Raw genomic sequence first — 72,089 nt, 5'->3', positions numbered from 1 at the left:
GATATAATTATCCTGGTATCTGAAGAGTCTCAGAAGTCAAGGGCTTTGGAAGGAGCACTGAAAAATCTAGGGGAGGTTTATTTCCCCATGTTATGGAATTAAAAATTCAATAAACCTTACAGTCAAATGTTGCTAACAAATTACACCATAGGTATACTTGGAAGGGTACTTCACGATATATCTACAAGTATGACATTATGCTATTGGTTTTAATAGCAAAACTGGAATTAAAAATTTCAAAAATATGTGAAAAGAAAATCCATAATTGGGTGTCCTTAAAAGTTTATTTTTTTTTAGGCCAGGTGTGGTGAACAGTGAATCATCCCTATAATCTCACCACTTTAGGAGGCTGAGGCAGGAAGACTCCTTGATCACAGAAGTTCAAGACCAGCCTGGGCAACATAGTGAAACACAATCTCTACAAAAAATAAAAACACAAAAATTAACTGGGCACGGTGGCACATGACTGTAGTTTCAGTTACTTGGGAAGCTGAGGTTGGAGGATTGCTCGAGCCAGGGAGGTTTCGGCTGCAGTGAGCATAGTCACACCACTACGCACCTGTCTGGGTGACAAAATGAGACACTGTCTCCAAAATAAACAAATAGACATTAAAATAAATTTTAAAAAGGTTTTTTTTTTTTTTTTTTAATCTCTCTTTCTCCATTCTACTCATTTGTTGTCTTGCCTTTAATAGGGAGAGAATAGATTTTACTCTCATTCTTTCTGGAAAAAAATGAGATAATTTTTGCTCTTCTTTTCACCAGGTACTCTCCTGCACAATGTGCAATTTTGCATTCGTTTAGAAGTTCCAGAGACTATGTCTTGAAACAATTAAGGCCACTACAGGATTCTCTCCCACTTGAACATTACTTCAAGCCTGCAGTCAATTTGCAACCCAGCTGTACCTAAGATGATGACAGCCTGTTCATCCACAAGACAGCTCAAGGTAGCTGCTGACCCAAAAAGCTGAAATAATTTGTTTAAGGCCAGAACCTGGACCATTTCTTCACTTCTAGCTCTGGAATTGAAGTTACTTTTCTTTCACTGCACTTTGTCCTTGTTTTTTGATTTTATAAGTGGTGAGCAGTTGAGCCTACAATCTGTAACAAATGCCTTTTTCTATATTTGGCAGTTAATACTTTACTAAGTACAGATCTTTAAGAATGATATTAATTGTATTCTCCTCTAACAACTTGTCACCACTGGAAGGTCTTGACCACAACTTGTCCAGGTTTTTGGTGTTTTGAACAAAGAATTGGACAAAACACACAAACAAAGCAACCAAAGAATGAAGCAATGAAAATGTAGATTTATTTAAAAAAAAAAAAAAAACACTCCAAAGAGTCAGATCGGGCTGGTGCAAGCAGCTCAAGATCACTGGCAAAGTCTTCTGTGGTTTAAGTACCCTCTACAGGTTTCCCATTGGATACTTGGTTATAATCTATGTATCAATAAATTAAGAAGTCCTCCAACCAGTCTGATTGGTTGAGGGAGGGGAAAAATCAGATGTATTTTGCATTTTTCATCTGCTATGCAGTGGAAAGGTGGGGGTTGAAAAGAGAGTAGCCTCTGATCGTTTCGTTACTTGGGAATGGAGGGGTGGGTTTTCCTTTTGATTCAGTTCTAGGAAGTTAGTGCAAAGCAGCCTTAGGTTCCCTGTCTGCCTCCAGGCTCTATTCTCTTGCCTCAAGCTTGCTAGATCTTCACACCCCTTAATACCCATTAATTCTGACCTAAGACGAATAACCTTTCTTCTGAATTCCCATGAACTATATCTCCTTTTGTGTTGTTTTTAAAGTATACTCATCATATGTGAGTTAATTTAACTTTACTCTTGATTTCTGATATTGAGATGTTTCCTGATTTTTTATTATAAGTGCACCTCCTTTATATGCATAATTCAGAGTTGAATTTTAAAATATAGCTAATGAGAAGACTGAACTGCTTCATCATCTTATTCCTTTCATCTTTTTCAATAACATTTTTACCCTTCCTAACAGCAACTTCTATTTTATTCAATATCTTCTAAACTCAAATTAGTAACAGAAAACCTTGATGTTAGATTTCTTTTGACAGAAGTTGGCTTAGTATGAACTTATCTGACTACTTCTCATTGCATGCTGAAACAGCATTTCATTTGCACTTTGTTGTTATATGACCCAAACAAGTTTTCCTGCAAGGACAACACCCTGAGAGTGGCATTGATCTTTTATTTAATCCCAGCTTTTTAATTTTTGTTTGTCATTTTATAAATACAATTTTTAGCTCAGAAATGTTTGTTTGGTTCTTTTCATTGTGTGTATTTTTGTCTGCTAAGATTTGACAGTTCCTTACAGACAGTTGAGATTTTTATTCATTGAAACTGTGTTTCATTGAGAATAATTATAAGTTTGTTAAGATGTTTGTTAGTGTCATCATCTTGTTTTTAATTTTCGATTCAATTAACATTCTTTGCACTTGAGATGTACACTTTTTCTTTCTTCGTGTTACAGTTAATTTTTTATTGTTTTCATGATACTAAAAATGTCACATTATGGGAATTCTGGGTTCTGTTATTTTTCTTTGGTGAGCACTTTTTTTCCTTAATTTTAGCAAGAAATATTTGCCTGGGTTTAAATTACAGAATGTTTCTTAAGGAGAAGCTTGATTCAGATCTTGTTTCTTTAGTTGCACTGATTTGAATCTGATTTTCCCATGCATGGTTCAAATTTCAGTCAAAATGTGGTTAGGACTAGCTTTGAAATCCCTTCTTATGCACCTTGCCTTCCGAAATCCTTCTAATCTTTTCATTGTCCAAAATTGCAAAGCTTATTTTTCTAGTTTCTCAGGCCAGAAAAACTGGACTTCTCTATGTCTATATTCTGCCTTCAAGTAGTGAATATACCACAAAAACTGCTCCTAATTCAAGATTAATACCCTAGAATACATGCAGAGACTTGTTTACTTTCCCGTGTCTCATTTGTGATATGTGATGTGGTAATTTGTTCTCGCACTGCTAATAAAGACATACCAGAGTCAGAGTAATTTATAAGGAAAAGAGGTTTATTTGACTCAGAGTTCAGCATGGCGGGGGAGGCCTCAGGAAACCTACAATCATGGTGGAAAGGGAAGCAAACAAGTCTTCACATGGCTGCTGGAAGAAGAAGTGCTGAGCAAAGGGTGAAAAATCCCTTATGAAACCATCAGATTTAGTGAGACTTCACTTACTATCAGGAGAACAGCATGGGGTAACCACTCCCATAATTCAATTACCTCTCATTGGGTCCCTCCCATGATACATGGGGATTATGGGAACGACAATTCAAGATGATATTTGGGTGGGACAGAGCCAAACCGTATCGTATGGGATACCGAATGGAGTCACTGTGATTTTGAGCTCTAAAATGGACTTGGGAAGCCATTCAAAGAAGAACCTGCAAAACGTACAACCTTGGAAAAACAAACAAAACAAAAGAAAAACGAGAAGCTTTCCTTGAACTTTTGGTCTGGGCCAAACCACCAGGACCACCACATCCTAGAAAACAGCTGAAATTCTCCAATACTGCAACTCCTAAACATTAACAATCAATGAATTACGGACTCATGTACTAAGCCAGCCACCTTCGTCAGTGATAATTCTTTCAAAACAACTTGTTTAGTGTATCCTTTGAAAGTCCCCATTCTCCTTTCTCTCCTCTGAACCCTAGCTTCTAGTGGAATTTTTCTTCTGTATTGAAATTTCTGAGGTCAGAGTAAATGCCTAGTCATACTGCTTTGCAGTATGTTTTTTTGCCTTTTCTTAGTCAACACCTCAAAGTGTGTATGCATCCTCAGAATCTTTTAGCTTCTATTAATTCTCCAGAATGTTCAGGTAGTTATTTTTTACATTATCTGAATGGTTTAAAGCTGCTTTTTGGTTTTGATTTTGGTTTTACAATAGATCTCATACTACCGTCTTTTTGGTTCACCATATCATGAATCAGAAACAACTCCTATTCTTCAGAAATTCAAAATGTTAGTTTTCACAAATGAAATGCACTTTGCTAATGTATTTATAAATTGACAAAAATGTCTAACTCATTTTGTTATTCTTAAAATTATAAGTGATGATTGTTTACTACCAAGGATGATTATTATTACAAGACTTTTTTATTTAGTTGAAACAATACTTGTGCCTCAAAATATAATATAATTTGTATTCAGATATTTACACAACTATCAGGAAACAAGGATCTGAGTCTAATATTAGGATAAGATTGTTTTTAATAGAAGAGTAGTCAACCTTTTGTATAATTCTTTATCTTGAAAAATGAGGGTAACCTTTTCTAATAGATTTATTTCAAATTAAATAACACCTGCAAATTACATAATACATTTTCTGAAGAAGATCAGGTATTTACAAAGTAGATATTATTATTTCTTATTTCAGGGACTACCGTTTACTTCCAGAAAATGAAGCATATTTTTAATAAAAAAAATCATATAATAGATATAAAACAAATACCTACCAACTTACTGTAGAAGTATAGAAAAGTGCCCTGTAGCTACTTTACATACTTAAAACACTTGAATTATTGATAAGGAGAATATAAAATTCCACATTCCTATTACATAAATGTACATTATAGAATATGTGAATATAGAATGCAGTGTCAAGAATCAAAGTATTATCGATTTTGAAATGAGATAGTTCCCTTAACCCCTTTGCAGTCCTCACAACATGGATATGGCTCATCTGTTGGGCCACCACACACTCCAACCCTTACAGGAGGGGAGGAAGCATGCAGACCAACAGGTGCAGAAGTAGGGCAAGAGCTTCTGGGCTCTAGCCTCATGGTATCATCCAGTGGTGGGCGTCTGCATCTCCTGAAGCCCTAGTGGGCATGTTACAGTGCTCCTTTAGCTCTGCCATCGGCAGACACCTTAAGCGTTAACCAGCTCAGTGCTCTCTTGATACCTGGGTCCTTGTCCTGCATCTAGGAAGAATCAGGTCACCTACAGACTTAAAGGATGGTGAATGTGGAGATTTTATTGAGTGGTGGAGGCAGCTCTCAGTCTGATGGATGAGGAACTGGAAAGGGGATGGTGTGGAAAGAGGATCTTCCTCTGGAGTTTGGCCATCTTGTGGCCAAACTCTTCAGCAATCCCCAGCTGAACTCCTCTCAACATTCAGATGCCCCTTCTCTTCTCTCCTTTTCTACTATGCCACACTTCTTTTCCTCTGCTCTTCTGCTCATCCACTCATGGAGCCTGGGTTTGGGGTTTATACGGGTACAGGATCGGGAGGGCATGGCAGGCCAAAAGGCAAAATTTAGGAGCAAAAACAGGAATACCTGTTCTCACTTAAGGCTGTGGGTTTCCAGGCTTTAGGGTGTCATCTTTGCCAGGAAACCGCCCTCTTCCACCCAGTATTTCCTTGCTTCCTGCCTGTATCAACTTGAAATGGTAAATGGATATGGATGGGACTAATTAACACAGAAGAAAATTATTTAAGTCTGTTTCCTAACCCCCAAGGGATTGATAATCTAGTTAATGTTCTTGGGGAGGCCTATTGAGGTAGAGATAGAATTAGTGGAAGGAGCTTGAGGAATTTATATAATTTGCGATCTTATATCTTTTATAAGCATTTTTTTTCTTTACCTTTCTTTCTGACCCATAGTAGTACAACTTTTATATTTGATACTTTGTTGGAAGATGCTTTCCATTCTAACACAATCACTTTCTTCAAATACAAACAAACCAAAAAACAAGTATGCACATACTTTTCAACCTAACTACTGAGACATAAAATTCATCCTTATATTATGGATCTTATAATGATTTCTTTAAAAACTGAAAATGAGCATTTTAATAAAGATCACTACTAACACACAGCACTAGCTCATGACTATGCACAAAATCAATGCTAATGAAGTATCACATCCTAAATATATGAAAAATCATCTGTTTCTCTTGTCAGTAGTCCCTAGCAAAAATGGGAGAGATTTCCTGATGATAAAATGAAGTGTCTTTGCTGGATGAATTCAAGTGTTCTTTTGAATCTAGAAGGTCTAGTATTGTTTTTCACTCTAAGTGCAAGTCATCATTGCTACTGGCACCAACCACAATATCTGACACAGTTTGTGCTTAATAAAATATTTACTAGAAGAATAGTGATCAAAAATATACATATGTGTTTATTACACATCTAATTAAAGTATGAAGGTCAGAAAAAGTATGAGAAGATTTTTTTTCAAAAACAATATATGTAAAAAAAAAATTGTCAAATTTTGACAGAATTTATTCTAATAAAATTAAGGAAGGAAAGACTAGAACATACTTTCCAGAGACTGGTAAAATAATTTAAGGTTTCCTCCAAATCTGTGATCTCAATAATATTTCATTTGTAATGGATATTAAGATAAGTCCTGATTTCATATAGTCTATAGAATTCCCTATAACCCCTGATATCCAGAAAATACAATACAGCTTTCAAGTATTGGTTTGCTGCTATGCAGAACACTGATTCCAAGTATACTACTAGCCCAGAGTAGGCAAGACTGAGGTCAGGGTGGAGGCTGATAAAGATAATTGCTATTCGTCTTAAAAGATTTTGTGGTATTCTCAAACCCATGAGTCAACAAGTCTCTCTTTCTACCCCTCCATTAAACTAGGCACATCTTTCTGGTGTTAAGAGATACTCCACTATTAGAGAAAAAAGCCAGAAACTTTAAACAAGATGACAGGTAAAGCATTAGTGACAGCTTTTCCTTCAAGGAAAATGGTTCACTTGATATCATTTGCTTACACATTTTCACTTGAATGATTTTGCCAAATGAATAGATTTACATTAATACTCTCACATTTGCAACCTCCCCTTTAGCAAAATGCATTAACAGTAGGGCTTACAAATAAATAGAGCTTGAGTCTACAGTATCACCTCCCTGTTTTCTTTCAAATCTTTCTATAAGAGGGAAGACAAAATATGGTAAACCATTAAAAATAATTTTGTGGAGACTAAAGTATAGCGCTTCACATAATAGATGTGATGATTGTAAATTTTGAAGAAAATTTTTAAAATGTTATCTACTATTCAATATCAGTGGATATTTTTGTAATTGGGATAAAATAAAATTAAGTATTTTGAGATAATAATAAGAAAAGGTTTTCTCTGAAGATGTTTTTCAGACAAAAGTTTCTATTTATACCCCATATATCTATTAACTTTTATGACTTTCTGTAAGTACAAAGAGAAATGATATTGATCTGTTATTATTTGCATAAGCCATCACCATTGTCAGTTCTTTCTACAAAAATGTTCAGGAGAGTTAACTTAAACTTAGAATGCAGTGGATAATGACTACATTACATAATACACATAATACATAATCATATTTATAAAGAAATTATCAAGGCTTATTTTTGGTAATCATGTATTCCTATAATTTGTATTAACCACTGCTTTGGAAATTTTTTTCCTTAGATTATAGAGTAAAGTAAATCTAAACCAAAGTTGGAATTACATATATTTATGTCTGTGTGTGTGTGTTTGTGTGTGTGTATGTATGAGAATGAGAAAAGGAAAGAGGGCAGCAGAATTTACTCTTTATAAGGAAAATAATATCCTTCAGTAGAGGAAGGATATTGGCACTGCTAAAGGAGTGACAATATTTTGTTCCTTTCCTCCATATCCTTTTATTTTTATTCTTATAACTATATTTGTATGTATAGGACTGTTTTTCTATGTGAGGCACATGGTATTTAAACTTTTTATCAGATAAATGCTTGCTTACATCTATTTAAATTAACTGATACTAATTTTTAGTTGTGTTTATCACAATGATAAATACATATGGTAACCTAGGGAGTGACTCATATAACCTATTTAGCTAAACTGTGGTTGATACGAAAAAAAGATAAATTAAGAAGCTTTCTTTTGAATGTATTTTAGATTTAAAAGATAGAATGCTTGAAAATGCAGAGAAAGCATACAAATCTAAGCAGTAAGATTAAATAAAATCTTATTTATCAACCTACACATACTAGCTTCTCTTTCCCAGAAAAATGAATTTTCTTATTTATTTTCCAAATCATATATATGCTTGTCTGAACCATTTAAATATTCCTGTATCTTTTAGCAATAAGAAAGACAAAGACCATTAATACAAAAAAGTCCTTTGTTAAACATTTCACAGAAGTTTATAAGATGGTGAAAGCACCATAGTAAAAAGGGAATATCTGATATCATGAAAATATCAACCTCAGCAAATATATTGATATTTTTCCAAGGTTCCTTTTCCCCTTCCTATTTATCAATTTCCTTCATATTACCATTGAATGGGCAAGCAGAAAGCAGTTAAATTTATTTTTTAATTGCCTTTGTATCTTCTAAAGGAGCTAATGTAGATATTTACACAAAATAGATTCCCAATAAATATAACATTAAACTACAGGTGTGCGCCACTATGCCCTGCTAATTTTTGTATTTTTAATAGAGAAAGGGTTTTGCCATGTTTGCCAGTCTCAAACTCCTGACCTCGAGTGATTTACCTGCCACAACCTCCCAGATTGCTGGGATTATAGACACGAGCCACAGCACCCAGCCCCTTACTTCATCTTTTTTTTTTTTTTTTTTTGAGACAAAGTCTTGCTTTGTAGCCCAGGCTGGAGTGCAGTGGCGCGATCTCCACCTCAGCTCACTGCAAGCTCCGCCTCCTGGGTTCACGCCATTCTCCTGCCTCAGCCTCCTGTGTAGCTGGGACTACAGGCGCCCGCCACCGCGCCCGGCTAACTTTTTTGTATTTTTGGTAGAGACGGGGTTTCACTGTGGTCTCTCCTGACCTCGTGATCCGCCTACCTCGGCCTCCCAAAGTGCTGGGATTACAAGCCTGAGCCACCGCGCCCGGCCTACTTTATCTCTTAAACTACTCTCCTCCTCAAAGGTTTGTTTTCTGCTCTTTATGTATGTTGAGTGTTCTCCTAATTTAGGAATTCGATCTGGCTTTTCCGTCTGTCTTATACACTTTTTCCTCTCCATTCTGCACAGTTAAAGCCAACATCTTATTAAAGTGTATTAACATTTTTTTCCTAATGGTAATTGCCTTAAATAACATTTTTTAAATTGCAGCCTTGAGAAAATAAGTTGCAGTCCCTTTAATCTTTTTAAATTTGATTTTTTAGGACACATTAATTGAAAACATACCAATGACTGGTTACATTTAACCTTTAATGTCTTATGTGACTCACTCTCTTAGAATGTAAACTGTGTGAGTACAGATATATTTTTTCTTGTGTTTGCTGTTGTTATTATATGTTCAAAATACTTTTAGCTATTACCCAAGGAGCCGAAACTATCTTTAACATATAATAATAACTGCTCAGCAAATATGTAATTAATGAATAAATAAGATAATACCCCCAAATGATGTGATAAATTATATCAATGAGCAAATATTAGTTTTTTTAAAGTATTCAGTTTGTGTTTATGTAGGGTTATTATCCTTGATAGAGAATGTTACACAAGGCAGTAGATATATTCTTGTGTATGTAACATACAAAGAAAAAATCAAAATAGATTTTATTTCTTACAGTAATATATATAAATTTAACATAAAATAATTATACCAGATATTATAAATAAATTACAGGATTAGATTACATCTTTATACAATTTAAGAACACACACAAAAATTTGCTTTCTAAAACATATTTAATGGTTTTTATCAAACTTAAGTTAAATGATCTTACTTTTCAAAGAAAGGTTCTGTGTTCTGAATGTCACTAAAAATACAGTTAAGGAATTTTATCCATATATTAATGATGCATCTCCAGCATCAGTTGTTAGGAAATCATTCTTCCAGGATGAGGGTAGAAAACATATGCTGCTTCTTATTACAGCAAGACTCTAACTTCACTGCGGCGATAGAATGTTATAACCTCGTAGAATTATTAGACACATTTCTTGTGAATGCACAGCAAAGACCATGCTATGGTATACGATGAAATAAAAGAAAATGTTCCCAGGTGGGAGTCCAGTGTTTTATGTGAAATACTGCTAATGAGTTTGAAAAGATATAATGCAATATATATTCAAGAAAAACAAAGCTAAAGGCTAGACAAGAGTAATTATATGGTTAAACAAAAAAATTGTCTTTTAGCAAAGTTCATCATCAGTTGAAATAAAACTCTTAAAAATCAAGTATTTATTATGTTTTTTAAATTTTTCATATTCATGAAATAGAATAAAAATAAAATCTACCACAAAATTAAAATTTTAAAACACTTTGAATTGGAGATTGGGAGAAAAAGAATAATAAACTGAAAACTGATTCACAGCTTTGAGATATTTTTGAAATGTTAGATTTTAGTTCTGTGAATTTTACAAAGCAGCCGTCCTTGATTCTAACTCAGAGCATTCCAAAGAAATCCTGTATTTTCCCCAATAGTATTCTATCTGATATAAATTCCTTAGGGTTAAGTTTTCTGTTTATTAATGCAAAATCACTATTATGCATTTTACATAGACACAAGTAATTCATACATATAATCATCAATGGTGGTAAAAGAAAAGCAGCTCCTGTAAGGTCTCTAACCTAGCCTAAAACTATGTTTTCTTACCAATTTTGATCTCCCAATTTAACAATCAAATCTGAAATTTAGAGAGAATAACATTAAAACTACGGTTAATATGTGGTACAACATTTAAATACAAGGCTTGAGGTGAAGTGTCTCAACAAATTAAGACGTTTTCAGACACAGAAGTAATTTACAAGAATCAATTCTGACTATGTAGTAGGGAGTTAAAGGCCTCTGAAGCTTTTAGATTGATAGGGAAAGTTTATGGTGGTTTCTCTCTAATATTCTGTTTTAGAGAAATATAATATTTCCATTTCTGATAGGAAAAGAAAGGTTCTTGGGGTTTTTCTCTAATATTCGATTTTTTTTTTTCAAATGGGACTACATTTCTTTTTTTCTGTTGTTTAGAGATTTAAACAGTAATAATCTTTGAACATGACCAAATAGTGGAATGGCTTTTAATTACAGAGAAAAATATATTATCCACAGAGCCCAATACTTAAATAATTTAGGTGTTTTAATTCATTTTAAGAGCTATATGGGGTAGAGAAAAATTAAGAAGTAGTAAGAAAGCATAAGGCCTTATTCATATTTAATGCTCTTTCTTTAAGATAACTAAGGTTATCTTAAAAAATGATAAAACAAAGAGAACTCCTTACCAATCTCTAAAATAAAATGCCTGTAATACTTAATACTCCATTCAGAACTAAATATAGTGAGCATTCCTAGCACATTCAAAACACAACCGGTATTCGACAGCTGGATAGCCCTCTCCAATCTACCGTGAATCCTAATTCTGGACTCTAAAGTTCTAAACTTTACTTGATACACACACACACACACACAAACACACACACACACAAAACCTGCTTTCAGGTTTTCCAAAATATATACATTAACAATATACTCATTCAAATATATGTATGTGAATATTTGATAATATGTATTCTTTAACAGGGCATCTATTCCTTAGCTTAGAATGTGAGTAATAGCACTAAGTTTATAAATCATTTGATTCAATTTGTCTCAAAAATGTTCTCTTTAGCTATTTTAATTTTACTGGCCAAGATCTAATGTAGAATTCTATATAGTGTTATCAAAGCTAATAAGTCTTTTATTGTGAAACAATTTCATCTCCTTCCTTAGTAATATTTGACTTTGAACATTTTGTCAATTAGAAACCGTTTCATTTTAAAGAATGTCCTTATTTTGCATGATACGATGTTTCCTCACGATTAAATTCTGAGTTTGCATTTTGGCAGGAATAATATAAAAATTATATGGTTTTCTTTTCAGCAGTTTTTTTTTAGCATGCAGCACTGGTGATGATTTGTTAAATACTGTTGATATCAAGTATAATCATCTAGTTAAGATACTGCCTGACAAAATTCCACATATGAAAATGCCATCCGGGCCTGGTGGCTCACACCTGTAATCTCAGCATTTTGGGAAGTGGAGGTAGGTGGATCACTTGAGGCCAGGAGTTCGAGACCAGCCTGGCCAACATGGCAAAACCCCATCTCTGCTAAAAGAACAAAAAAAAATTAGCTGGGCATAGTGGCACTTGCCTGTAATCCCAGCTACTGGGGAGGATAAGATAGGATAATTGCTTGAACCTAGGAGGCAGAGATTGCAGTGAGCCAAGATCCCACCACTGCACTACAGCCTAGGCGACAGAGCAAGACCCTGTCTCACAAAAAATTTTTTTTAAAAAGCCATTTTTTCTCTTAATTCTCCTTTATTCATTTATTCATATCTGTGTCCTCTTAAGTATTTTTTCTTTATTCATAGTATTCTAATCCATCTTATCATGATTTACTATATTTATATATAATGTATAGCATATATATACCATAGTGTATACATATATACATATGTTTATACTTTTGTTGAGAAGAATCTGCTTCCAATTGACTCTTGTGTGTTTTTGATAAGACTCATCACTCTTCAAAAACTTTTTTTTTTTTTTGAGAATAAAATTCAGTCTCATCTTGCATATTTCCTACTTCTAGTCTGAAAGCAGACTTTACTGAAAAAAAAGCTTTGGATCCTAGATATGGGAGGTACAGGTTTATTGTTACTGTTGTATGATCCTTCATAAGGTTTCTGGCCTCTGATTAAAATGTGACCTACATGCACATGCTCATATATCTGTCTGTATACATTTATCTAACTCTGTTATCTATTCTTTATCCTTTCATCTATCTATAATTATCTAACTTTAATTGAAGTCCATCCCCAATGGGTGCATTCTACTCTTTCACCTTTGATATTGGGCATTTCTTTCTCCAGCAGTGAGAAACTAAACTCTCCTTATCATAAATATCTTTACTTATTTGTTGATGCCTATAAAACATAGTAGTTTTGACTTCCTCTTTATGTATTTGAATACTTTTTATTTCTTTCTCTTGCCTAATTGCTCTGGATAGGATTTCCAGTACTGAAAAAAGAGTGATGAGAGTGGGCATCCTTGTCTTGTTCCAATTCTTCAGGGGAATGCTTTCAGCTTTTGCCCATTCAATATGATATTGGCTGTGAGTTTGTCATAGATAATTCTTATTTTGAAGGCATGTTACTTTGATGCCTAGTTTGTTGAGTGTTTTTATGATGAAAAAATGTTGAATTTTATCGAAAACTTTTTCTGCATCTACTGAGATGATCATATGACTTGTTTCTAACTATGTTTTCATGATGAAGCACATGTACCAATAAGTATGTTGAACCAACCTTGCATCCCAGGAATAAAGCCCAGTTGATCATGGTGAATTAACTTTTTGATGTGTTGATGGATCTATAACTAGAAAACCCTAAAAAGTTTTCCAAAAAACTCTTTGACCTGAAAAATAATGCCAGTAATAATTCAGAACACAAAATCAATGTACAAAAATTAGTAGCATTTCTATACACAAATAACATTCAAGATGAGAGCCAAATCAAGAGGCCAATTCCATTTACAATAGCCACACACAGTTACACACACACAAGTACCTGGGAACATACAGAGGAGATAAAAAAAGCTCTACAAGGAGAACTACAAAACACTGTGGAAAGAAATCATAGATGACACAAATGGATAAACTTTCCATGTTCAACATTGTTAAAATAGACCTATGGTCCAAAGCAACGTACAGATTCAGTTTCGTTCCTATCAAATTACCAACATTATTTTAACAGGAAAGCAAAACTATTCTAAAATTCATGTGAAACCAAAACAAGAGACCAAATAGCCAAAGCAACTCTAAGCAAAAAGAACAAAACCATACATTACCCAACTTCAAACTATACCACATCACATTACTCAACTTCAGACTATACTACAAGGCTACAATTAAGTAAAATAGCTAGATAACGGTACAAAAATAATAAACACATAGACCAAAGGAACAGAATAGAGAACCCAGAAATAAAGTACATACCCACAATCAAGTGATCTTTGACAAAGTTGACAAAAATAAGCAATGGAGAAAGGACTCCCTATTCAATAATTGGTGCTGGGATAACTGGCTATCCATATGCCAAAGAAAGAAACTGGACATATCACCATATATAAAAATTAACTCAAGATAAAATAAATACATATGAGATCTCAAACTATAAAAACCCTGATAGAAAACCTAACAAACACCCTTCTGAACATCAGCCTTGGCAAAAAATTTCTAACCAAGTCCTCAAAAGCAATTGCAACAAAACCAAAAATTGACAGGTAGGACCTAATTAAACTAAAAAGGCTGCACAGCAAAATAAACTATCAACAGAGTAAACAGACAACCTACAGAATGAGAGAAAATATTCATAAACCATTTTTCTGACAAAGGACTAATATGAAGAATCCAGGCTGGGTGAGGTGGCTCACGCCTGTAATTCCAACACTTTTGGAGGCTGAGGCAGGCAGATCATGAGGTCAGGAGATAAAGAGCATCCTGGCTAACATGGTGAAACACAATCACTACTAAAAATAAAAATAAAAAAATAGCCTGGGGTAGTGACATGCACCTGTAGTCACAGCTACTCAGGAGGCTGAGGCAGGAGAATTGTTTGAACCAAGGAGGCAGAGGTTGAGCGAGCCAAGATTGTGCCACTGCACTCCAGTCTGGGCAACAGAGCAAGACTCCATGTCAAAAAAAAAAAAAAAAAAAAGAAAGAAAGAAAGAATATACATAAAACACTAAACATGGAAAGGAAAACCTGGTACCAGCAACTGCAAACACAAATCAAAATGTAAAGACCATTGACACTATGAAGAAACTGCATCAACTAATGGAAAAAATAATCAGCTAGCATCATAATGACAGGATCAATAGTAACCTTAAATTTAAATGGGCTAAATGCCCCAATTAAAAGGCACAGACTGGCAAATTGGATAGAGACAAGACCCATCAGTGTGCTGTATTCAGGAGACCCATCTCACGTGCAAAGACACACATAACCTCAAATTACAGAGATGGAAGAATATTTACCAAGCAGATGGAAAGAAAAAAAAAAAAGCAAGGGTTGCAATCCTAGTCCCTGATAAAACAGACTTTAAACCAACAAAGATCAAAAAAGACAAAGAAGGGCTTTACATATGGCAAAGAAATCAATGCAACAAGAAGAACTAACTATCCTAAATATATATGCACCCAATACAGGAGCACCCAGATTCATAAAGCAAGTTCTTAGAAACCTACAAAGAGACTTATACTCCCACAGAATAATAGTTGGAGACTTTAACAGCCCACTGTCAATATTAGACAGAATAACGAGATAGAAAATTAACAAGAATATTCAGGACTTGAACTCAGCTCTGGACCAAGTGAACGTAATAGACATCTACAGAACTATTGGGGGAATCCCATCTCCAATATTCAACGTGGGTTCTTTTCTATTTACTTAAGTGTCAGTTGGTCTGAGAAATAAAGGGAAAGAGTACAAAAGAGATACATTTTAAAGCCGGGTGTTGGGAGGAGACATCACACGTCAGCAGATTCCATGATGCTCCCTGAGCCGTAAAACCAGCAAGCTTTTATTAGCAGTTTTCAAAGGCAAGGGAGTGCATGAATAGGGTGTGGGTCACAGAGATCACATACTTCAAGGGTGACAAAAGATCACAAGACAGGAGGTCAGGGCGAGATCACAAGGTCAGTGTGGAACTAGAATCACTAATGACCTTCCATGTCCAGCTGTGCACACATTGTCATTGATAAACAAGGTTCAAGAGCAGAGAACAGGTTTGACTAGAATTTGCCAGGCTGGAATTTCCTAATCCTAGCAAGCCTGGGGGCACTTCAGGAGACTAGGGTGTGTTTCATCCCTATCTACATCTGCATAAAGCAGACACCCCCAGAGCGGTAATTTCAGAAGCCTCCTCTGGGAATGCATTCTTTTCCCAGGGTTGTTAATTATTAACATTCCTTACTGGGGAAATAATTCAGTGATATTTATCTTACCCATTTTCAGTAATAAGAGAAATATGACTCTGTTCCACCCTGCCCACAGACAGTCAGACTTTAAAGTTATCTCCCCTGTTCCCTGAAAATCGCTGTTATCCTGTTCTTAAGGTGCCCAGATTTCATATTGTTCAAATACACATACTCTACAAACAATTTGTACAGTTAATGCAGTCATCACAGAGTCCTGAGGTGACATTCATCCTCAGCTTATGAAGATGATGGAATTAAGAGATTAAAGTAAAGTAAAGACAGGCATAGGAAATCACAAGAGTATTGATTGGGGAAGTGATAAATGTCCATTAAATCTTCACAATTTATGTTCAGAGATTGCAGTAAAGACAGGTGCAAGAAATTATAAAAGTATTAATTTGGGAAACTAATAATTGTCCATGAAATCTTCACAATTTATGTTCTTCTGCCATGGCTTCAGCTGGTTCCTTCGTTCAGGGTCCCTGACTTCCCACAACACAGGACTCTCCACCCCAAATCAACAGAGTATATATTATTCTCAGCACCACATCACACTTGTTCTAAAATCAAAAACATAATTGGAAGTAAAGCACTCCTCAGCAAATGCAAAAGAACAGAAATCATAACAAACAGTTTCTAAGACCACAGTGCAACAAAATTAGAACTCAGGATTAAAAAACTCACTCAAAATCATACAACTACATGGATACTGAACAACCTGCTCCTGAATGACTACTGGGTAACAAAATTAAAGTAGAAATAAATAAGTTCTTTGAAACCAATGCGAACAAAGACGTAACATACCAGAATCTCTGGAACTCAGCTAAAACAGTGTGTAGAGGGAAATTTATAGTACTAAATGCCCACAGGGGAAAGCAGGAAAGATCTAAAATCAACACTCTAACATCACATTTAAAAGAACTAGAGAAGTAAGAGCAAACAAATTCAAAAGCTAAAAGAAGACGAGAAATAACTAAGGTCAGAGCAGAACTGAAGGAAATAGACATAAAAAAATAACCTTCAAAAATCAATAAATCCAGGAGCTGATTTTTTTTTTTTGAAAACATTAACAAAATAGATAGACTGCTAGCCAGACTAAAAAGAAGAAAAGAGAGAAGAATCAAATAGACAATAAAAAATGAGAAAGTTGGATATCAACACTGATCCCACAGAAATACAAACTACCGTCAGAGAATACTATAAACACCTCTATGCAAATAAACTAGAAAATCTAGAAGAAATGGATAAATTCCTGGAAGCATACACTCTCCCAAGACTAAACCGGGAAAAACTTGAATCCCCAAACAGACAAGTAAGTTCTGAAATTGAGGCCATAATTAATAGTCTGCCAACCAAAAAAAAAGTCCAGCACCAGACAGATTCACAGCCAAATTCTATGAGAGGTACAAAGAGGAACTGGTACCATTCCTTCTAAAATTATTCTAAAAAATAGAAAAAGAGGGACTCCTCCCTAACACATTTGATGAGGTCAGCATGATCCTGATACAAAGACCTGGCAGATATACAACAACAACAAAAAAGAAAATTTCAGGCCAATAACTCTGATGAACATCAAGGCAAAGATCCTCAATAAAATACTGGCAAAAGGAGTACAGCAGCATATTAAAAAGCTTATCCACCATGATCAAGTCGGCTTCCTCCCTGGGATGCGAGGCTGGTTCAACATATGCAAATCAGTAAACGTAATCCAGCACATAAACAGAACCAAAGACAAAAAACAAATGATTATCCCAATAGATGCAGAAAAGACCTTCGATAAAATTCAACACCCCTTCATACTAAAATCTCTCAATTAACTAGATATTGATGGAATATATCTCAAAATGATAAGAGCTATTTATAACAAACCCACAGCCAATATCATACTGAATAGGCAAAAGCTGGAAGCATTCCCTTTGAAAACCTGCACAAGACAAGGATGCCCTCTCTCACCACTCCTATTCAACATAATATTGGAAGTTCTGGCCAGGGCAATCAGGCAAGAGAAAGAAATAAAAGGTATTCAAATAGAGGCATAGATTATTGATATTTTCTTGGTACATATTGCCAGTTGCCAATATAATTATTTTCTATAATAAATTATTATTTTAATACTGTTAATGAAAAAAATCATAAACATTTACTTCATTATTTAATTATATCCTCTAATTTCAAAAATATGACATTCTGCAAGAGACGTCTTACACATAAATTCTTTTAGTCCAGTACATCACTAAAGGACTAAGATTTTAAAAATACAAACAAACAAAAAGCACTCTAATACACTTAGTTTCTAATTCCTGAGTATATGAATTTACAATAACATTAAGGAAAAAAAAAAAAGAGGCTTTCGAAGTCTGTCATAGAGAGGAGGCTATTTTCCCTACAAGGACAAACGATGTAGGGAAAATCCCTGTACCTTCTGTTCAGTATTGTTATGAACCTAAAACTGCTCTAATTATTGGGGAATTATTTAAAAATGTAATCAATAAGCAATCTGTAGTTAAAAAATACTTATCATAAACTTAGGCGAGAAAAACAGTAAGATGGTATTCATTATGCTTCTTTAGAAGTGCCCTTCTTTGATTTGGCTTCAGTAGGCCTAGTCTATTCAACAACTTTCTCTTACACAATATTTTTACAAATACACTGTAGGTATATAATATCTGTTAGGAGTGATGGTTGCAGAGGAAATCTCTCTTAATTGAAGTCCTTGTCTCTTTTGTTTAACCTAATTCAACAAAATAGGTATAAAACAAATGTTAACCTAACAAAAAATGTATATTTTGGAAATCTTCTTGGATATTTTTATGGGGCAATACTCTATTTTTATAAGAAATACTCTATTATTTCAGAAGTTTGAAATTAGTTGTTAGCCAGTAAGCATAGCATAGGCCACATTTAGGGCAAATAAAATTAAATTGCAAAAAATTATATTTTTTAATATTTGGATGTATTCTAATATTAAAAATATATATACATATATATTTATATATACATATATGTATATATACACACATATTAATATATAATATATAAATATGTGTGTATATATGCATATATACATGCATGTATATACACATATGTGTATATACATATGTGTGTATTTATGTGTAAATATATGTGTATATTTATGTATAATACATAACACATAATATAAAATAAATCTATTTATATATAAATAAATTATATTAAACAATATAAATGTATATATATAAATATATAAAATTAGCCAGGTGTGGTAGTGCACACCTATGTTCTAACTGCTTAGGAAGCTGAGGTGGGAGGCTCCCTTGAGCTCTGGAGTTCAAGGCTGCAGTGAGCCACAGTTGGATCACTGCACTTCAGCCTTGGTGACAGAGCAGGACTCTGTCTCAAAGAAAAACAAAAAAAGAAAAAATCTCTTAAAATATGAACACTAGAAACTCACCTTATTAACATTTAAATATGAGTTATATATTTCAACTACAATAGTATCTAGCTGAAGTTAGAAAACCTCAGATTCTCATTGGCAGAAGATAAAAAGTTAAATTAGCTATGGTACCAAATGAAGCCTGAAAGCCTGAATGACATTAATTTCAGCACACTGTACACTAACTGTACTTCCTAGAAAAGCAAATAAATTGACCCACATATAGAAAATATGAATAAAAATTGATTTATATTCGAAAACAACCAACATCATATGAACATGTCAATAGTATGTAATAGTTGAACTGCATTGTCAGTGAATAAGGTCCTCCAGACAATGAGAATAGAAGAGAGGTAAAACATTATGAAGCCTTTTGGAATTATTAAAATCTTTGAAAATACTTGCCAGTTAAACTCAGAGGTTTATTATGCTTTGATTCTATATATTCATAAAGTATAATTCATAATTGTGTAATTTCAAACTTGAGTGGCTAGAAAACAATTATAATGAAAAGCAATAGACAGTTCAAACAGATAAGAGTGGAAAGATTTTCTTTGAGGTGAAAATGAGTTTTCTTTTAGATATACAGAACTGAAAAAGTTGTGAAAAAAATATTATAAAAACAGCTTAAAGAGTCAGTTAGATAAAAACCAAAATATTACCTTTTTAATTGGTAAAGATTTTTGGAGAAGGCCAAGGCTAGATAGATGTGTGAATAAGTGTGCTGCATATATTTCACCCTAAAACTAGACATGCTTGCTCAGCCATTGGAAAATAAATGTCAAGAAGCAAAGCTGTTACCCATTTTTATCATTTTTTTTTTTTTTTTGTCTTTTTGTTTGTGTGTGTGTGTTTTGTTTTGTTTTGTTTTGTTTTTGAGACGGAGCCTCACTCTGTTGCCCAGGCTGGAGTGCAGTGGAGCCATCTCGGCTCACTACAACCTCCCCCTCCCGGGTTCAAGCGATTCTCCTGCCTCAGCCTCCCCAGTAGCTGGGACCAAAGGGGCCTGCCACCACGTCCGGCTAATTTTTTGTATTTTTAGTAAAGATGGGATTTCACCATGTTAACCAGGATGACCTCGATCTCCTGACCTCGTGATCCACCTGCCTCGGCCTCCCAAAGTACTGGGATTACAGGCGGGAGACATCGTGGCCACCTTTTATCATGACTTTTAAGGCATTACCTCCTCGGGAGAGAAAGCAGCTCACCCAGTCTAATCCTGCTTATAATAGAATAACCAGATACATAGGCTACAGTAATTATATTTGCTTGTTAGAAAGTTTTTGTCTGTGCACATCTCATAGTAGGATTTCCCTGGTTTAATAGTACTAACAGGAAACAAATCACAATCTGTAGATTTAGGACACATGGGTCTCTGGAAAATGTAACACAAGCACTGAAACAATCTTGTTATAAAATGGAGATTTTCTCACCTAGATGATCACCATATGAGATGACCCAAAACCTTATCTAGAATCTATAACTATTACTCTGTGAAACAGAACATGTGTCTTATGTGAGAAGTGAGTACCTAAAAATCAGACAGGCTGTCCCAGGTCTGGCTGTGCTTTACCTACGCTACTCAATTGCTTATATCATTAAAATTATTAGTAAAGCTTAATACTGGCAAGATCTTTGATTTATAGAGTTGATTTGGCAATCTGATTGACGGTAGTAGCTCAGATGTGCACCATGAACAATAATCTCTTTCGGCCAGGATGCAGCTACCTATTCATATTTGGTATAAAGTGGCAAAAGTTTTGAGGCAAATTCTGGGGAATAAATCTCACCAATGGATTCTGAAGTACATAGCATTATACCCAAGGGGTCTGGATAAGTGTATAAGAGGGAGTATAAGGACAAAGAAATGTTCAAAAGTTATTTTATTCCGTGGATGTTGCTAGCAACTTTGGAAGAATCCAGTCCTTTGAAAGAGGATAAGATTGTAGAAGTAGGTAAAAGCTCCTAAGTCTTATTTTTAAGAAATATATCAATGTATGGTCTGCTTATACATTTTTGATTACCTGGAGAGATGTCCAATTCTCTCACAGAATAACTCAAGTAAAACCATTACCTGAAAGGCTATATAGGTCACTGAAGCCCCCGGTCAAATCATTACTAAATGCAAAGGACGTCTTATTAAAGAACTCAAATATTTTAAAGAGAAATACTAACAGACGTATTAGGCGAATTGTCAATGGCATGATTTCTTAGAATTAATAATTATGAGACCTTACTAACTTTAGATACTGCTGAGTAGAAGGGATGACTTAAATCTTTACTACTGATTAATCTTAGTTTTGGAAGTGAAAAACACCCATTCTTCATTTTATTACTGTTTATAATACACCTGTGATCTAAGTCTGTTACGTGGTAGAATTCCTCTAATTTTAAACAGGTCATGGGTCAGCTACACTGGGGGCCGGGGGGCTTCAGAAGACCCTAATGGATTTCCAAATGTCCTTCTACATAGAAAACCAGAATTCTTGAAATAAGTTTAAAAGTACATTTATATGACACACTCACACCCACATACAAATATATTGAAGAAAGAATTCTGAACATCTTTTGCATAGCAAATTTAAAGATCTTTGTAATGTAAAAACGTCTTGTTTCAAAGCTATGAAGAAGTACATATTTCAAAACAAGGCTTTTTGATACTGCATTTTAAAAAGCGTTTCTAAAAATACTATAAAAACAAATGATCTTTACAAGACTATAATAATCTAAAAATAGTAAATAGTGTTGTCTCAGTGGTTGTAGGATTTTTTATTTTTAATTTAAAAATTAATGAGTATAATAAAAAGAAAACTTAAGGTTTCTGCTCCATGTGGATATTTTGAATGTAGAGGTTTTTCAACTCTGAATAATTCATTCTCTTTATATCATTAAGGGACATTAATTTTTTATTTTAATATTGTTTTGTTACACTCCATGTAAACATATAATATTTATTATCAGATTCAATGCAAATAAACAGAACAATTTAAAGTTTTATCTTTGATTTTGTTGGCAACTGATTTTAGGGTTGTCTAGATAAAGCAAATTGACTTCATTTGGGAAATGTCTTTTTAAGAATATGCATGAACCTCACTGTTTTGCTATTTATTTAAAAATGAAAACAGTTGTATGCTTTTAAGGTTACAAATGTGAAACATACTTATTTTAAAAAATACATATAAAATACGATTGAAATACAATTGAAAAGAAAAACTTACCTCTTATCCTAATTCCAATTCATAAGTGCTAAACAAATTTATAAATAGTATGTATTATTCAATATTTTGCAACACAATTACACACACACACATAAATACACTCACTTATTAAAATGATCATATACATTTCTTTATTGGATTTTTTTTTTATGACAGCAGTTTTATTCAATACCCACTGGTGTGTTGTTGACTACAAATATTCTTATGATTTCTATGTAGGCAATATATTATTGTATAGCTTGTATACAATTTTGATTCGAGGATAAAAGGTAAGTTTTTAAAAATATTTTCCTGCTATCACTTATTATTTTATGGTATTATATTACTATAAGATCATAATTATTGGAATTTTTCTTTTTAGTCTGAAGACAAAAACCTTGTTTTTTGCTCTTTTTTTTTTCAAACTCTACTTCCATCTGGAATCTTCTAATGAAGGTAAAAGTCTATCACGAATATTATTATTGTTATTATTATTTATTCCTACAATTGTAGATATATGTACAATTTTATCTTTCTGTCTATTAGGAAATTTCTTTAGTCTTGATTTTAAATAAATTCATTATGTTAGGTTTCCAGAGTTTTACACTTTCATCAATTTTCCCTGGTACATGGTGAGTCCCTCAAGTCTTAACCATGTAGTCTCTTAGATGCATATATTCAAACCTTCTTTCTTTTTATTACCTACTATGTTTTTGTCTTTTCATTTTTTTCATTTTTATCATGCTTTATATGTTGATGTGTTTAATTTATCTGATATCCAATTTTATTATATTTTTGTATGATCATTTACAATTATTTATAGTTTCCCCTTGATTCTAGGTAATTCCTTTTCAAATTTATACATTCAATTATCGTTCTGTTCATGCTGCAAAAATACATTGAATGTTAATAATGTGCTAAGATTCACAAAGTAGGTTTTGTGGAAAAAAAGTTATTTTTTTTATTTTCAAGTGTATTGATATAAATATAACTCTATGAAATACATTAACAATATTTTATATGTAATACAATATTACATATTATGACAGCTTTCCCTAAGCAAAATATATTTAAACAAAAATGACTATACATAGCAATTCATATTTAGATTAAGGAGACAAAAATACCCTGCCTGAGAAAATGTCATTTACAAAATTGAAAACTAGAAATCAGGTAGGAACTGGGTAGTAAAGAGAGCATTTCGGGAAGAGGGGTGTTTGTGGGAAGAACTCAAGTCGGAAAATATCATTATTGGTCCAAATTTTTGAAAGAAGCTAAAGTAGTTGAAGTTAAACACACTTTGAGGTTGAAGACATTTTGTTCATGCTGCAAACATATATTAAATATTTATGATATGCAGGCCGTTGTTATAAAGTTAGCAGCAGTGAATTTGTACAGGTCTGCAGCAAACTTGATTCTTGCCTCCTTGAAGGAAAGAATTCATCCAAGTACCACAAAGAAGAATGAAGGTTTATTAAAATGTTTTAGAGCAGGAATGAAAAGAAGTTAAGTACACCTGGAAGACGGCCAAGCAGACAACTTGAGAGACTCAAGTGTGCTGTCTGACCCTTGACTTGGGGTTGGTATCATTCCAGTGTTTGCTTTGTCTTGGGCTGCCCGCATGAACGGTGTGTTCACTGAAGTTGTGCACGTGCTCATTTGACATGTTTTCCCTTTCCACTCAAGTGTTCCAAGATAAAGGTCATATACCCGTTAAACACCATTTGACCTCTTAGTGTACATGCTTGAGCCCACTCGGCTAACTCTTGAGATCTTATTGGGAAGCTGCTGATCATTAGCTTCAGGTGTTCTCTATCTGTTGGGAAAACTGTCCTGCCCTGGTGCTGCAGCAATCAATTTCTGTTTTAGAAAGACAGTGTAGCAACTCTCTGACCATAACCTTATGGTCGCCACACATTCCTGGTTGGGGCAGAGGGCCCTCTCCTTCCCTGCTCATGTCCGCCTAAGTACCTGCTCTGACGATATCGGTTATCATTACAATTTGCCAAGAATCAATCTAAACTCATCACATGTGTTAATTCTTGAATGTGCAAATACTCCTAAAGCATAGGTATCTTTGCTTAACAACAGAGAAAATTTAGGAATTCAACAGTTGAGTGATGTGTTTAAGGCCATGCATGTGGGGAATGACAGGGATACATTTCAATGCTGTTATTCTAGCTATTCAGTTTTCATGACCAATATACTATTCTGCCAGTCATAAATTTCATATTTTAATCTATGGGCAATGGAAAGATTTAATGTTTTGAAATACAAACTTTATTACAAAACATCACACCCAGCTGTCTTGTGCAAAATGACATGGAAATCCGCAAGAATGGAAGTGAGGAAATAAATTAGTAAACTACTGTTGTACTTTAGGTAGAATTAATATTGACTTTGTTTAGGGCAGTAGTAGTTTTGATGGAGACAGTTGTGTACTGGGCAATTCATTAAAGAATTTGTGTTGACCTAAAAACTGTTAGTTAAAAACAAAACCAAAAGAGAAAGAGAAATAGAAAAGGGGGAATTTTATTGAAATGGAGGAAAGTGAAGAAGATATAGAGTAGGAAAAAAAAAAGATACGTTAGGAAAATACTTAAATGGAGATACCGCAAATGTCCAAATATTTTACTGTTACGTAAGCTCAGGTTTAAGAAGAAATGGTAATTATTAAAATGGGAATGAATGAAATTAGCTACAAGAAGCAATGTAGCATACATTTAGGTATAAAATAGCATTTAGAAAACATTATTTGGATCCTAAGTGTATTCATTGATACTAGAATCTCATTCCTTTCTTCTTGGCTTTCTCGCAGATAGAGATTACATTTATCTATCTATTTGCTTTAGACATATATTTTATAAGCTACATATTTATTTTATACTGATATTTTCTACATGTGTACACACAATAAAAGTGTAGGTATTTTTATGTCTCTATCTGTGTCTCTCTCTCTCTCTCTCTCTCTATATATATATATATATATATGCATACTCACTAAAAACATGTTTATTATGATACTGCCAGTCCAATCCAACACTCAGAGTTTATTCTTTATTTCCCCTTTTCAATATTTGTAACTGTATTCTCTGGTAGTAAGAAAACTGGCACTAACTATTCATAATATATTTATGTATATGCTCGGTCTAGAATGTATCTGAAATAATTTCTGTACTGCTAATCCATACCACTTTGAAACACAATACCATTATCTTAGATTCAATATTTGTTTATAGTTCTTTATTTTTTTATTTTTGTCTTTGGCTTGATTGTATGTATTCAAAAATCCTGGACTCCAAATCTGTTAAGTTTTCTGTTTGTTGTTGTTGTTGTTGTTGTTGTTTATTTAAGGTGGATATTTTAGTTATTTGAGATAAACAGAAATTCATTGCTTCTGTTAGTATCCTTTGTTGATTTGTTTGTGAATATGCAAAAAGTTAACATGGTTTTGGAAAGTAGAATTGTAGAGAAAGGTTATTCAAAGAAGTGTCCCTCTTTAATTCTTCTATCCCATTCCCACACACTTTCTTTTCATTTATTTCCAGCTCCTCTGTATAAATAATCTCTTATCATTTGCTATCTTATTTCAAGATTAGAAAAGGAAATAACAAAATCATTTGGTCATTTATTATGTCAGAAAGTAAGTTAGCCCGTAGAATAAAATAAAATTTCGTAAATTGATCATACCAGTAGGAATTGAGATTCTAGTATCAATGAATACACTTAGGATCCAAATAATGTTTTCTAAATGCTATTTTATACCTAAATGTATGCTACATTGCTTCTTGTAGCTAATTTCATTCATTCCCATTTTAATAATTACCATTTCATGCCTTCCTCTTTTCATAAGTAATAGCTAATTACTTGAGTTTATCTCTCTCTCACCTGCAAAGGGAGGTAGATTTATTTAGAAAAAATTTTATCAAAATGTATGAAGAGGAGAAGGGGAACCATCTCTTCCATAGAGTATAATTTTAATGAATAAGTGTGGAAGACATTGATGGACAAAGAAAAATCACCGTACTGCAATAATAAAAATAATCATTTTAAAATTAAAAATTAGTAGGTGAGACTAGTGAGTGAAAGTTTGACGAGAGATAAGATATTTAGAGAGTTGCCAAATGTCCTAAAAGAGGTACTTATTAATTATACTTGGCCATATGTTATTTGACCTGTAAATTGGTTTATAGTGTTGTATTAATTTTTATTTCATGATTTTAATAATTCTACTGTGATATTTGCCCTGAGAAGTACACCTGGAGTACAGTGAAAAGGCATCATGCCTATAACTTACATGCAAATGGTTGGGGGGGAAATCAATCTATCTAGTTATAGATATGATATAGACACAGCCCCCACAACACACACACAAAATAAATAAATATTGTAAAATATTAACATTTTGCAAATCAAAGTGATCATTTTATACATAATCTTTAACTCTATCTGTTTCCTCTTAAATATTTGCCCTAACGTTACTCAACCTGCTTGGGAAAATACTGTTACCAAGGAGTGTGGCCACAAACACTCAGTATATTTGTTTGTTTGTTCTCTCTTTATTCTTTTGCATATCAAGTGAAGATCATTTACATTAGAAATACTCACTGAATCTCACTAACTGCTTTGCTAACTGGGAGCGTTTTTTAACACAGATTTTGTTATTTTGTTACTATTCTTTGTCACATCATGCCCTTAAAGTTTAGGATTTTTTTTGTGTGTGTATATGCGCTTGCATGTATCCCACAAGTCATAGATTATTATTTACAAAGAATAACAGCAAACCAAACTCACACATTTTCTATTTTATTCTTAGTGCAACAGATTGCAGAATTTTGTCTGTGGTAAAGAATGGTTCTTTGAGTGGAAGTCAGCTGGAGCATTTTCATGTTCCCTGAAATGCCTTCAGATCTCTAGGCACAATCTTCATTTCTGAAGCTAAGGAATTTTTCAGATTCCCAACCACATTTTAATACTGAATTCTTATTTTATAGAAGGAGTTATATGGTGACTCTGAGCATCTTGCTCTGTTTTTTGAGGCACAGTCTGGTTCTGTCACCAAGGTCAGAGTGCAGTGGAGCCATCATAGCTCACTGCAGGCCTTGACCTTCTGGGCTCTAGAGATCCTCCAACCTCAGCCTCCTGAGCAGCCTGGACTACAGGCACACAGACTGATTCTGGCTAATTTTTCTTTTTTGGGGGGAGTAGAAATGGGATCTTGCTATGTTTCCAGAGCTAATTCTGAACTCCTGGCCTCAAGCAATCCTCTCGCCCTGGTCTCACAAAAAGTGGCCTGACAAAAAGTGCTGGGCAACTATGACCAGTCACAAACTGCATTTTAATTAGGATATTTCTCAGAATATTTCTACTTGTTTTTTATAATATTGAATAAAAAAAGTTGAATATTTAAATGATAAGCATTATCTTAATTTTATATAAACTTCAGTTTATGGCAGAAAACCCTCAGGGCTTTGTTACTATTGTGTATTTTAGCATTTATAAAGCTCCTCCCACCATTTTTTATTCTGTTTGTTCTTTTTTTGGTATTTAGTAATTTTGTTTTCTTAATATAGTGCATGCACATATATCTTCTAATAAGTTTACCTTAAAATGAGTCTTTCAGTGTTTTCATTTTTTAAATTTTTTTGTAGTTAATGAGAACAATAACATAACAACTTACATCTTTCATAATATTCAAATCATAGAGCTTCTGAAAATGAACACGGTGCTGGAAATTGTATCTTTTATATTAATATATATGTGCATCTAATGAGTTTTAATTAATGTGCAAAGGTCATTTCAATTATTGTTGATTCAGCTAGCTTTTTCTTCCAAGGAATTTGAGAGAACTGTACTCAAATAGACTATATTCTTTTAATAACCAAAATAACCACACATGAACATTTTATTAAAATATGATCTTCATGATTTAAGAAGAATGTTTTCCATAAAGTCACATCTCTGAAATTATAAGCGAATGTGCTTTGATATAAATGTGAAGGAAATTTTTCACTGTGTGGCAAGCCGTGAATAGAATAAAATGTCTTAAAAATGTAATAATTATCACTTGAACATTAATAAGAAAATCAAATGAATTTTTAGGAGGCAAACAAATACTTTTATGCCTTTAATACTTGTCAGAACTCATGAGATGATTTCTTATAGATCAGTGTATTTTTAATTTTAATATGCCATGATATATCAGAATTACTATTAAACTTTTTTAATTTTAGATTTAATGCAAAAATAATTTAGCTAAGTAGCTATTAATTAAAATATCAGATAATTCAATAAAATATGCCCTTACTGACTAAAACATAATATATGATGTGCATATAAAATATTATTGATGTCAATCAACTTGAAGAGAGAATACATGTAAATAAAACTATGTTGCATACTGTATTAAAAAGCATATGAACGAGTGCAATATGTATTCAATCTTTATTTTATTTTATTTAGTGGAGAAAGAAAGACAGTTTTGCTATAATGTGAGTAACAGATTTCTCTAAATTCTAAATGATTGTCTGAATCATGTCACTGTAATGCTAATGTCATTTTCATCTCCAAATAGCTCAATGTGACCTCTTCATCCTTACATTTCAAAATAAGCCTAGGTACCATACCAACAGGATATAAAAGATATTCAAATAATTCGAGGTGTGAGAAATTAAAAATATTATGAAGGAAGGTGAATGAAAATGTAAAAATTGACACACTTTTATTGCCATGTTTTTCCTAGACCCCCAACACAAAGAGATTTTAAAATTATACTGAATTATTAGGCTTTTGAAAAATGTCCATGGCACAGATCTTCATTTTTATATCAACAGAGACATACTGGCTAGGTAAAGTAGTTTAGAGTCAAATTAATCTGTGTTACCCTTTGTCACATTTTTATTGGCGTGTACAGGCTTAGGTTTGCCACCTAAAAAGTAAAATATCTATATTCATTTCCTCTTAAATAATTTGCTTGTGTATTTGAATATAGTACCACTGGATAAATGACAACATCTTCCTATGGACTTCTGGTAAAAAACACCAAATGTTATTACTATTATTATTATTATTTGATTGTATTTATTTTTTTGAGATGGAGTTTCACTCTTGTTGCCCAGGCTGGAATACAGTGGTGGGATCTCAACTCACTGCAACCTCTGCCGTTCATATTCAAACGATTCTCCTGCCTCAGCCTCCTGAGTAACTGGGATTACAGGCACCCATCACCACACCCAGCTAATGTTTGTGGGGTTTTTTTGTATTTTTAGTAAAGACAGGGTTTTGTCATGTTGCCTGGCTGCTCTTCAACTCCTGCTAGAATTACAGGTGGGAGCCACTGCGCCCAGCCCAAATGTTGTTATTATGTTATCATTTAGTGTATAAAATGTGATTATGCCTTAGAAAAGCTAATACCAAAAATATTAAAGAACCATAAAACAAGGTGCATGCATTAAATCTAACACAATGCAGTTAAATACCAAGTTACTGTTTTTTTTGTTTGTTTTTATTTCTGTTTTTTCATAGTCTTTTCATTCTCTCATTGATTCTTCCCTGTTTAAAAAAATAGAATGTAATTTTGGCCCAGTTCTTCTATAAGCAGGTTCTGAGAGAGACTCACTTGCAGGAAGTTTATTAGTGAGTGTGCCTGAGAACAACATTTGTGAAAGATTAAAGAAATCCTGACTTGTACATAATGAAGAGTTGAACAACAATGAAGTTGTTAATAAAGCCTCGGTCTATCCAATGGGGATCTCTGGAGCTGGGATGGGTTTTTAAAGTTGTGTAGAATTGAGTCAAGGGAAATAACATTTGCATTATTCTATTGACCAATCAGTGGATGAATGACAGTCACAAGAAAGAATGTAAAAGTGCATGGCCAAAAGCAATGCATGGCTGAGAAGGGAGTCAGTTATGAGCAGTCAGAAGTTGGGGTAACGAGTGCTTCAATTTTACAATCAGAATCTTGAAATCCTATTTAATTTTCCTCTTAAATTATAATTCTAAATATAAGAATATCTTAAGTTAAATGTAATAAAGCAATATGCCTTGTTGATATTTTTGTTAACAATTTTCTTTCAACTTTGAAACAAATTAAAGCCCATAAACAAGGTAAAAGCAAGAGCACAGCAGGGATTCTGTGAAATATATGATCTATTTAGGTACCATTCCTTGCCTCTTGTTGTGTTTCCAGTTTCAGAGCTTTGGGGATGTTGCTTCTCATTCCAGGGCTGCCAAACATGGTTGACTATTGTGTCTGTAATTTGTGAGCAACAGCTGCTTTTCATTTTTCAATGTTGGGGGTCTAAATAGATCACATAATAAACCTTAGAATAAAAGAAGCACTCATTTTACAACCATCCAATCTATGCCTGTGCAGATGGCACTATCCTTTCTTTTCTGAAAAACATGTTTTTCTTGTTCCTAATATTTCTGTTTGCCTTTGTTATACTGCATTTTCAATATAGGGTTCACAATTTCATAAACTTCTTGGCTTTACTGAAACTTGATTAACTCTCTTCCTCCTTGAAAACATTGCATATTTTGTTATATCATTCCTCCCTGGCTCAGAAGAAGAGGCATTATTACATTTTTCAAGCAGTAAAACAGTCATCATTCCTTTCATCTAATGTGCTCCCTTTGATTTTGCTTTTAACAATTATTCCAGATCTCTTATATCTCAAAAACATCATTCAAATTCCATCCTTCTTCTTATATGCAATAATGGTTAACTCCCCTCCATCCGTGACAATGATTTAAAAGTCATTTCTTATCATCATTGCAGGATACTGGTCAATTAATTTTCTTGCTTTGATTGTGAAATTCCCGGTAAACAGACTTCTCACTTGATATCAATTTTAACTCACTCAGTAACACTCAATGCAATCAAACATAAGTAATTATATTTCATTTTCCTAAAGCTATTTTCTCAAGGCTATGCAAATATTTTTTACCTTATTTGAAAGCTGAATTGAAAACTCGCCCTGGAATAAGTTACTCATTACATCAGGTGGAAGCTCCTTTATCACTTATTAAGCCATAGTATACCTTTCCCTAAGTTTGGTTTGTGCTCCAGTGACCTGTGGAGAAGTATATAAACTAAAATTACTTTTTTGCCCACTTTTTTTGACAAGGGACTATTTTCTTATATTGATTCTTTTTAAACCAGATAAGTGCCTTAGATAATTCTACTAATTTTATGAGCCAATCTCTCTGTAACACTTTTCTACCATTCGTATTAATTGAGTTTTACATATTGTCCTAGATCATAGTGTTTTCATCTTGGCATTATTGACATTTTAGGCTAGATAAGTTTTTTTGAAACCATCCTGTGTACAGTACAATATTTAACAGCAATATCTTTCATCTCTATCTACTAAATGACAGATTTAGCATACCTCCTCCAAGTTGTAATAAAAATATCTCCACACATTGCAACTTGTCCCCTGAGTAGCAAAATTCTTTGTGGGAACCACTACAGAGATGAATAAAGAGAGGTTGTAGAATTCAGAATAATTCATATGCAATAATATTAATAGTTTTAGAGCACATGCTATATGATGATTAATATTGTTACACATTTACGCATTTAATTGCATTAAATATAATCTACAGAAAACACTGTGATACATATTATAATCTTCATTTAACACATTAGGAAACTGAGATGCAGAATGATTATTTAGCCTAACCCCCAAAACTTGAAAACTATACATCTGACATGTGGTTAATATCCAAAATATAGAAGGAACACAAACAACTCAATAGCAAAAACAAACAAACAAATAACCTGATTTTACAGTGTGCAAATACCTGAAATGATATTTCTTTAAATAAGACATACAAATGGGCAAGAGGTATATTTAAAAAATGCTTAGCATTGCTAATCCATCAGGGAAATACAAACTAAAACCACAATGAGATATCACCTTACCCCAGGTAAAATGGCCATTACCAAAAAGACAAAAGAAGACAAGTGTTTATGAGGATGTAGAAAAAGAGGATCCTTGCACACTGTTGTTGAGAATGTAAATTAGTGCAGTCATTATGGAACATAAGAAAAAGATTCCTCAAAAAATTAAAAATAGAACTATTGGCCAGGTGTGTTGGCTCATGCCTATAATACCAGCACTTTGGGAGGCTGAGGTGGGCATATCATGAGGTCAGGAGTTTAAGATCAGTCTAGCCAATATGGTGGAACCTTGTCTCTACTAAAAAATACAAAAATTAGCTGGGCGTGGTGGCATGTGCCTGTAGTCCCAGCTACTCGGGAGGCTGAGGCAGGAGAATCACTTGAACCCAGGAGGTAGAGGTTGCAGTGAGCCAAGATTGCACCACTGCACTCCAGCCTGGATGACAGAATGAGATTCCATCTAAAAAAATAATAATAGTAATAATAATGGAACTATCACATGATCTAGCAATCTCGCTTCTAGGTATATATCCAAAGGAATTGAAATCTGTATGTCAAAGACATACCTGCACCCCCCACATTTATCGCAGCACTGTTCACAAAAGCCAGTAGTATGTGAAATCAACCTAAATGTCCATTGATGGATTAATGGATAAAGAAAATATGGTATATACACCTAATGGAATGTTATTCATCCATAAAATGAATGAAATCCTGCCATTTTCAATACCATGAATGAACCTGGAAGATGTAATGTTAAGTGAAATAAGCCAGGCACAGAAAGACAAATATTCCATGATCTCATTTATATGTAGAATCTTAAAAAGTGGGTCTCAAATAAGTAGAGCCAGGAGCAGTAGCTCAATGCCTGTAATCTTAACATTTTGGGAGAACAAGGTGAGAGTTTTGCTTGAGCCCAAGAGTTTGAGACTAGCCTGGGCAACCAAGCAAGAAAGACTCTGTCTCTATAAAAGAGTCTAGGCATGGTGACATGCACCTGTAGTCCCAGCAACTCAGGAGGCTGACGTGGGAAGATTGCTTGAACCCTGGAGTTTGAGGCTTCAGTGAACCATGATTGGACCACTGCACTCCAGCCTGGGCAACAGAGTGAGATCTTGTGTCAAAGAAAAAAAGATAGATAGATAGATAGAGAGAGAGAGAGAGAGAGAGAGAGAGAGAGAATGGTTGTTACCAGAAGCTAGGGAAATTAGGAGGGAGTAGAGCATGGAACATGTTTATCAAATGATGCATAATTAATGTTAAAGAGAAGAAATATTATTTCAAAAGATCTATTGTACAGCAAGGTGACTATAGTTAATGAGGACATATTGTACTCTGGAAAATTTAAAAAGTGGATGTTTTGTGCTTTCACCAAAAAAAAAAAAAAAAAAAAAAAAAATGATGACTATATGAGGCAATGCATTCATTAATTAGCTAGACTTAACCATTCTGGAATGCATATGTACTTCAAAACATCATGTGATACATAATAAAACCAAAATATCACCTGTCAAATAAATACTGAAATAAATAAATAAAAATAAATATAAACCCATTTACTTTAACCTTAGCACCCATGCTAAGGTTAAACATCCATACAACAATTTGCCTATAACCCAAATTCCACAGAAAGACCAGAAGTAGAGAAAACCTAAAAAAAAAAAAAAATGTGATTGAAAGAGTGAATTTTCAAACCTTAAGAGAAAGATAGAGAGAGAGAGAGAATCAAATACATACTTCTAAGGATAGGAAGTAAAAGCAGAAGGTATATACATGTTTAAGGAGTTTGAGGGGAAAAGGAAGAAAATTAGGTCACAACCACAAGTAAAACATGAATTAAAGCTATAATGTAGTAGGATAATTTTTTTACTTTCCTTATTACAAATCCATTATTTTTGATCCATGACTTTTTAAGAATGTCTCTTTACTTTTGGCCACAGATTGAGGTCAGTGATATGAGGAATAACAAGCAAAACACAGAATTATATAATTATATTTACAAGTAGAAATCTAGTAACTGTAGACTTGTAAAGCACATATTTTACATTGTGTCACAGAGTTCTGTTTCAATTTTATTAATGATATAAGGAAAATAAAATAGGTTCCCATAAACATAAACTGGAAGTAAACATTATTGTTTCTGGTTGGACTAAGTTCACAGTGTCTTTTCTTCTAAGAATAATCAAAGGCTCATAGCTGCAAGATGTTAAGAAATTGTATACTGTGTATGAGTAGACCACAGGTAGAACATCATACAGCTAGGGTTCCACAGTCCACTTCCCCGGGAATACAATAAACAGTGGTGGCAACATGCAGCCAGTCAGGTGGGGAAGACAATAATGTGCTAGAATGAAGTCGAGTTTTAAAAAAAGACTCAGATGATTGCACTATCCAAAAAACTGGTAAGTCTGTGTACAATTGTACAAAGTGTCAAGACTACTTTAAATTGGGTTTAGAAGGAAAAATAACAGTAAATTCTGAATCAACTAAACCAAATGAAAACTCATATCAGGTTGTCCAATCCAGTGCACACACTACATAATAGCTAAGGATGATGAGACATCTAACAAAGAAATAAAATGTTTGGAGATGGACTTAAAAAATAATAGAAGGGGTTGTTGTGCTGCTCATTCCAGTGTGGAGTAAAAGAGTAAAAAGTAAGAACTGTGTTTAAAGGATGTGTCACACATGCCAAAATTAATATTCCAATGTATGAGGAAACATATCTTGTAAATATCTGTATTTTTCCCTCAAAATTTAGGCTATTGCATTATTCACAAACAAATAAACAAAAAAATCATGACCATCTAAGTATTTAGGGTGTGTCTTCATATAGTATTAGTGGGGATCCTGGTTACTGGGATTGTGTGAAGAGAAGACAGAAGAAATAGAACATGAAAGGTGGATGCCAGCTATTACAATAGTTGGGAGTAGTTTGGTTTTAATGTCATGATAGCAGAAATCAAAACAGGTGACTCAGGCATATGAATGATAATTGTTACATAAGTATAACAAAATATAAAGATTTTAATAAATTAAACAACTCTACATCTAACATTTATGACCACATAAAAATAAGTCTTAGTGTAAGATTTTAGTACTATTGTACTCTTGTGTTAGCTGATGATAATAAAATTATACTATGGCAGTAAAAATAGTTATTATGTTTTGAAAAAGATCAAACCATGTGTTCTAGTAAATGACTGATAACATAATCCTTTAAGCTAACTACCTATATCAATATATAAATCTTATTGCCATAATATCAATGTATCTGAATTAAAATATATGTAACCTCCTAGGGGTTTATTTAGAATCATGGTGATGTATTAAGTTTTTTTTTCTTTCTGTTTATTACAAGGAATTTTAACAAACAATTTCTGAAAAGTTTTGCAAAAACAAATTCAGGATGAAATTTTAAATTGACCTCCAGAAATACATTGTCAAATAGAAATCAAGTGGATTGTAGTTTCTATCTCATATTCAAGTGGATTGTACATAAAAATAGTGCCTCCTTCTACCTATAAAACATGCACTTATATCTGTAAATGGATTATCAGGAGAAATTACAATTTCTTGTAATCATAATAAGAAACAGACTTGTTAACAATAAAGACAATATCATGTTTAAGTTGGATCAACTTTTTCAGTCAATGCAAATATATAGGGCATAGGGCATAATATAACCCCACACTGTATTTTTTCTTATTTTTTTTCCTTTGGAAGACATGAATCTACATGACATTTTTTTTTTTTTTTTTTTTTTTTTTTTTTTTTTTTTTTTTTTTTTTTTGGTCTATTCCAAAGAGACTCAGTTAACACAAATATTACCCTCAAATTTTTTTCTAATTTTAAGTATATTCTAATGGGGAAAATTTACAAAAAAAAAAAAAAATCTTCTAAAAGGAAAAGAGGACCCTTCTTTCCCAAAGGAGTTTGTTTGATGAGAAACCCAGGAATATTGTGTTACTAAGTCACTAAGTAATATTGTTAAAGTAGGCAGATAGCCAGACATGAGCAGGAGAGAGGAGGCCCTGAGACAAGGGAGGTGTGGAAAATCTCACACCTCTAAGATCATGTGAAATATCCATGCTGAATATAAGCAGAGAGGAGGGAAAACACCTAAGAAAGAAATGCCCCTTAAGATGGCCACTAATCATTCACATTGCAGATGAACTGTCAGAATGTAGCTAGGTACACATTGATAAGGAGAAAGGGCAAAGGAGGAAGTTCCTAGGAAATACACAGCAATAAGGGTAGATTTCAACACCATACCACCTTCCTGGTATGACATTAACGAGCAATGCAACCACTTGGTAGATTTGTATCCAGCACTGGCCAGCACATGCACACCAGCTACTTATTAATTATCAAGCTTGGGGTTGGGACTACGTGGGGCTAGGGAGGGGATTTAGACAGAAGTGGAAAATCTAGACAAAGAAAAAAGGCAGAAACAAGTCAGAGGCGGGAATTTCAAGAAACAATGTGACATCCTAAAAACTCAACAAGGAACTCTTGGGCTGCTGCTGGCACATTTCCCTTCAGCAGCCCACTCTGCTTCATGTCTTCAGAGTGTACTGTCTCTCTAAATAAACTCTCTGCTCTAGATTTTCTTTCAATAAATTTTCTTTTTTTGACTAAATCAGTCACTTGGATGATTCTTTCTCCAAGTCAGACTAAGAATCAAGGATTCCTGCACTTCCCACTAGCAAAATCAGTGTCATAGCCTTCACATCACTGAAAGCCCTGGTGGGCACAGAAGGAGCCCATGGATCCTACAGTAAGAAGAGCCTATAGAGGTCGAAACATACTACCGTGCCTATTCAAAGATCCCTCATATGTCAGCAGAAACAAAACCATTCAGCATTTTAAAATACTGAGATAGTCTATGTCTTTAATGTGCGGCAAAAGAGAGAATAATTTAAATCAGGACTAACATATTGTTTATACTAAAATTTCATTTGAGCAATGATTATTTTTCAAGAATTTTTTTTTATATTTTAGGTTATATCTTTGAAAGCAGGAATGGTATGTCTTGTTTGCTGCCAATCTCCAAATCCTGGAAGATATGCCTGTCAAATGTTAAGGACACAAAACCATATGTTTTATTTATGAAAATTAAATTAAGCCATGAATTTATAAGCTCTCTTAGAAAATTGCTAAAAGAATAAAATCAGCCTAGGGATTAGTAGGTGGCTTTACCAGTAATATAATTGGAGTATTTGACAATGTTGTGGACTTACTGCTCAACACTTAAATCAAGTTGCATGAGAAGAAAACTAAAATGATTACTGAATTTTAAGAAGTGCATGTAGCAAATAAGAAATTTTTTAAAAAACTCATATGTATCCCTCACTTCCCAGCTTAAATCCCTTCATTACGACTCCCTTTTGAAGTATGATTTTTTTTTTTTAAGTTATAAGAAAAATCTTCTTGGGAAATGCTTCTCATCCATCCCTTCTTCCACTTCTTATTTGCATGCCCCACTTCTTATTTGCATGCCCGAATCTCTCCGTCTTGTGTTCAATTTCCTGCCTAAGCATGCTGCTCCCTCTCCCCACTAAGCTCCCTGTCTAAACATGTTGCCCTAGTCTTCATCTGACTAATTTGTATATATGTTTTAGCCCTTAACTTTAAGCCTTCAGACTTAGTGTGAGTCCTTCTCCAAACATGTCCCCGTGCCATGTTCCCACTGTTACATCACTTATGACATTATGTCAATATACCTTGGCTACTCATAAGTTTCCGGATCTTGACATCAAATACGAGAAATATAGATTCCATGGGAATTGCTTTTTGAAATATCTTGTGCCTACTATGAGTTTTGTCACATAGCAAGTATTAAGTAACTTTTTATTTAATGGCTGAAATAATGTATATCTTATTGCATGAATAAACAAATTTGGAGCAACTGATTTTTCTAAACTGTCACTTGGAGAGTGTAAAGAATGATTTTATATTTTCATTTGTACCTCCCACACACTACATAGTCATATCCAATATAATTCAAAAACACATTATTTTTTGAACAAGGAACAAGGGAGAGATAGAAACACATGCTATAAACAATCTGTTTTATATAAGGGGTTTTACACAATTCAAGAAGCAAACTCACTAAGTTTCTGATTACAATGAACAATGTAAGGTATTTAATTTAACCTTAGAAATAATTTTAAAAAATATGGTATATAGTATTTTCCTCAATCTTATACAAATTTATAATACCATCATCTGATTTTGAATTAATTTTTTAATAAGAACTAGAAGTAGAATTGGAAGAAGTTGAATTATGATGTCTCTTCCGAGATTTTTTTTAAGGGGGAATTACTATCTGATACAAAGATTTTCACACTTTATTTCAAGTTTCATATATCTACCATCTTGCCTCTATTCCGACTCTCCTTCTCCCCAATATTCCCATTTTCTTGTTTCTGCCCTCCTGATCATTCAGTTAGGCCATTTAACACAGCACATGTATCCATATACATTCTAATCTTGGTTAACTTCCTGTGCTACATAAAATGGATAATTAGAGTAACATATGAAGCTTTGTCATTGAGGAGAATTCCCATACCCCATACCTTTCAAGAGCATTGCTTAGTGCAACTACTCTACATCTTCTGCTTACATTTGTATCCCATGCCAACCCCCAGTAAACCAAGCCCAGGCTTTTTTCTTTTTCTATCAGCTGATTACATATGATCAACAATATGGCCATAGAACTGAGAGAGAGTTGTGCTGTTACTACAGCATTAGTGAATGATATGATTTCTGGGAACTGTGCCATTGCACCTTGATTTTTCACCTACTTAAAAACAGATATGCAACTGCCAAGCATAGTATAGATTTCTTCTTGAGTCTGCTTGATTTTATGATTTGGTGCCCAGGATAGGACTTGATAGTCAGTTACAAATACATAGACACTTGGTGTTCACGGTTTAAGTGCTTAATTACTTCCAGGCCATGTTAAAAGTTGTTTTTAAAATGGAATTTCATTGTCTGCTACAGATGGTCTAAGCCTTGCTTTAGGATCTCAAGAGCCAACGCTTCGCTTCTCCTTCTGGGCTTGCCAAACCTCTTCACAGCAGCATTTTTTTTTTTCAGTTATTAATATAACTAATATTATTGAGTCTGCTTAGTCAATATTATTGGGTGGCAGAGCTTCTTTTGTCATATACTGAGCACTTTCCTGTTCTAGAACCCACTGGAAAACTTATTTCACTCGGCATATGATCCAGTTAAGTATTTTCCAGTGAGGAATAAACTGCCTCTGGAATCCCAAAGGCCAACCAGGTATTATTAATTCTACTTCATAGTGAAAAGAGCAAAATTAATTATTAAGTGAGGCAATACCAATCCACTGAGAATTCATGCTCTATCAGATAGTTAGTGCCAATCATATTTTACAGATTAGGAAAGTAATAACTTGGCCAAACTACTAATGCTATTTTATATCTATGTTCAAGGTGAAAATAAACTTACAATATATCCTATAAAATATTTCTTTTTAAAAAGATACAAGTATTTTACTTACACTTTCTTCATGTCATTTATGAAATAAAATTTGACTCTATATATTGTGAAAATGAATGGGTATTATTTTAAAAGATCAAAATATTTTGAGGTATGCTGAGCTTTAAGACCATTTTTGAATCATGAGTTTAACATGCCTGTTCATGCTCAAAAATACAGATTTTGGTAATGTATTTTCTAAAAATGTAATCTCACATAACTTTATTTCAGCCATTAATTTTGAGTAAGCACCCATTGAAATTAGTGTTATAAAATATAAATGAATGTTTCATATAGTGTAAAAGCTCTAAAGTGTTTCTATATAAATTAAAGTTAAGGTGCAAACCTTTCACATATAATAGCTGATGTCTCCATTGCTCTGGTGGAAACAGTGTTGCTATTCATTCATTCCTTTACCTAGCAACAGCTGTATTCCTCGTAGCTCTAGAGAAGTACATACAGTTTATTCTTCCTTTTATTTAAATTTTTCTGTTTTTATTTTTATTTTTATTTTTTAGAGATGGGGGTCTCATGTGTTGCTGAGGCTGAAGCATAGTCTCATATCATAGTTCACTGCAGCCTGTAACTTGTGGGCTTAAATGATCCTCCTGCCTCAGCCACCCAGGGGACTGGGAGTAAAAACACAAGCCACTGAACCTGACTACAGCTCATTCCTTTTAATCAGTGTGCTAAACCATGTATCTGGTGCATTTGGCTTAGGGTGCTGTTGAGAGAGGAAGCAGTTAGAGGCTGGTTAGGTAGAGAGAGAGGGAGGGTCCGGGGAGAAGGACAGAGAAAAGCAATCTTCACAGGAACAACCTCAGAACAGCAACTACACTCCCTCCGTTAATGTGGTTAAGAATGTCCCCTTGTGCCAGGATGTTGCTTAGAAGGGACTGTCCCAACCTTGGCTCAGGAACAATAAATCAACTCAAATGCCCTTAACTTGACCCAGCTCATTATAATGTCATTAACGTGGCATGAGCATCGGGGGTTTTGCTCCACTATGGGTTTTGCTTAGGCACTAATGGGTTATAACCAAAATGGAGTCACTCTGGCCAACCCCAGGCATGCACAGATTCAACACCCCTTGGAGGGAACTTTGCTCTTCCCATTTGGACAAAACCCACAGAAGAATTTCTGGTCTCTGCCACATGAAGGACACAGCAGAACTCAACTTTGTTTCTGGTAACCTGCTTTCAGGCCCCTTATCTTTGGTGAGAGCTTTCCTTTTGCTTAATAAATCCTATTCTACTCACTCTCCAGTGTCCACATGCCTCATTCTTCTTGTTCATGGGACAAGAACTCTGACCTAGCTGAACTAAGGACTAAACAGACTACAACATTGTTACTGAAAAAAAAAATAAAATAAAATAAAAATTAAAAATTATAAATACCTAAAGAAATTTTCTTAAAAAAAAAAAAAAATATATATATATATATATATATATATATATATAATCATACTATCGTATGGTTCAACAAACAAGTAACCAGAAGATGTATTTTAAAATGTTCATTCAGTTAATTTTCCTTAAGATGGAAAAAAAAGTGTAATATAAATGTCTGTTAGTACATTTTTGAAATCTAACCATAACTTTGAAGAGTAGGAGTATGACACTTAGGGAAAGTTACTTTTTTCTTTGTGCTCAATTATCTATGCAGACTCATTGCTTACTCTAGGGTGTTAAACAGTATGTCGTCTCATCAGTAGAACCAGTTTCAGACAGATCAGATGAATAGATACAATAATAGATACATAGATACATAAATACATAGATACATAGAATGTTACTAATCTTGCTTTGTAGTGTGTGGGCTCTTTTCATCTGGCAACTCACATTAGTTTTGATACTTTTTCTGCACTATTTTTTTGGTGCTTTCATTCTACTTGTTTTCTCAATTTTTTTTCTTTTTTTTTTTTTTGCACTCCTATTTTTGGACACTGTCTTCTAATTGCTGTATCATCTTTTCTACTTTCCATCACATTTATTTCTGCTTTACTGTCTCAAACAATTTTCAACTTTTATTACAGAACTTCAATTGGAAGTGTTCCAATTTCTGCTATTATGTTTTCATTTTCAACAGTTTATCTTGTTTTTCAGAATATTATTTACTATAGGATGTTGTTATATTTAAAAAATGCTATTTCTTCTCTTATCACTCATATTAGTGAAAAATTTCTGCAGTTTTGTCACCCTATATAACCTTGAATTTCCTCTGTTGCTTTGTTCTCATTTGTTTGAGTTTTTAATTTTCCATGTTACAAGCTTTCTAAAAATATATAATTTTTCAGTATCTATTCATAGTTAAGAATGAGGGACTAACCATAATATTGGAAGCTCAAAGTGTATCTGTTAGACTTGCTTACTCGAGTTTTACTGGATAATGATTTCAATTGTTTTTGGTGTATACCAAAATGAGAAGCCAGTATTTCAGTCTTTGCTCTTTAGTTTCCACAAAGAACCTTCTAGGCTCCTTCTTAAAGTGTTCTGGATAGTAGATAGAAGAGGGCCAGGTTTCTGCATTCAATAGTATTAATTACCTCCATCTCCCAGTTTTTAGTAAATCCCTTGTGCTCTCAAATCTCTTAGCATTCACCAATTCAGACACTGCACATTTTATCTTTGTAGATAATTATTCTCTGGATCTCTTTATAGGTGAAGGAAAAGTTTCTGCCTTGTGCTATAGATTTAGAGAAGTTACCTAAGTATGCTTCTCAGATTTTCATCTAATCTTCTTTGCTTTGTCTTGATACCTTTTAATTTTCGCTGGAGTGAAACATGGTACTCCAAATTCTTGGACATTTTAAAGAATTATGTCATTTGAATTGTTTTGTTGTCATCTTTCTCCATAGATGTATTAAATCCAGCTTGTTGAGGGTTTGCAAGTCAGATATCAGACATTCATGGATTTTCATACTTTAGTAGATTGAAAGTTTTCCTAAAGTTTTCATGGATTTAATGGGCATTTTCAATGACAGAAAAGATACATTATTTAATCTGCTATTTTCCCTGGGGATAAAAACACAATTTTTCAATGTGCAAACATGTCACATTTTATTCAGCCATTCCCATATTATCAGCTCTTATATTGTTATTATTATTAATAATGAGGATTGTACTAAAATGTCTGTATATTTATTTAATTATTTCTCCCTAGGATTAATGCCCTAAAATATTGTGCTGAATACCCAGATTATTTTATTTTTATTATTATTAATTTTGAGAAAAAATCTTGCTTTATTTGCCACGCTAGAGTGTAATGATGTGATCACAGCTCACTGCAGCCTTTACCTGCCAGGCTCAAGCAATCCTCCCACCTCAGCCTCTTGAGTAGCTGGGACTACAGGCATGAGCCACCACATTCGGCTATATTTTTTAATTCTTTGTAGAGACAGGGTATCCCTATTTTGTAAGGCTTATCAATTAGTGATTTTCTCTATAAGTATATAAACCATTGGTCTTACTCAAAAATTTTTTATTACGTGGTAGGATTATGTTTTCTGACACATTATTACATTAGATGTAAACATATAGCTTATTTTGAACCAGTAAAATACGTATTTAAATGCCATGCAATAATTCCAAGGTACATCTCTCAGATCCAGCATATAATTCACAATATTAGCTAGGTAATTGTGAAAGAAAGTGCCACAGTAGAGCTTTTATTGGTCTTGTGCACTACTAGACTACAACTAGCAAATAGTCTTGCTATATGTGACATGCATGAGAAATAACCATTTCATTAATTTATTGAGCTTTTTTTTAAACAATGAAACCTAGCCTATCCTAACTCATTCTGAATATGTGTTTTCCAAATATTTTTCTAAATTTCAGTCTTATTTATAATTTTTTAAATGTCATTGACATTAAAATTGCCAGTAACATTTTTAGTAAAAAACACTTTGTAACAGACACAAGCCAGGTTTTTTTTTTTTTTAATTTTAGGTTCCAAAATAGCCTTTACAAAATATGTATACACCATTTTTGTCTGTAAAAAATAACTTATTTTACATGTGAATACATACTAAAATTGTATTGCATATCTACAAAAGGTAGGATTACACTCTGTTTTGAAAAAATAGGACATTCTAATGTGTGGTGATTTATAATTTTTTAAAAAAATTCATATGACTAGCCAGTTGTCCTAGTACTTTTTATTAAGTAGGGAGTCCTTTCCCCATTGCTTGTTTTTGTCAATTTTGTCAAAGATCAGATGGTTGTAGATGTGTGGCTTTACTTCCGGGTTTTCTACTGTGCTCCACTAGTCTATGTGTCTGTTTTTGTGTGAGTACCATGCTATTTTGGTTACCGTAGCCTTATAGAATAGTCCAAAATTGGGTAATGTGATATCTCCAGTTTTGTTCTATTTTCTTTGGATTTCCTTAACTATTCAGGCTCTTTTTTTTTTGGTTCCATATGCATTTTAGGATAGTTTTTTCTAATTCTGAAAAAATAATGTTAGTTATTTGATAGAAATAGCATTAAATCTATAGATTGCTTTGGGAAGTATAATATTTTAACAATATATCTTTCACTCTATACAAAAATGAAATAAAGATAGACTTAAGATTGAAATGTAAGACCTCAATCTATAAAAATCCTAGAAAGAAACCTAGGAAATACCATTCAGGACATTGGCCTTTGCAAAAAAAAATATGACTAAGTTCTCAAAAGCAATTGTAACAGAAACAAAAATTGGCAAGTGGACCTAATTAAACCAAAGTGCTTCTGCACAACAAAAAATTGAACATAGAAAACAGACAATCTACAAAATAGAGGCCAAGATTCACAAACTGTACATATAACAAAGGTCTAATATCCAGAATCTATGAGTAATGTAAAGAAATCAACAAGCAAAAAGTAAATAACCTTTTTAAAAAACTACTAGAATGGGGAAAGAAGCAAAGGGCAATAGCTGAAAACCTTCCTGTTGGGTCACTAGTTGGGTGATGAGACCATTTATACCCAGGTAAAAAACCTTCACATCTACCTGATGAATCAAAAATAAAAGTTAAAATTATTTAAAGAATGAATAAAAATAAAACAGTATTACTGTAAGGTTAGTGACAAATGAACTGATGATTCTTTTGCCAAGCTAGTATCCAGTCTTCACTTCTTTCTTCAATAAAAATGACCTTACAAAAAATTCAGCCATGCTCAGATATAAAATTATTTTCATCTTCCCTTTTCAAGAAAAGTGACAACTAAGATGTAAGCAGAACACATTGGGTTAGATTAACACAGATGAAAAGTGACCTCTTTAACACTTGACACTTTCTTCTTTCTATCACATAAACATTTGGTGTGATAACTAGAGATGCAATAGCCAGTTAGTGATTATGAAGGCTACAAAGAATCGCCTGGGCACGGTGGTTCATGCCTGTAATCCCAGCACTTTGGGATGCTGAGGCGGGTGGATCACTTGAGGTCAGGAGTTTGAGACCAGCCTGGCCAACATGGTAAAACCCTATCTCTACTAAAAATACAAAAATTATCTGGGCATGGTGGTGAGCACCTGTAATCCCAGCTACTCAGGAGACTGAGGCAGGAGAATTGCTTAAACCCGGGAGGCAGAGGTTGCAGTGAGCCGAGATTGCCCCAGCCTGGGCAATGAAGTAAGACTTCATCTTAAAAAAAAAAAAAAATGAAAAAGAACTACACAGAATTTTTAAAATATAGTACTGTAAAAAGTATAAAGCAGTAGTATAGAAAAAGATGGCTTAGATCTATTATGCACAACGAGTTCATATGGTAATCCTATATCTTTTGAGAAAGATAAAATATAACCTCTACTTTTTTAAGTCACTTTTTTTGCCTTGTTATATGTAGCTAATATTAATCCACACTGATATACCAATGTATTCATAATCCAAAGCCTGTTTTTAATGCTCTTCTAAATAAAATGTTTGTAGTTTAACTTACGTTTCTGCATTTTGGTTATTGTTTATATCATGAACATATCACTTATTTGTATATAACATCTATATATGTCACGTTCTGTTAATCTCCAGAGATATCAATTATACACATTTTATACTCTACTTTTTCTATTAAGTCCTTTACCAGGTTTAACATCTTTCATTTATAGAGTTTTGTCTTGTTCCTAATATTTGCTGTCTTCAATTCCTCATGATTCTCAACAGTATGGTCAGTTTTGAAGTTGAATTTGTCTGTTCTTCTGTTCTGCTTATTATTTTGTTATTTTAATTGGATATGCAAGAGGCATGGGATTTGTTTTAGTCTTTTATTGTACCTGTGACAACTTGTCATAAATGTAATGCTGAAACCAGCACAAATCAACAAGTTTGAAGCCCAGTGAGTGTGGGTGGTTTCTCTGTTCTACATCTCACAAACCAATGTGTTCAGGTCTGTGTCCCTTTCTGAAATTTCTAGCAATAACTCATTTCCAGGCTCATGCAGGTCGCTGACACAATTCAGTACCAAGCAGTTGTAGACTGAGGTCCCTGATGTTTTTCTGGCTCTTGGCCAACAGTCACTCTCAGCTTCTAGCTTCCACCAGAACTCTTTGGTTTGTGGAGCCTTTTCTCCATCTACAGTACCAGCAACGGTGGATCAAGCCATTTTCACACTTTGAATCTCTCTGACATCTCCATCTGCCTTATCTCTTCTGCCTCTTCTGCTTCTGCATTTATCTAACTGACTCTTCTGCCTTCTTCTTTCCTTTTAAGGATCCATGTGATTACATTGGACCTACCTGGATAAATGTCCCTACTTTAGGATCAGGTGATTAGTAACTTTAACTACAAAGTTCACTCAGAGTAGTTTACATTAGTCTTTGATTGACTAACCACAAACAGGAATGTTTGCATGAGTAACTACAGTATAGAAATATTGGGGGCCATGTTTATAATTTTGGCCAGGACAGAATTACAAGATAGATTTGCCATTCAGAGGCACCTCAGCAGCTGCCCTTCCAGATATAATCTTCTTTTAGTTTCATTACTAGACACTTGGAGTGTCGCTTTAACTCTCAGAAGGAACTCTCATCCTTCGAATACTCCTGGAAGCAGACCCCTCCAATAGTTTTCTGACTCAAGGTGGTGAGATTGTAAAGTGTCTGCTCCTGCCCCTCTACTTCAATTAATCACTGTAAATAGCTCCTGTTAAATAGCTCTGTAAAAAGCTATAGATTGTAGCTTGCTAAACTTGCTACTGCATTCCACCATCTTGACCATGTTATAGGTTGGTGCTTCTGATCTCAAGCTGTAATTTCTCTTTCAAATATGGGTCTATTTCCATTATCTAAATAATAAATTTATCCTGATTCTCGATTCCCCCGATCTTTTTTTCTCATTTTTGGCGTAACTTTTCTTACTTATGTGTGTTTCTCTATGAGTCCTGGAAACTTGGTATTGAGTTGTTTATAGCAGCAGATACTCCATACACCATGTAAAAATAGAAGTTTAATCAATTTATAAAAAGATAGTACAAAATTGTAATATTATGAATTATAGAAATCTCCATTTGTCTCTTTTTCTGTATATATATACTCCCTTATGTAATCTTTATAAATTATTGATATATATATGTATACATGTATGCATATATATATAATATATGTATATATTTAACCAACAATTTCCTGGATTTTTAGTACCTTAAAACAACAAAAATAAACATTTCCTTAATTGAAAAATGATCACTACCTTATGTTTTAAGTTTCCTTTGGATTTATACTTTACATAGAGTAATTAGCTCTAATTTATATTTTATATACATATAAATTATGTATGTATGTATGCATGTGTGTATATATACACATCAAATTGTAGATAAAACATAAATACAAGTTTTAATATTTTGTTCCTACAGCCAAGGAGACATTTGTAAATGTATATTTGTGTCTGAACTGGTTTAGGAAAATTTGAACATGAAATAGAGTCATTGTTATTCATTCTATGCTTTCAGACCAGCCTAGGTCAATGAAGACATCTGGTGTTTAACATTTGGCAGCTTCTCAACAGGCTATGACATATGAAAGAGTTTGGTGGTCTGACTTCACTTTTCACTGAATCATTGTCAGGTAGTGATTAGCGGCCTATCAGCAACTTGGCAAACAGTACGGGATGCTCCATGTTGGAATTCTTTTCTATCTATACACAGTTTTAAATATCAGCAGTAAAGTATATTGGCAGAAAACTCTATGTCACTCTTCCCTACTGTTCAATAAATAAGAAACTTTAACTGCCAGTAAAGATTATATCTTTCAAGAGATTCAAGTATTTGAAAGTATGAGAAAAACTAATTATAAAGTGCTAAGCATATGCACACTCACAGGAAACATTTTAGAGATGATTGATATTATTCTCTATCTTCATTAAAAAAGACAAATATTTTTCCAAATCAAATATCTAAAATAACTAGATATTTAGTACATATTTATTATAGGTTGATTAGTTGTTAACTGTTTTATTTTATTCAAGCACTTTTCTGTTTTAATACCAGTAATTGTGCTGATTGTGCAAACAGTCAGAATTTTAGTGTTGCAAAGAAATGCTTTTTATAAAAATACAGCTTATTACAAATGTTTATGAAGGAAAGTACACTCAGTACACCCAGAAATCTTGGATCAAAGCATATCTCTGTAAAATAGTGCCTGACGATGAAAAAGGTAACTTTTATTTTTGAGGTTTGTAAACATTTTTTTCAGAGGAAATTCTTAATTATTTTAAAAGACCGTAATACAGAAATACCTTTTGGAAGCAGTACTGCATAATATCTAATACATAAATGCTGACATTTATTTAGTAAATAATTAGTAATCGTATATTACTCTTGCAAGCCAGTTATTCTGTCATGTGCTATTGATCCAAGAAATGGGATAGTGCATGCTTTCTTTTATAAGTCTGAGGACTAGATCGGTGATCCATGTAGTGGAAAATATTCTCTGCCAAGAAGTTTGCAAGACTGTCTCTTTGTGTTGCAGGTGCAGAATATCAAACTATGAAATTTTGATATCTTTGATTCTTTTCTTTTTTGTTCTATATGTTAGAGGATCAATTCTGATATGTAATATGCTGATTCTCATAAGAAAATTGTCAATATTTAGAAATACAAAAAGACAAACAAACATGTTGTTTTAGAATGTTATAAATAATACATCTCTTTTAAGCTTGATTAATTTCAAGTTTACATTTTTCGTTTAATTATCCTTAATTAAAATACAATCACAAAATGGTTTAAATACTTTCACAAAGAAAAAACAGATGAAGATATTAATTCAAGCAGAAGCATACACAAGAAAGTGATAGAACTGTGATTATTTTCTTTTACTTGTAAAGGTATATAACAACATCATGAGGTAAAATAATGTAAAATATTAAGAAGATGTAAATATCTAACCAATGAGAAAATTAGAGGTTAGAATCACAAAAACTATGGATTTTTATACAGACTTATTTTATGAAATGTTGAAGCTTATCCTAAAGTCTCAATGGGGCCTGAGATACTAGAAAGTAATAAGATTAAGTCATAATTATTAGCAAAAGATTTCAAAATTTACTGCTTCGTATATGAAGAAAAATTACTATAGTAACTTTTTAACAAGTCAGTCCATGCTTACCACAATATTCTGTAGAAATACCCTTAATGGTAAGATTTAGGTGGTTATTCTAGAGTTTCTCATTTAAAAGTAAAATTCTAATACCCCATACCATCAGTCATACTTGTTCTTGCCATGGTCAAGCTGATCAAATAAAATGTAGAAAGCAATATGGGATGGAAATAAAGTACATTCTTTTGAAGGAAACATTGTCACAAGATTGAAAAATATTACTGACGATATAAATACAAACATGTTTGTAACATTTCAAAAGTGGAGAAGATTGCTGTAAAATTGGATGAAAGCTGATGTGAGTGAACCCACAAGTTGGGAATGGGTTTGGGAGGGTTCTTGGCCACACTTAGGAAGAATTCAAGAGCAAACCGATGTTGAAAGGAAAAAAGTTTGTTAAAGTAACAGTATACAGCACAATGGCTGCTCCCCGGACAGAGTAGGCTGTCCTGCAGGCAGAGTAGCACTCCTGGGTTGCTGGCTAACTATATTATTATCTATTCCTAATTAAACGCTAATAATAAGAGATAGGTTTTTCACAAACTTTCTAAAAAGAGACAGAGAGTTCCCAGAACCATATAAGGTAACTTCCAGGTAAAGTGGCATGGCACTAGTGGGAGTGTCTCATTGCCTGCAAATGCATTATGATTTTTAGTCTCACCTGGTTTGGGCCTCTTTCTTTGCTACATCCTGTTTTGATCAGCAGGGTTGTGAAAAAAAGTCCTGCTGACCTCCTGCTTCAAAAGTATACAGGTCTCTACTGTATCTTACGTTGTGGTTTTCACAATATTCACTTTCAAAAATAAGATGTGTAAGTACTATTTTCTGAACCATTGAAATATGAACTAGACAAATATAAAGAATGAATATCTTTAGAAACCATATTTTATATTTAAAACTGTATAAATCGAACCATCAATAGCATTTTGCTATTATTTTAAGTCTTTAAAAACTTCTGAGAAATGGTCACAGAGTTAGCAGCACAATTAACATAAATGAATTGATTCTTTAAGGAAGAATTGTTTTTCTGCATTCCATGTACCTCTTAGAGAAGGAACTGAAAGCCTGGGTATATAGCAAACAAAGCAGAAAGACATTCCTGCCTTCATGAAACTTCCATTGATTAGGGGTAGAAAATATGCAACATTTAAATAAAAATATGCAATAAATAAATAAAATACAGACTGTCTCAGAAAAAATTCAACAGAAGCAAGTAATAAGGAACATGAGTGGATGAGAATGTAACCTTACTATTTTTAAAATGGGATTTTAAGTTAATTCTGAGGATGTGACCCTTGAGCAAAGATCCATAAATAAAGATAAAAAAAGAGGTTACTAATCGGGCGTGATATGGAAGTGGGGTGATTTTTCAGGGAAAGGAAATGACAAGTTCGAAGACTGAGAATGTCCTGTGCAGGACATGTTTGACTAGCAACAACCAAGCCAGTGCAGCTTTGAAAAAAGATACTGGGAGAAGAGATAGTATGGTTGAGGTTCAAGGGGCCCAGATTGTATAGTACACTTAGATCCTCTATTTTACTCAGAGAGAGACAATCATTTGGAAGGTTCTTCTGCTGAGCATAATAGAAGCATAATCATGTCCAATTTTTCAAAGAACCATTCTAGCCATAGAGTTGAGATGGGAAGACAGATGGGAAGTAGGGAGATGGTTAGGGGTGAACTACACAAGAGATAATGCTAGCTTGGCGAACAGCAAAAGTGGTGAGAAGATGCTAGTTTATGGATATGTTTTTGAAGAAAATTGCCTCACTGATTGTGGTTTATGAGCCAATGAAAGGAGTCAAGAGTTGAATCTATGTTGCTTCTATGTTTTGTCTGTTTTGATTTAATCCAAGCAAGTTATACAGCAAAGAAGTACCCAAACTACCATAATAGTAATGTGATTAATTTTATAAAAGAGAATCTTTAAATGTGTATTATATTTTCTACTTTTTAAATGGAATATGGAGTCAGTTTTCTTGACACAAAGTGCATTAGCTATATTATGGAAAAATTTTTAAGAGATAGGATTTAATGTAAAGATTAATTAATTATACATGTTTTCTTTTCTTTTTTGAGACAGAGTCTTGATCTGTTGCCCAGGCTGGAGTGCAGTGGCATGATCTCAGTTTACTGCAACCTGCACCTCCTGGGTTCAAGCAATTCTCATACTTCAGCCTCCCAAGTATCTGGGATTACAGTCATCTGCCACCACGCCTGGCTAATCTTTGTATTTTTAGTAGAGAGTGGGTTTCGCCATGTTAGCCAGCCTGGTCTGAACTCCTGACCTCAGGAGATCCTCCCACCTTGGCGTCTCAAAGTATGTTTTCTTTTTCTTCCACAAAGATAGTAGATCTAAACTTATTTAATTTCCTTCTGAAAATATGTCAGTGATTTGTATGCTACCCAGTCACTTTTGAAACAAAAAACACACATTTGATCTGTATCATCTGTATCATCTAAGTAAAATAATGCTTTAACAACTAATGAGAAAGTAATAACTTTCGTGGAGCTATTTATCTTATAGAAAGCACATTTTGAAATGAATGTTTGAAAATATTACCAGTGTTATGTGATTTTGCTTTGGAACCAATGTGACAATACCACCTATTAAAGTTATTCTTTTCCCACATTACACATAAAAGGAAATAGAACATCTTAACATACACATAAGTGTGTGTACAGCTATATATGCAGTGATATTAATGCATGCATATATATGTACAAAATAACTTCTCATTGGTGTGCAAGCACAAATGAATAATATCAAAAACAGAAAAAATTACTTGCTGAATTAGAAGAAAAACGATAACTAATAATTTGATGAAGTTGGAAAGTAAAATTTTTTTTGTTTTTAAACACAGGTAAGGGTACGCTTTTTTTACGTGGTCCTGTCTTTCTTGATGAGACACCCTTCTAAGTTACGATTGTCATTAAAATCAAGTATCAAAATACAGCAAATAATCAGACATTCAAAATACGGTGCTACACAATGTTAAACCAAGATATACAAAGACAATAAAATATATCATAAAATAATTTCTTATTAATATATCAGAAAATATTTTACAAATCATTTTACCTTTTCTTATTATTTTGTTTTATTTTGGGGTTTTATTTATCCTGCTTATCACATATTATTATAGTAGCATATGTATATTGTTTTATCATAAATAGACATGCATTAGAAATGCATAAAATATTTTTAATGTTGGCATTCACAATTAGTGTGAAGATCACTAAACTAGAGAACAATATACACAAATACATATACAATTAGGACTCAATATGTTAAACACTTTTGTAAAGGGCACTAGCCCAGATTAACCTGCGATGTGCATGTCTGTGTGTGTGTGCATGTGATGTTCAATAAATACCTTTTATAAGTATTTGTTTAGATGTTTAGAATAAACAGAATCAAAACTATATCTAACAGAATTTTATTCTACTAAATTAACTTCAATACCATTTCTATTGTTTAAGAACCTACTCTATGACTGACATTTCTTAAATATTCTTTTTTCTCATAAACAAAATTCAGTGCAAGAAGAAGAAATAATGTAATCTCTGTCTTTGTCTATGTGATTTTCAAGATTTCTGAGTCAATACTATTGTTAATTCCAGTAACTTTTTGGTTTTTCTTACATTCCTTAATGCTAATTTAATAAGAGATCATAAAGGAGTGAACAGGCACTGACATTTGTACTAACAATACATAGTAATAGTAAAGACAAAGCACATTTATTGTATGCTGGTATGTGTCACTCTTTTAATAGTTTTTTTTTATGATTCAACTTATTTATTTCCCACAAGTGAGATAAAATTGCTATCTAATTTTATAAATGAGGAGATTAAGACACAGATAAATTATGTAATTCACCAAAGTTGAACAGTATAAAGAAGAGTCAATATATGAACTCAGACAGTCTACTGTTAGTGGGAAGAACCCTGGAGTGTAATATCACTTTGCAAAAATCCATAGGACACTTCTACATTTTTATGCTTTCCATGGTCTTTATTTATTTATTATTTATTTATTTATTTATTTATTTTGAGACGGAGGAGTCTCTCTCTTTCCCCCAGGCTGGAGTGCAGCGGTGTGATCTCGGCTCGCTGCAAGCTCCGCCACCCGGGTTTATGCCATTCTCCTGCCTTAGCCTACCGAGTAGCTGGGACTACACGTGTGCTCCACCACGCCTGGCTTTTTGTATTTTTCATAGAGATGGAGTTTCACCGTGTTAGCCAGGATCGTCTCGATTTCCTGAACTCGTGATCCACCTGCCTCGGCCTTCCAAAGTGCTGGGATTACAGGCGTGAGCCACGGCGCCCTGCCTTTCCATGGTCTTTTAAATGTTCTTTATGCAAATATTTATGTTTTCAGTTCATCTTGGTTACGTTTTTAAAAATATTTTTTGTTAAATGAGTTGTTTTAACACTTCAAATTCTCAAGACTGATTTCATTTCCACTTGAAATTTTGATGAAGTGTAACTATAGCCTTGAGCTACTCACTTTTTCCCCCTATATTGTTTCCAAGCTTAACTAATCTGGAAGCACCAACGTTGGCCTTGAGCTGTACTTCTGTGGTGTTAAAGACGGATATAATTGCCTTTTAAAGAAACATCTCTACTTGGAATAATTGCAAACCATACCTTTGAGATAAAATTTGCAAAATGAGAAGTGTGGTGAATGGCTATTACGCACAAGCTCATTTTCCCAAACCTCAAGTTTTGATGTAATATTAGACCTTGTAGCTAATTGTCCTGATGAATATTTTTAGTAGAGGTTAAGGATTCTTTTAGTAATTTCTTAGAAAGTAGATAATATGCATTTAGTCAGGTTTCTACCTGCAGTTACTCGGCTAAAGTAATAACATATTCTGTATTGATGATATTCAACAAAAATGCATACACTTGCAAATTATTAAAATTTTATTTTTTAAAAGAGCCAGAGTCTGTCAGCATCTAAGAGCAATCTTCTAGATCATTGATAGAAGAAGTGTTCATTCTCCATGATTCCAAAGAAAGGCACCAGAACTCGATTTAGGCGCAAATATTTACAAAAAAAAAAAACACTTTTACATTTTCACATGCATCCCTCTCTTTTATTTTGGGGACTATAATGTATAATTTTGAAGCTATGAGGGCAAGATTCAGTGATAATATATTGTGTTATAACCCATCATGTTAATGCAAGTTCTAGTATACCTTGCAAAAAATAAAGTCCCAGGAATTGTCTATATGTCACCCAGGCACTTTATTGTTCTAACGCATAAGATGAGCTTATAAATATAATTTGTTTTCCTACATTCTAACACAGGTATGATTAATTCCATTAGAATATATTCAAATAGTAGAATGGATCTACCATGTCTATAGCATTCCTATGTATCCAACTATTTATTCAAAATAAACATAAACATACACAATAGTTGAATAATTTTCTGCCCACTATTTGCTATTAAAGACCACTTTGAAAACATTGTTATTTTTATATCTTTATATGCCTGTGTAACTGTATTTATAATAAATGTATTTATAATAAATGTTAGAAAGAAAGTTTTGAAAGTTTTGTACACTTTAAATAATTTCAGATTGGCCAAATTGTCCTCCAAATAACTACAGAGGTGAAAATATTATATGCTACTTATGTTCGTTTGTTTATTTGTTTGTTTTTGAGATGGAGTCTTGCTCTATCCCCAGGCTGGAGTGTAGTGGCCTGATCTTGGCTCACTGCAACCTCTGCCTCCAAGGTTCAAGCGATTCTCTTGTGTCAGCTTCCTCAGTAGCTGGGACTACAGGCATACATCACCAAACCCAGCTAATTTTTGTATTTTTAGTAGAGACGGTGTTTCACCATGTTGGCAGGATGATCTCTATCTCTTGACCTCGTGATCCGCCTGCCTCAGCCTCCCAAAGTGCTGGGATTACAGGTGTGAACTACCAGGCCCAGCCCTGTTTTGTTTCTTTAATAATGAGTGTATAAGCACATTTTCACATATTTCAAGGTAATTATACTTCTGACTGCTCATATATTTTGTCATTTTTTTAAGATTGGTTTCTGGCATTTCTCTTTTAGTTTTTAGAAAATAGATTAATTAAGACAGTTAGCCTTGTGTGTGATAATATAACACAATTTTTTAAGAATGTATAACTTGCTTTTTACCTTTGAATAAGGAATAACAGCATTTTTGTTGATGTGTATTACATTTTATTTTTGAGTTTGTGGCTGTCTTAGTAATGCTTTGCTCACTTCCTGTCTTTTAATTAAAATTGCACACTTCCATATAATGTATTATTTTGTTTTAATAATTAAACTTAGTATAAAATCAGATATTCATTTCCCATTGAAATTGCTAGTCTGTTGTATGTACAAAATATATTAAATATTTTATCTTGGCCAGGCACAGTGGCTCACACCCATAATCCCAGCATTTTGGGAGGCCAAGGCAGTTGATCACTTGAGGTCAGGAGCTCAAGACCTGCCTGGCCAACATGGTGAAAAACCCCATCTCTACTAAAAATAACAAAAAACTAGCTGGGCAGGGTGGTGCACACATGTAATCCCAGCTACTCGGGAGCCTTAGACAGGAGAATCCTTGAACCCATGAGGTGGAGGTTGCAGTAAGCCCAGATAGCACCACTACACTTCAGCCTGGGTGACAGAGTAGGAATCCACCTCAAAAATAAATATATATATGTATGTATACGTATATGTAACATATATATGTTATCTTATGCTAAATCTCCATAAACATTAGCATCTCTTTTTATACTTTTTATCATATTACATTAACTTGTTAATGAATTATGTCAATACCATTTTAGTGACTCTAATTCCACAACTATTTTAGTGTTTTGCAAGATAATTCATCGCTCATCTTTTTTTCAGAAATTTCTGTCTGCTCTTGAATGTTTAATATTCATACTAATACTCAAACTTTATAATTACCTTTCCTTTCCCATAAAGACATATCATATAAAGTAAACAAATAAATCTTAAAATCACATTTTTTATTCTTATTGAGCTATCCTTCCATTTAACATATATTTAGTGAAAGAGAGAAAATGTAGATAAATTACTACACTGGATTTTTAACCTAAATCAGATATGTTGCCTTTTAAAAATGTTTTCAATACTTCTTTTATGACCTTCAGAAGATATATTGCACATTTGTCCAGATCTGACCATTTATTAGTAAAGCATGGTTTCTCTTCCTCTGTATCTTGTTTTGTAAGTGGTCAAAGGAGGTAGACCCGTAGCACTGGTTCCAGGTAATTAAGACACATTTACTAGCCTCTGCCATCTAAATGTTCATGGCTGCATTTGAAACTTGATGCAAAAAAAGGAAATAGTGCTCAAATTACTGCAAAAGAATGACATAAAAGTTGATGCTCAGAATGTTGGTTGACATCTTATTGCAGAAGTGTCCTGCAGCAGTGCTGCCTGCTTCCTGGCCCTCTGAAGTTATGTCGTTCTTGCCAATATTCAAGCCTGGTTATTCAATCTCTTGTCAGTACTCCTAACACATTTGTAATAGCTGCCCTTCTTTAATTGCAATGGTCAATGGCTATTCTTGCAACAAAGAGACTGTCTGCATGAGAGACTCCTAAAGGATAGACTAAGGAAAGGGAATAGTGAATGATGTCTTCTTTTAACTAGATTAGCCAGAAACATCTGAAATATATGGAAAGAAGTCATCTGGCCACGTGGGAGCAGGTCTTCAGGATGCAGCATGGAAATTGAAGCAAAAATAACTAAATGAAACTGCTAAGGAATTACTGATGCCTCTTCACCAAGGGGGTAGAAATAGAGTGGCACATTTGATAATGAATATATTGAATGTCAGAAGAAATAATGTTTTCAGCATATTTCTAGACTCTATAGGTTTAATATCTTTTTAACCTAAGAAAAGTAATAGTTTTAGAAAATTGTAAGTTGGATTTGCTACGAGGCCCCTTGAGTTTCTTTATTCTAATTAGTAAAAAGGAAAAAATGAGATGATTGTTTTGATGGAAATTAGTGCTTCTGATAATCAATTAGATAAATCTAGGTATGGTGCAGTGAGCTTTTCTATTACCCACATGTCCAATAATGATTATTAACACAGCACAAAGGTCCCCCAAAGAGGCATTAGTACCATGAACACACATCCTAAGAAATAAAGGTTTAGGTCGTCCCAATTGACAAGGAGATTTACATCAGCTTGTCAGCAGAGTTGCAGACTAAACAAGTAGGTACTGGAAGGGGAAAACCATAAATTATGCTATGTACCCAATTACAGAAAGATAAATTTTACTTTGTATGAGTTCACCTTTCATTTTTCTTTATCCTCTTTTTAAGATAAGTGTACATTGACAGTGGTGGTGGTGTTTCACTTTGCTATTTGGACCACAGTTTGAACAATCCTGTGACAGGAATGTAACAATTAAGGCACAATGGATATTCTTCAGAGGTAATGATGTTGGGATACATGCAGGAATGAAGAAATTTAGGGTTGTATTCCTTTGGGAAAATGGAAACCCCTTTTTTTTTAATTGTGAAAAAAGAAGAGTTGCATTATTTAGGCAGGACCAAATTTGGAAACGTAATTATGGGAAGAAAAATGACTGCCAGGCTTGGGGAGCCAACAGGATGCTCAGTATGCTTTAATTCTTCATCATCCCACATCCACTTTCTACTTTCTGAAAAATGACCAATTATGTGTACCCCTTGTGGGAGGCATGGCTCTGCCTTCCGTTATAGAAGGTGAATATCCCAAATATTTATATCCCAACTGCAAGGAAAATGGAGCACTTACATTTTACCCAATCATAAACTGCCGCCCTGTATTTTAAAATCGAAGCTGGTAGGGCAACTAACAAAACAGTGAAAATAATATATTCTGCACTAAAGGTATCCAGTGGTGGCAATCACCTTGTCCAATAGAGGCAGCTGTAGTGTCTGGTGTTGGCACCAACACCATTTCCTGATGGTTTTTACTAAAGATTCTGTGTACATTCAATTCTTTGTTCCAATAGAGCTTTTTTAGTTTGTAACTGTTGTTGAGACAAAATCCTCCAACAATAAATGTGATCTATAATAACTTGGTATCTGCCCAATAGATTTCCTTTTTATTTAAGGTAAACAGAGCAAATTGATCTCATTTAAGACAAATAACTCTAAGTATTATGGCATTTAACAAAAAAGGCCCTAAATTTGAAGTTATAATCATGTGCATAATATGAGTTTTTGTGTTTTAATTCTTTTATTAAAAAAAAAAAAACTTGTGTGTTGCTGTACTGTTTTAACCAGCTCCTGGTTTTTTATGTGGTATCTAAGCATTTTTGTCTATTAAATTGGTAACCAGCTGCAATAAAAAATTATCTTATTTCAAGGTTTTAAGTTCATTTTCTGAAGTGTTTTAGTTATACAATGATATCAACTAAAGCAACAACAGTTTTGCGTCTTTCAGTGTTTCTTACTAATTGGGATTGGGTAACACTTCTAGAATATTATTATATGTTAATGTTTATGATGGATTAATCTTACATTGTCCTTAACATATATGCATCTAATTATTCAGTATTATGCATGATTATTTTTATTGTGATATGCACTTTAATTTACATCAAGAAACAATATTTATTTCCCATTTTTTATGTTTCTATCAGAAATGTATGCTACATTTTATAAAATGGCTATTTGGCACTTGTGGAGGTGATCATATATCACATTTTTTTGCATATTGGCTTTCTTTTTCCGGGACTGGGAGACAGTCTGGCTTCATCACCCAGGCTGGAGTGCAGCGGCACGATCTTGGCTCGCTGCAACTTCCACCTCCCAGGTTCAAGGTATTTTCATGCCTCAGCCTCCCTCTATGCAGGATGGGCCTGCTCGCTGAAGACCCAAGGAGAGCCGATGCCACTGTTCCAGTCTGACATCTGACCTTGTAGATGAAGTTTGAAGATAGTCTGCTTAAATAGGGGAGGGTCAATCTTTTTGTTCTATTCAGACCTTCAACTGATTGAATGAGGCTAATGACATTATTGAAGGCAATTTGCTTTACTCAAAAGTCCACTGATTAATATTATCCAAAAAGACTCTAACAAAACACCCAGAATAATGTTGAACGAACAATCCAGGCACTCTGTGGCTCAGCTAAGTTCACACATAAGATTAACCATCAAAGTCATAACTAGCCTTATCTCATAGCTTTTGAAATATTATTTTCATTCATTTTTCTATATTAATTACAGTACAAATATTAGTGCAGAAACTAGTATAGAAAACAAATAAAAATAGGCTCAGTATGATTTTGATGGTTAATCTTATGTGTCAATTTAAAATGGGTAATCTTAAAGTATCCAGTAGGAAATAAGAATGGAGTTATTACTGGTATTCTCTAGTTGTTACTAGTAAGAATGGAGTTATTACTCTCTAATAAATAGAAAGTACTAGTGATATCTCCATTCTTACTAGTAATAACTCCATTCTTATTTCCTATTGGACTTTAGACTCAAAACAGTATTTTAAGTCTAAATTGTGTTATTTTATTATTATTTTTGTCATTTTGCCTTCTGATTTATAGAATAAATGAACTGTGGAAAATGGAAATATATTTTGGTTTTCTGTAAGAAGTATGATATTGTCATTTTTCACCAATCCTTGAAGGGTCACTTTAAAATAATGTACATTTTTGGACTTGGCTGTAAAGAGTCAAATAGTTATTTAGCATATGTACTTTATTAAATATGTCATATTTATATGCTATATACTTGTTTATTTGAGTGAAATAAAGTGAATTAATATATTTTAATGCTTTGCTTTTGTCTATTTTTCTTTAAGTTTTGAAGTTATGTTATTTTATTTTTAAAAATTTGTATTGAATCTCAATATTTATACTTAATATTACTAAATATTTCATTACAGATCATACTCTTTGTTCTGTATTCTAAATATTATGTTACTTCAAACAACTATAAAAAACTCAGGGAATATGTTGCTATATATGTGACTCTATTTACTTTATATCTGGTATCATATGTTTCCAAATTATAGAGGCCTCTGAGACCTGTGATATAATTGACTGTAGGCAAGACCTTGAACTTGGTTACAATCATTTGAGTGAACAATCATTTGAGTGACCTTCCTTTCGCAAGATCGTCAAGTGGAAAACAGGCTTCAGAGTCTTAGACAGAGGATTAGAGGACTGTGGATATTAGGACATGTTGGTATTCAGGAAAGTGTGCTATGTCTCACTTAACTCCAAAAAGCCAAATGAGAACTGAAATGTATGGATTTAGCCTTGTGTGTTCCAGAGGCCAGGGACATAGTGGGAATACCACGAGATCATCTGCTTATATTTAGCACTAGCTTATAATGGTCTTTATACCACAGAAGTTGGTAGAAAAAAGCTCTTCAAATATTTGACAGTACATAAAGAAGAAAGAGTGAAATATTCTAAATACCTTATAATAATATATGGGAAATAATATGCATCTTGCTTATCAATAAGGTTAGACATATATTCCTGATTATGAGTTCCGGACAGATTATGTTATCCTTTAATACAAAGGAACATTACAGTAAAAGCTCCAAATTAACACTGAATAAGTTGGAATTTCTAGCAACTTGATTAGATCATATTTGAACTAAATTGAGGGGAAGGTGAGAAACAAATGCAAACTGTCTACTCTACAAAGAAAATCTCACCATGATTTTCTCTCTTGAGATCTTGGCATGCTAGTGTATAGCCTAGGGTCAGATGATAGGATAATGTTATTTAAACTATTTCTTGGAAATTACTTTTGCAAGTCTCATATAAACAGATGAACATCTTGCTCTATGTTGTGTGGAACAAAGTCAGGAAGATTTCCATATTAACGTCCTATTACTTGCATTTTATATATTTACTTAATGTGATTAAGTGATTGTGATTGAATACATAACAGCATTTGTCTTACTGTTTTATAGTTACACTTACAAATTTGCACATTATACTTTTACTTCTTATTACTTTCTGATAGTCATTATTCAGCCCTCATTATAGGGTAATAAATAAATGAGGAAACTTACATCACCTAAATAGTCTTCTAATAAACATTGTTTTTAATTATTTTAGAAACTACAAATCTAGTAATGGTATAATCATTGATTTGTAAGCATTAAGCACTATATATTTAATATTATGCTAAAGATGAGGAGTAAAAGTGTGAAATTTCACTTTCTTGAATCTTTCCTCACTAGTGGTTTATTAACCTTAGTCATTTTGTTATTTCCACTTTCTTGAGGTTCATCTTATTGAAAATATGTTCTGTGAAATGATTAATAGATAATACTAATGTTCAGCATTATTATATTCCTAAGTATCTTAATTTTTCTCTGAATTTTCTAAACTTGGTCATCTTTATTTTTCCTTGAAAAAAAAAGCCATTGATTTTTAAATTTTTGTCATTTTTCCTGTAGTATTCCTAGAAACATTTCTTTCTCTCTGGCTTGAAAGAAAGACTATCTCTGTCATTGAGTCTTATATTACTGGCCTCCTGTCCTAATCATCCCCTCACCATTACACACACACACACACACACACACACATGCACACACACACACACACGCACACTTCATACACATGTCACCATAAATGACTTTTTTTTTTTCTTTTCTTGATACTCTTATATTTATTCTTGTAGTTTAGAATATGTCACAGGGACCGGGCATGGTGGCTCGCACCTGTAATCCCAGCATTTTGGGGGGCCGAGGGGGGCAGATCACCTTAGGTTGGGAGTTCGAGACCAGCCTGACCAACATGGAGAAACCCCGTCTCCACCGAAAAATACAAAATTATCCAGGTGTGGTGGTGCATGCCTGTAATCCCAACTACTCAGAAGGCTGAGGCAGGAGAATCGCTTGAACCCAGAAGTCGGAGGTTGCAGTGAGCCGTGATCGCACCATTGAATTCCAGCCTGGAAAACAGAGTAAGACTCCATCTCAAAAAAAAAAAAAAAAAAAAAAACCTCACAGAAATAGGTCTTTATGTAATTCTGTCTTTTCATCTCCTTAAATACAAATTATATAAGCTTTGAGCTATTTTTTCTGTCTTTACTGTATCTAATTGTTTTATTTTATGACTATAAACTTTATGTACTTTTCCATTTCATTTTGCCTGCTGTCCTCAAACTTATTTTTTTATGTTTCTGCTTCCTTTTTCAATAAGAATATTCTCTTTGTTGCATCAAATATAGCTTTCATTTATGCATTCTGTTTCTTTTTCTCTCCAATTACTAACATCCTGTGCTATATTTGATCGTGATTCTTTTCACGTATTTTACATTTATTGTTAAAGTTTTTCACCTTTTATTTGAGCTTTTGTTTCTATTTTTTAACTTTAGATGCAACTATTTTACATTATATATTTTTGTGTGCTATTTGACTCTTACCTTATTTTCTTATATTATGCAGGTATAGGTCCCTATATGTAATTACTCATTTAACATTGTGAATGACTTGAAGAACAGATTTTTGAACATAGAGTAAAATCAAAGAGCAAAATCATTAGCTGAGTTGCAAAGAAAAAGTGAATATAAGTAATTTGCTTGTAATTTTTTCCCAAAACTGTTTCCTGCCATGTGATGTGCCCTGGTAGTACAACTGTGATCATGGCTGTCAATGTTTGGTATATCTTCTATCAGAAAAATCAGCAAAACCTGCATGTCCCATGTTCATTGTTTTGTTTTTGTTTTTGCCTTTGAGTGGCAATTTAGCTTTATTCATTTTTTGTTTTTTATTCTTCAGCTGGCTGTAATTGTTGGTAGCTGTCTTCTGCTCCACACTGCTACCTGCCACACTGAGAGTCTGCTTCTCGCTAAGAGGTTGTGATACATGCATCTTCATCTCATTAAACCAAGGTCTTTCCCAGACTTTACCTTTAAAAATGAAGCCAACATTACCTAGTTGTCCAAGACTTTAGACATTATTTTCTTCACTGAGCATTACCGCTTGACTGGATACGAATATCTTTAAATGACCTCTGGATAATGATTCAGGGTTATTTTAAGATTTTGATTCCATTTAAAATTATTCCTCTCTGTATTTTGTTCTCTGTGTTTTTAAAGAAATGCACTACATAGTATGCTGATAGGTGCAATGATTACTGAAGTGGAAAGTATTATAGATCTTATTTTTTTTTTTTTTGATTATTTTTGTAGCAGAGTACACAAAAGCTTAGAATGGGAGAAAATAGCAAAAATTTAAAACTCAAACGTTTTGTGATATAATATAAATCATTTTATTTATGCAACTTTCTAAGTTTATTCTGTAAGTATAACCTTTTAAAATTTTATTTTTAATTGAAAAACAATTGCATTTATATATTTATGGGATGCAGTGAGATGTGAATACATTGTAGAATGGTTAAATCAAGCTAAATAAAATTTCCATTACTCCACTAACTTCTCACTTTTCTATTCTTTCAGCAAATTTGAAATATGTAATGTGTTATTATAAACTATAGACATCTTGCTGTGCAATAGATCACTACAACTTCTTTCTCCTGCCTAACGGAAACTTTGTATCATTTGACCAACATCTCTCTTTTTCCTATCCCATTCCTCTACCTCACAACTTCTGGTAACCACCATTCTATTTGCATATCTATGAGTTCAACTATTTTAGATTCCACATATAAGATCATGCAGTATTTATCTTTCTGTGCCTGGCTTTTTTTCACTTAACATAATGTCCTCTATTTTAAATCAGGTTGTCACCGATGACAGAATTTTATTCTTTATTAAGGTTATAAAGTGTTCTATCCTGTATATATAGCACATTTTCTTTATCCATTCACCCATTGATAGACCTTGACATTGCTTCCATACTTTAGCTACTGTGAATAGTGCTGCAATGAACATGGGAGTGCAGATATCTCTTCAAAATAGTAAATTCAGTGTTTTGGGATATATACTAAGAGGTTGAGTTGCTGGATCACATGGTAATTCTATTTTAGTTGTTTGAGGGACTTCCATATAGTTTTCCATAATGTCTGTACTAATTACATTCCCAAAAACTGTGTGTATGGGTTCCCTTTTCTACACATCCTTGTCATCACTTGTTGTCTTTTGTCTTTTTTAATAATATACATTCTAAGAGAGGTGAGGTAATATCACATTTTGATCTGAATTGCATTTCTCTAATGATTAGTGGTGTTTAACATTCTGCCATACACTTGTTAGCTGTATGTCTTTTGTTGTTGTTGTTCTTTTTTTGAGACAGAGTCTCGCTCTGTCACTTAGGCTGGAGTGCAGTTGCACAATCTTGGCTCACTGCAACCTCTGCCTCCTGGGTTCAGATGATTCCCCTGCCTCAGCCTCCCAAGTAGCTGGGATTACAGGTGCATGCCACCATGCCTGGCTAATTTTTTTTGTATTTTTAGTAGAGATGGGTTTCACCTTGTTAGCCAATGTGGTCTCAATCTTCTGACCTCATGATCTGCCTGCCTCAGCCTCCCAAAATGCTGGGATTACAGGCATGAGCCACCGCACCCGGCTTCATATGTCTTCTTTTGAGAAGTGTCTGTTCAGGTCCTTTGCCTTTTTACAAAATTAGATTATGTGTTTTCTTGTTATTGACCTGACTTCTTTATACGTTTTGTTTATTATCCTCTTATTAGACGTATCATGTGCAATTTTTTTCTCCCATTCTGTAGACTGTCTCTTAAATCTGTTGATTGTTTTCTTTGCTGTGCAGAAGCTTTTTAGCTTGATAGAATTTCATTTGTCTATGTTATGCTTTTGTTACTTTTGTGGGCATATTCAAGAACCATTGCCAAAACCAATGTTATGGATCTTTTTCCTGTATTTTATTCTGGTAGTTTCACATTTTCAAGTCTTATGTTTACATCTTAAATTCATTTTGATTTACTTTTTGTATATAGTGTGAGATAAGAATCTAATGTATTTTTGTTTTTACTTTATTTCACTATTTTCTTGCTGTCATTGAGTTGTTTTATTGGTTTTCTAGGACTGTCTTAAGAAAGTACCAAAATGAAGTGGTTTATTAAACAAAATTGAATTGTCTCACAAGCTGAAGGCTTGAAGTTCGAGATCAAAGTGACTTCAGGGCTGCTCTTCCTCTGAAGGCACTGGGGAAGGATCTTTTCCAGTTTTCTCTCCTAGCTTCTGATGGTTCCTTGGTTTGTGACAACATAACAGTCTTCACATGGCTTTCTCCCTCTGCGTGTGTGTGTGTGTGTGTGTGTGTAATTTAATTTTTAGGTATTATTCCAAGTTACTATTTTTACTATCAATTGACTTTTTAATGTTGTTTTCATTTTTCTAATAAAAAGTAAATGTGTTTTTTTGTCACACAAAATCATCAGCTTTCAATAATATCACAATCTGAACTAAGGTTTCATTTTCTGTTGACTATTCATCTTAGGTTTTGCACCAATGACACCCTGCACCGAACTTAGCATAAAAATCTCATACGGGGGCTGTTCAAGAGGCTTTTCAGTTTTTCTTCTCCACTTTATAGGTCTTACCCAAAGAGCAAGGAACCCAATGTGGGATCCAATTACAGTAAAAAGCATATTATCCTAATTACATATTTGGTGACCAGGGAAATAGCCACTGGCAGTACCTATAGATTTAGTGAATCCATTGTGAGCTGACTTTTCTGAGGATTCCATTTCATTACATGAATACCATGTACACTTGTAATGGTACTATAAAGCATTTTATTCTTTGGGTTTGAAAACAGATAAGGACAGGAACACTAGGCAAGAGGTCATGATCTGCCTTTGGGTTAGCTATCTTTGACCTACTATAAGTTATGTTTAATTTCTTCTGATGTTAGCAGCTGGGTAATACACTTTTTGGCTGCCATCAATTTTGTCCTGATTAACCATCTCCATTATCTTCTTTTTTTTTTAATTAACTTTTGTTTTTATTATACTTTAAGTTCTAGGGTACATGCACACACCATGCACGTTTGTTATATATGTATACATGTGCCATGTTGGTGTGCTGCACCCATCAACTCGTCAGCACCCATCAACTCATCATTTACATCAGTTGTAATTCCCAATGCCATCCCTCCCCCCTGCCTCCTCCCCATAATAGGCCCTGGTGTGTGATGTTCCCCTTCCCATGTCCAAGTGATCTCATTGTTCAATTCCCACTTATCTTCTTTTTCTTTGAGCCCTGTGATGGTTGATTTCATGTGTTAAATTGACTAGGCTATTGTGTACAGTGTTTGGTGAAACACTGATTGAGATATCGCTATGAAGGTATTTTTTTAGATGTGATTAATTTTTAAATGAGTGTACCTTGAGTAAATGAGATTATTCTCTATAATGTAGTTGGACTGCATCCAACCAATTTAAAGACCGTTGTCTCCCCATGCAGAAAGAATTTTGCTTTCAGACCCAGGAATGTAACATTAATTCTAGCTGGAATTTCTAGCCTACCAACCAGCTCTAAAAATTTCAGACTTTCTAGCTATAATAATAGCACAAGCCAATTCTTCAAAATAAATTTATGTCTCTAGCTATATATATGGCTAGATATAAATGTAGAAATATATATGTGTGTATACACACATGTACACACACATCCTTTTGGTTCTGTTTCTATGGAGAACTCTAATATGGGCACTTTTGGCTGCTACTCTGATGTTGTTTATAATGGGTAAGTGCCTCCACATGACCTCTGTTGTTTCAGTACCCTCTCATCCTTTTTGCTATAAATGAACCAACTTCTCTAATGGCCTCCTTTGTAATTAACCCCGGCTTATAAAGGAGAACCACTGCTAAAATAATGTTTTTGAACCCCTTTTATTAGGGCCTTATTTTGGCTTATATCTTGGGGCTTCCCATGTGTCATTATTTCCTGGTGGCTTTACTGCCTTAACATATACTCTAACATGGACTGAACCTTCCATTCCTTCTAGTATTCATAAAAATTTTGGCTTACTCACCATTTCCCATGCTTCTTGGGGCCATGATAGCAACAAATTTACACTACCTCATGGAACCCTTGCCAAAGTGATAATCTTATATCTCAGAAGAGGGCTCCTAAATTAATGAATCCTCCCTTACTCACATTTCTGTTCCAACTTTCTAAATTAAATACCCTCCAATTCAGTTCCATGCATACTCTCAGTGCTCATGATAACCCATGATAGCTAGGTTTTGCAGCGGTTTGGTAATACTTCTTTCCCAAGCCCTCATTGAGTTCAGTATGTTCCCAGATGCATAAAGCTGCAACTTCTCCCTCATTACAAGCCTAATGATCAAGAGTGGGGATAGGGTCAATTCCTTAGAGGAACACATATTGTCTCACAGTAGAGAAGACATTCTTCAGTTTCCTTAGGAAAAGAGGTTTTTGAGTCTTAATATGGAGAGTTGAGCCACTTTTCTAGGAACTGAAGATACATGAGAAATTACAATTTTGAGGGACAACTCAGATAGCACCATGTCGTATGTTTGAGTCCCTTTATTTTCCAACCAGACCTTGTACATTGGCATAAGAAAAATAACTTTTTTTGAGAGCTTAAATTTCTTCAGAATTCAGCTACTTTGATGATTAGGGCTAATCCCTAGGCTTTTTCTGCCCTTCACCTGCATGAGATAAAAGCCTCTTTTTAAACTGTCAAGAGAACTCTTTGGGTTTCACATAGGTTTTCATTTACCTATTAATTCTTCTCAGCCTTTTGTTATCTTTGCCTAGAGTTCAGTGAAACTTAGCAAAAGACACTGAATTCCACTTTCTCTGCAATTACTATTTCCCCCACATTTTTCAAACAGTTGATAAATCCACACCAGCTAGTGCATTCTTCTGCACAGGTGTGCTATTGCAATTCATACTCAGTAAAGTTTTACAATTAGAATATCACTTTCTGCGAAGGTCTGTCTGAGATCAGCCTACTAACAATGATGAAGGGCTCACTGCTAAGGGCAGTGCATAATCTAGATCTAACACCCCATCTTATCACTTGCTTTCCCAGACCACCTTTGGCACAAATGGTTGCAGATTAGCTTTTATGACAAACGCTACAATGAAGTATAATGTGTACATTAGTTTAATACCACACCATAACAAATACCACAGACTGGGTGCATTAAACAACAGAAATGTATTGTCTCATAGTTCTGGAACTGGCAGGGCTGGTTTCTCCAGAGGTCTCTGTCTTGGCTTGCAGACGGCCACTTTCTCACTGCATCCTCTCTTCTGTTCATATGGCACCACAGGTGTTTCTCTGTGCATCCTAACTTCTCCTTATGAGGCCATTAGTAAAATTGAACCGGGCCCCACCCTAATGGTCTCATTTCAATTTAGTTACCTGTTTAAAAGACACATATCCAAAGACAGTCACATTCTGAGGTATTGGAAGTTAAAGCTTCAACATGCAAATTCAAGAAGGACACAATTCAGTCCATAAAAGTGTGTAAGTTATTGCTTAAAATGTCTTTGGAATCAAAATATGTGGAAGGGAGTGAAAAGAAGTGGGATTGGGAAGAAGAAGAATACAAATTGCTGCATTGCGGGCCTGAAGGATAACCTTAGATTGCCCTCGGAGTAGCTTTGAAGCAGCTTTAACCACCAGAGTTGTGCTGTATTGGGCCAAAGTTTCCAGGCTTTGTAGTCTTGTTTAATCAATTATGAGATGCCTGGACCTCAGACAGCACATGACTGCAGCTGAGACATTGCCTGAAGGAGCTTAGGGGCAGAGACTACCTGCTGACAGCATTCCCAGCATTTGAGGCAAAAAGTCACACTTTGTAGTAAAATATGGGTAGCATGTCACCTTCCCTGCCACAGTCCTACTTCCTCTAGGCTCACTCACATTTAAGTGTAACCACATTATATTTCCAAGTGTAATTTTTCATGAGAGAATCAAATACATGAAAAGTTGATTATTAATGCTTAAAAACTTTCTTCCTAGATTTGTACTATTTATAAGTATGGGGACATGAACCTCACATGTTTTTGCAGGTCATGGAATTTAAAAATATAATTTATTGAGAGATATTTAGTCTAAAATATGACAATGTTATTTACAAAAAAAATTCTCTAGCATGTCAATAGTTTAGATACTAGAGAGAATCTGAATCAAGTTTTAATAAAAAACAGATATTTTATCTGGTAACCAGCATAGTTAGAGGTATTTTCTGTCATTACATAGTACATTACTCATCAATTCTAAAATAGAGCAAATAGCATGAAGAATTTGTTTTCATATCTCTTTAAATCACTTTTTATTACCTCTTGGCAGTTCTTGCAAGACCAATCAGCATTGAGTTTCATTTCTGAAACCAGCAGGGATTTTGCTTGGAATATCCAGTGCATAATTAATGGGTCAGTTATAAACACAAAGCAGATTCAGTTTGTATTATCTAAAGACAGTTGGAAATGGCAGGTGTTTTAATGCTTCCTAACATCTCTAATCATTATTGGCTTGACGCTTTAATGCCTGAAACTATGTATAATGAAAACTCCTGTTGTGAAAATGCCACACAGATATTAGAAGTCAGAGCCATATTTGCAAAGACAGCAGAAAACTAGAAAAAATAAAGTCAGCGTATTGCTAAATAACCTGCCTAGAGTGTGAACTTAGCACACCCTGGTAAGATGAACATACTGGGAAGTTCTGAAGGGAAATTTATTTTTTTATAATTAGTGGGAAAAAAAAAGAGATAAATTGCCTCCTTGTCAGATTTAAAATGATGTACATTTTGAATTATGGGGGATAAAAACAGGCTTCAATTTCATTGTAATAAACTGAATACATTCAGTAGTTGTGAATTTGAATTGCGTGATCATGAGTTTAACACCTTGCCTTCAGACCTCTCACCCTATTAATTCTCACATATGATTTTTTTTAGCTTATCTCTTTTTAAAAATAATCTATTAATCTTTTTTTTCCTTTTTTTTTTTTTTTTTTGAAGGACGATCTCACTTTGTCACTTAGGGTGGAGTGCGGTGGCATGGTCACAGCTCACTGCAGCCTTGATGTCTCAGGCTAAAGAGATCCTCCCACTGAGACTACAGGTACACATGATCACACCCAATTAATTTAATTTCTTTTTATTTATTTATTTATTTTTTTTTAGAGATGAAGTCTCCTTATATTTTCCAGGCTGATCTTGAACTCCTGGGCTCAAGCAATCTTCCTGCTTCAACCTCTCAATGTACTTACAGGGGTGAGCTATTGCACTCAGTCCAATTGCTAAGTGACATCTCAATTTCATTTTTAACATATTTTTGGAAAATATATTATTGGAAAGATTGCTCTATGATGTTTTTCCCAAACAAATGCTATGTAGAGATGACTTAAAGTTTATAGATAAAAAGTATATATATATATATAGCTGTTTATTGAGAAAAATTTAACATTTGTCATAATAATTTATATAATGTTTAGTTGTAAAATATTTAGTGGCTCTGTCTACTTGTCTATATAAACATAGAGGTGAATTATTTCAAAGCAGGGACAAAGGGTATTTTGATCAGGTAAGCTTTCATAAACATAAATGTATAATTTATGATTGGTATATTAATTATAGCTTGCAAGCATATTTACTAATGTTGGCGTGGACATAATAGTGATAGTTACATGACTTCACCTATCTAAAATGTAATAACCAATAAGGTTACAGAATAGCAATGCAGGATCCATTGGTTGTGTTTGTTGTGGTTCAGTTAACATATAAAAATGAATGTACAAATTATAATTTGAAATATTCCGTAAGTAATGTCAAGACACCCTTTCACTTTAAACTAGCCTGAGTAAAATATACCATTTACATTAAAATGAAAAGTATTTTTCATACCAAGAACCCACATGCCATACAACTTTAGATCCTGATTAAGTAAATTATCCTCTTCAACATAACCTTCAAATGAAAATAAAATCTTCTGTAAATATATCCTTACTTGTTCCATTATTAGGTTCTTCTAGATCCTATGGTGCTTCTCTACATGTGGGACACTTATTTCCTTAATCACATCTTGTCTGCAGATGTGAAAATATACAAGCACAATTAGATTTCAGCCTATATATTTCAAAGGTTTAATAAAGAGCCATCTTGTTTGCTTAATCTTTGCATGAAATTGAAAATATTTAAAGTTACACTATTTTGATTAAGTGTTGTACACACTATATTGTGATTACATTTTACTAACTGAGCAAGCATCGGTGAGAGGGAGTAAAAGATAAACTTTACTAATACATAACCACATGGTCAAAGGTATGGATTTGAGCAGTAATAAAGAGCTATAGCCTCAGGTGTATCTTAGATGTTAAACTCTACTGAAGAAATAACTCCCTTTTGATCCTTCGCTTGGTTGCATGAGACACTAATTATCAGCACCGAAGATTATGTCACACTCCAGTGAATTTGGTGCCTTAGTGTAATCATCTGCTGTGTACTTTTTCTGTGTTTCACAGATACACTGCAGGGAACAGAGCAGTCAGAAAAGATAAAAAACTGTAAAAGACCACAGGCAGCTTCATACTAATACCTACCATTTTCTGTAGATTTCAAACAAAGTCTCACAAATTTTATTTTAA

This window comes from Chlorocebus sabaeus, chromosome 7, assembly GCF_047675955.1.
Source record: "Chlorocebus sabaeus isolate Y175 chromosome 7, mChlSab1.0.hap1, whole genome shotgun sequence".
In the NCBI taxonomy this organism is placed as follows: domain Eukaryota; kingdom Metazoa; phylum Chordata; class Mammalia; order Primates; family Cercopithecidae; genus Chlorocebus; species Chlorocebus sabaeus.
Note: the sequence above shows the minus strand (reverse complement) of the source record.